This window comes from Pleurodeles waltl, chromosome 4_2 (genome assembly GCF_031143425.1).
Source record: "Pleurodeles waltl isolate 20211129_DDA chromosome 4_2, aPleWal1.hap1.20221129, whole genome shotgun sequence".
Taxonomy (NCBI): domain Eukaryota; kingdom Metazoa; phylum Chordata; class Amphibia; order Caudata; family Salamandridae; genus Pleurodeles; species Pleurodeles waltl.
The window spans coordinates 635,084,626-635,156,714 of NC_090443.1; positions in this window are offsets into that span (position 1 = coordinate 635,084,626).

Sequence of the window (72,089 nt, forward strand, 5' to 3'; positions counted from 1 at the left end):
ATATATATATATATATATACAGATATAGATCTATCTATATATAGATATATCTATCTACATGGATTTATCTCTAGATAGATCTATTTATATATAAAAAAATGCCCGGCGGGGGGGCAGCCCGTTTTCCAAGGGGGCTGACCCCCCCAAGTGAAATTCCTGGTGTCTAGTGGTGTTTCCTGGCCCTCGATCACAGCTGTGCTGCGATTGAGGGCCAGGAAACGCATTCAGGAAGGCCTCATATGAAAGGGGAGAGTCTCCCCTTTCATACAAGGCCTTCCCGAACGTGGGGAAGGCCGCTTGGGGCCATTTTCCCAATCAGAGCAGGAAGCAGCCTTACGGGCGCTTCCCGCTCCAATGGGGAAAACAACAAGGGTGGGGGGTGCGGGGAGACACGGAAAACTTCTGTTTCTCCCGGGTAGTGGGAAAAAAAAAAATCCTCGGGTGCAACACACCTGAGGATTTTCTTACCCCCTCCCTGGTGTCGGCCACCGGTCGTGACCCGCACTTAACGGGTTAATGGGATTTTTATTTACCTGATATGCTGTGCTTATTTGAACGGTAATACAGAAACCTTACACTGTGTAAAAAATATAGGGCAAACTAATTTACACCCGTTTTGCTGCTTATATGTGAGGAACTGACGTAAAGGGTATTTTCGTCAGGGCAAACGTGCCACCCAGTGGGATCTGTAGAAATATGTTTTCAGCTCGCTAGCATTTGGGTTACAGGAGGCCCTCATCTCCACCACTCTGGCATTAAACCATTCAGTCTATTTTAGGATCCCTGCCTGCCTGGTGAGGATATCTGTAATTAGAGGGCATCGCTGGTGCAATGTATGCACATTTGAGACAGATAATTGTCAAGCAGGTTTTATGTCAATGTGGGCACCGATGGCGTAACACAAAATAATGCCCCCCTACCTAATATGAAGATTGGCCCCTGAGTCTCCAATATTTCCCATATATGTATTGTCCTCAGACTGTGGGCACCCTGAAGAGTTGCCCTCCCCCTCACCATATCACATGGGCTGCAGGGATCTGTGTTTCGCCCCTGGTGGCCACTAAAGTGGAGTTTTGTTTCTGAACAGCAAATAAAAAATGCCCATACTGCTGAGAAAGGTTTTTCCGTCTGTGCCAGGAAATGTTTTTACTTTTAGCTCCCTGGTAAGGTAATGTTAACCTAGGGGTTCCTCTAACTCTCAATGATGTGAGGGCAACAGTAGGTTTGAGGGAGCTAGTGTCCATGTCAGTTAAAAAAAATAAGTTAGTAACAAGTGCATCACACACTCTTTGGGTCCAAAAGACATGCCAGAACTAAATCATCATCCAACTCTCCAAAAATTCAGTAGCCTTATATTTGCATCTGAAAGGCTATTGAAGGACAAAGGATAAAAGTACAATACGTAAATTGCGTTTTGAAGACGGATTACGTTTTTTTGGGTTTTTTTTTGCTTTTAGCTCCATGACTTCTGAAATCAGTTGCAACAAAGGTGATGTGCAGGGGTGAAAAAACATTCTGGTGATAATAACTGCTTCCCATTATTAGCGCCCTTGAAGATTACCTTGCACATATCCATAGGTTGACCAAACAGCAGACTTCATGCATATTTCTACCAGATTTGTGTGACTGATTATTGATGGGGTTTACTACAGGAGAACAATAGCCCATCGCATAGATAACTCATGTGTAAACGGGAGGGAGTATAGCACACAGGCTCTTTTCGCGAACATACAAATTCATAGTGGATTTTTCTTGCTAACTTGGGGTTGTCACTTCAATCTGAATGAAAACTACATGTTAGAGTGTTTGCTTTCCTGGTGGGAGAAGGTAATTTTCTAGTGGCCTTCCATTATTATAATTATGAGTATTAATTAGTATTGTTATTATTATTATTATTATTATTATTAGTATTATTATTATTATTATTATTATTATTATTATTATTATTATTGTTGTTGTTGTTGTTGCTGTCATTATTGTTATTATTATTATTATTATAATTTGCAAATTTGCATAAATCTACATCATTTTTTGCTAGACCTGACATCCCCTTGGTGGTCTTCCTCCAAACTTTTTGCCTTCTCCCCTCCTGTTTTGCTCAAATTTGTCTATGTTGGCTTTACCACTGCTAATCAGTGCTAAATGCTCGTGCTCACTCCTTTTACACCAATGTGCCACATTTAAAGTACCTATAAGTCCCTAGTAATGTGGTACAACTCAGGGCCTGTAAATTAAATGTTACTGGTGAACCTGCAGAATGTATTGTATCAACCACGTAAGTAGCCCTTTTAAAACATGTCTCAGGCCTGCAGCCTGTGTGCAGTCTTAAGCTGCCAATTTGACTTAGAAAAATAAACCTTTTGCCATGCCTAAACCTTTCTCCATATTAGACACCCCTTGGGTCAACCCTAGGGACAGGTCCTAGGACAGGGTGCAATATATTTAAAAAGTTGGACATGTGCTTTCAAGTTTTACATGTTCCGGTATTGAAAAGCCTTAAATTCCTTTTTCACTGCTGCAGGGCCTGCTCCCATATGATAACATCAGATTACCTCATTACATTTAATAGCTATCACCTTCTGATGGTGGCAGAGAGCAATGCCATATTGTAATTTAAAATCCACTTTGATGGTAAAATATTCTGAAAATACCACATTTAGAAAGTTAGCATTTTCTTATCCTAGCCATTTGACACCTGAAGCCTGAATTCTGGGTCACATGACTAGGTGTAGTTGGCAATTGTCTTTTGTGTATTACTTCCAGACTGTGGCATTGAAGGAGACTTGTTGTTTGCAGGATGGGATATCCTGCCATACAGGGTGCGGAGCTGTGCACAGTACCGCTTACATTTCAAAAGAGCTGCATCAGAACACTGAGATAGATCTTCACACTAGCCTTTTGTAAACCCAGAAATCCTAGGTCCATGGCAGGAAAGAAGGAAGTTCCAGAACTATCTGGGGTGGGAGGACTCCTGAAGATATTTCCACTTCAAAGTTGTCACCAAGTATAAAAATAGGACCCTCAAGCCAACTTTTCAGTACACTCCTGGACATGCAGATAACAGAAGATGGACTGTCCTGCTGCTAGAGGACTGTCCTGCTGCTTGATGCCTGCCCTACTCTCTCAGAAGGACGACTGGACCAGGCAGAGTGTCTAAAGGGTCAGCTGGCTAAAATAATGTTCTGAGGTACAGGGACACAACAACCTCTTGAGGCCTCCCAGCAACTGCCCAGCTGACCTTCTGCAACTGGACTTGCCTGGACCTGCAATTGGACCTGCATGAGTCCTGCTAGCCTCTGCTAGAGTGAGTCTCTGATCCATAAGAGGTGCCTCCAAGGCCCTGGACCCTTGGTTGGAGTGCATTCCTTTGATGAAGGAGAAATCCAGAAGTTTTAAGCATTTTGTGACATTGAAAAAGTCCTGTTCATACAAAGATCTCGCCAGCCATGGAAATCTCTGGTTGCACACTACAGTGACCGCCAGCGATGATGGGCAAAATCAGATCTGTGCTTCATGATATACCATCAACATCCCATAGTGATTGCCAACGCAAATTCAGCAACACTCGACAGGATCTCCGCATTACAGTGACGACCAACAGTGATGCCTGGCCTGTTCTTCAGGCTAAAACAATGTCCATTTGCAACTCTTTCTCTGCTCCTTGTGGCCTCCTCCACCTCAAGCTGAACACTGCACACTAGACTTTGAGTGAGTACCTTATTCACCAAAACTAATTTGGTCCCTGTTTTCGGCCCACACTCCTTCGCTTCGGACTAAACTTGTGACTTTCCCATGACCAGATAACTGCAAGTGGTAAATTGTGATTTTGTGTGCTATACTTACCCAAAACTCTGAAATTCCATATCTTGATTCTACTGATTTGATTTTGGTTGTTTTGATGTCAAATAATTTATTAACATTTTCTCTAGTTTTCTAAATTGGTGTGGGGTTTTTCTTGTGTTAGTTTGAGTGCTGCTTAAATACGTTACACATTGCCTCTAAATTTAGCCTCACTTCTTTTGTGCCAAGTTACCAGAGACATAAGCACAGGTTAATTTAGAGGCTTTTGTTCTTCACCATGATAGGGATTGTGGTTGTTGCTTGAGAAGGGGTTTCATCCCCCTTAAACTAAAACATATTTTTCACTGTGGGCGGGTGAAATTTTTCATAATGCACAGGAAGTATGTTGAATTCATCTTACTCTTGCAATACAGATTTCAGGCCAAATTCCACCAATCACCTGCTGGAGGATTTTTTTCTAGTGAGGCTCCAGAATGCGAATATGCGCGAGATTGGTGACCCCTGAGTGACACTTTCTAAAGCGGGAGGTTGTGATGAGAGGGCTGCTTTGGTGCAGCTCAAGTAGATTTTCTACACGAGCATCAGAAAAATTTGCTCAAAATCTATACTTGTGTACTGTATGGTGTCATTTCTGATTGTTTTCAGCTCTGCTAGCTCTACTGATGATAAATTGCAGCGTAAGCAGTGCAACATGCATATTTTCTGCCCATTGGCAAATCTCCATGGAATCTTACTGAGTTTTTATGTATCTCTGCAAAATTCCACAGATTGACACTCTGTGAGTTCATTGGCTGGTGCAGATGGAACCACGTGGACATTTGGCAATGATCAGAATAAACAAGAGAAAATATGTTTTACTCTTTTTTTGCAGCCCTGAAAATAAATATTTTTTTCTAGATGGTAGACTAATAGTCTACTTTGAAGCGACATCAGGATGTTTTTATTGAGATATCTGTTTGGTTCCGTATACTACACATCTGACTAAATATTAGAACATAAGGGTCGGTTGACGTAGAATTCTTGTTTTTCTGTCACTTGATGTTGAGACTTTTTTTATTTTTTAAAACCCATTTGTAAAATTGCTGTGTCTTGTGAGTTTAGTTATTGATTTGAGCCTACAAATGCCAATCTACTTAGCTCTGATGACTGAAAGGGAAAGACTGAGTGAAAGTCACCATCAAGACATGGAGTAATGGACCATTTTGACTTTTTCATGTGACTTTTCATTGTAATGAGAGAATGTAAGTTGACCATCATTCTGACGTAAAGGTAATACCACAAATGCAAAATTGTTTTTTTTCTTGAAATATATTATTCTTTGTTGTAGTGTCCCATTGCTTTTTGAAAGTGTGAGTGACTATTCGTAATAATGTCTCTTTTTCTAGAACTTATCGAAATTTGACTTGCCTTGTTGATGAAAAGATAGGCTTATTCACTGTGCTGATTCTTATTATTTAAGGTTAGGCCTATTTTAATATTAGCAATATATGATTCTGTTTCTCACAGTTTTTTAATGGCTATCAAGTGATCCAGTTCCATTAATCACAGTTTCCATCAGTCATGGCTCTTTTGTGAAGAACACTTTCAGTTCCTCGCAGTCCCTCTAGTGTGGGTGGGGGTGCCCCTAGGGCCCCTAGGGCTTAGGGAGGGCACCTCTGGGTTTATTCCATGGTGTTCCACCATGGAAATAGGGCCACAGGTCCCCTAACGCCTGCCCTGACCCAGGTCTTAAATAATGGGGCAAAGCAAGCTTTGCCCCATTTTTTGACCCCTCCTCCCTCCCTTGCACCATTTTTACATGGAAGTATAAATATGGTGTTAAGGCCATAGAGTCATTTTTTTGCACGGGAATGCCTACCTTGCATCTCATTAAGGCAAAGTAGGTTTCCACTTCCAAAAAATGACTTTAACTCCATAAATTTGGCGCTAGACGGGTCTAGCACCAAAGTATAAATATGGAGTTAGTTTTGCACTGAATTAGAGTTTAAAAAAAAGACGCTAATTCAGTGCAAACAGAGTATAAATATGCCCCTTAGCGTCAAAAAATTATGCCAATCTGGTCAGAATCATTTATTTGGACTCAAACCTGCCTAACGTCATTTTTTTTTAAGCTAGCCTACCCTTTGCACCGGCTTGCACCATTCCATAAATATGGTGCCCAGCTGGTGCAAAAAAATGGTGCAAGCCGGTGCAAAACTTTTTGGGGCAAAACTGCCTTAGTGCAGTTTTGCACCAAAAAGTATAAATAAGGCCCTATATGCCTGGCATGGACACTGTAATTGAAATGCTTACTTAACTACGTTTTTCTGCTTCTATAAACCCAACAACCACATAAATGTAATTTACTTTTTTGGGAAGGGTTCTGGCTGCTGCTACTAAGTACAACCATGCTCATCGTTTTATTGATTTACTTATTAACATTTGAAAGCTGTCTCTCATTTTTGTTGGAGGCTGATACTGACTGAAATGTAAGTCGAGCTGCAACTTGGCTTGGAATTCTGTTGTTTTCATTTGTTCAGTGACAGGGCTGTGTCATTGCTCTCTGTTCAGAGACAGATGTCACATATCTTACATCTGATTGTGGGCAATATAGTTGCATACCTGTGTAATGGAAGAGGGTGGATTATGTTTTATTTTTTTGTACTTCCAGTGCAAATGTAATCAGTGATCCCGCAGTTTGAGTCATTGCCATCTGAAGAACAGGAAGGCTGTGATGTCAATGCTTACGAAGCTATAAACCATACACTATCATAAGGTGCTACTTATGCAATTTTCTTATTACAATTGTGTTGTGCCATCAAAATGAAGCTGTAAAAGGAGAATAAATAACTATTTATACTTGTAAAATGCATTCCCATATTACAGCCATTATTTTCATTGGAATTATCTTTCTATATTTTTTATTTTTAGTATCTGCCTTTTTTTTTATGAAATATGTTCATTTACTCTGGTGTACATTTTAAAATCCAAATGCACACTTACCAAGATATTGGTTACTGGAATGTGATAATTGAGTTTGTGCAAATATTTTTTTCGCGCATTTGCCAATAAAGAAAAACTCATTGGCTACATATCTGGTGAAAGTGAAGTAAAGAAATGCCGACATTCCCCCCAAAAAAGATAGGAGTAACAAAGCAATGGGGGATAGGAAGCACAGGAAGATAAAAGAATTAAAAAGATGATGTGGAAGCACATAGAGTTGTCGCAGTTTAAGGGGCATTAGCTATAAGGTACACATAATAAAGCAGAACCGTATAATCATGAAGATTGACATTGCAAATTACATACATGGCAATAATTTCTGATAACAGGTGTGAATTCGCATTTTAAGGGTCCATGGGGGAGTCCCCAGTTAAGAGATAATCACTAAGTGTTTGCCATATGTCCTTTGGTCTAGAAGTTAGAGGATGCAGGGAGGCATACATTTACTATAGGTATCATAATCTGACATATCTCACAGCCAAGCGGCTGCAGCAGCGAGCATGCTACTACTTCAATGGAGTGCTACTTGACAGTTAGCCAGAAGTAAAGCTTTAGCAGTGAAGAGATGTGCTCCGGGCGGTACGGGCTTCACATAACCCAACAAAACCATCAATGGATTTGGGTTGAGCATCTGTTCTATCATAAGGGACAACGTGGAATGGATGTCCTCCCAGTAGGATTGTATCAGTTCAAAGTTCTATGACAAATGGATGAAATAAGCTTGGTCACGTTTACACTTACGGCAATGGTTTGGCCTGGTGGGGGTCACGTTTAGCTAACGCCTTATGGGTTGTGTATGTAAGGTGTAAACATTTATAATGTGGTGATATAGCAATGATTGTTGGAAATCAACTTAGTTTGCATGCAACAGTAATACCAAGTGTTATCCGGGAGTAGGTGCCCAAACTCTTGTTCCCAAGTGGCTCTTCACTTCTAAGTACTGATGAGACTCAGCTGTAAGAAGTACAATATAGTCTGGATATGACGTGTGAATTATCCAGTGTTGAAATTATTAGTGTGAGGGGAGGAAAGTCTTTGGGCTCTTCCAGATAAGTAGGTAATACATCATGTAGAGTGCTATGTTAGAAAATGTGTCTATATATGTAGGCTTCCCACTTCAGTCATAGCAGAGCTGGACTTCAGGGTGCCATTGTTAAACAGATCGCCCATGATGAGTGAGTGGATGGGTGAATTGTGAGGGGTTTATGTGGAGGATTCAGATTGTCCCATCCCAGATAATGTAGGAGCTTGAACCAGGCTCAAAAAAGCAGTGAGGAGTGTCTGTATACCAATGGGATTCCTCTGTAATCCATGGGGGAGGGAGGTTAAGAGTTTATGATCTCCCTGGTCTAAGATAAGGTATCCTAGCATCTGGGTCATACCAATTATCAGCAAAGTGCAATTGAGCCACTAAATAGTATAGGTATAAATCAGAAACCCCAAAACCACCACAGTCATAGGAAAGCATCAGTGTATCTCAGCATATGTGGGATCAGCCGCCAGCCCATATGAGCCGTGGCAGAGGGCTAAGCAGAGTGGTGAAAAAACTGCTTGTCAGAGGAATGAGAATTAAAAAAAAGGTATAGGAATCTTGGGAGAACCATCATTTTAATAATGGCTATGCGACCTGCCATTGCCAAGGGTGATTTGACCCAGTGCTTGTTTTAAATCATGAGCTTATCTCTAGCAGGGCCATAATTGTGCTGTATTTCCTCAGTGTGGTACCTGTGTATAAGGATGCCAAGATATTTGGGAGAATCTGTGCACCACAATAAGGGGTAATAAAGGACACACTGTACCATTGCCTCTGTCAGTGGAAAGAGTTCCAACTTATTCTGGTTTTTGGAAAAACCAGAAAAGGTCCAAAAGTGTATCACTCCGCAAATAAAAGGCGGGAGGTTGGTTGATGGTTCGCGGACAAACAGTAGTTTATCATCTACGTACAGTGAGGCCATTAATGGGCCATGATGGAATTCGAGGCCCCTGTCTAAATGACGCTTTTGAAAGTGGCAAACAAGTGGGCTCATGGCAATGATGAAAAGGAGTGGGGAGAGTGGTCAACCCTGTTGGGTGCTTGTCGTTAGTGGAAAAGTGTTGAGTGTGCCGTTGAATCATGAGCACTCCAAAGGGGCTTCATAAAGCAACAAAATTAGGTCTCTGAATCCCTTGGGAATAGCCAGTTTAATAAATGTGGTTCGGAGAAAGGACCATTCAACAGAGTCAAATGCTCTTTTAGCATCTAAGAGGACCATTGCCGGAGGGGAAATAGGGGAAAACTGATTGATTACTACACCGTGCTGAGGTTGGTCGTGTTGGAGGACCCATCAGAAGGGAAAGGCGCATGGCTAGCATGTTAGCCAATATTTTGTTATCATGATTTAGTAACAACAGAGGTCTGTGGGAGGGGTAGAGATGTAAATCCCTACTTTAAGGAGAAGTGTAATGACAGCTTCTTGGATCATAGGAGACAATATACCCAGTTCCATAGGCTTAGCATAGACCTTGAGAAGGTACGGGACCAAAATAGTCTTATATGCCTTGTAGACGTTGCCCATGAAACCATCTGATCTCAGGGCTTTGGAGCCTCTCAGGGCATCAATGGCCTGAGAGATCTCATCACAGGCAATGGGAGTGGCTAGTAATTCTTGTTGTCTGCTTTATAACCAAACCATGGCAATCTCGGACAAGTATTCAGCCATGTCTGCAGTATTCTCACCCATACTGGAGGTGTACAGTTGTTTATATTAAGCTATAAACATGTTCCTCTCCATATTTGACACTCTGGCATATTTGCCTAAATATATCACCTCTTGTGTAGCTAGTTCCTGGAATTCTTACAGTAGTGCAGACATACTGTGTAGATGTTTAGTAGATGCATCTGACATGCGTTGTTGATCTAGATCCCGCAGCTCCTCTTCCACTTTGGCAAAATTGTTTCAAATGCTGCGTAGTACCCCTGTGTGCTTAGCGGTAAAACACCCTTAAAGTATGCCTTAAAGGCTTCCCAAAATCTAGTCTTTATGGGCAGAGCCAGTATTGGTCGCAAAATTTTTGTTTTTAATATCTCCGATTTTGGTGCGAAAGACTGCATCATACAGTGCATTTTCAAGAAAGCGCCACTGTCGGACTGAGGATGTAGAATGTCACCATTACAGGAGCGTCATCTGAGAGTGCGCAATATCAATGAGCCACAGTAATGCTCCCGGGGTCTGGTACCAATAGTCTATGTGAGTCCAAAATGTATGTGGGGCAGAGTAGAAGATATAATCCCTTGCATGTGGGAGACGTGTTTGTCATGTATCAGTGAGCTAGGAGGTATCAAGAAGGCCTGTTAGTGCCCGCAAAGAATGTGGCTTAAAAATCATTTTGGAACTAGTGGAGTCGAGGCTGGGCTGGCATGTGATGTTGAAGTAACTCCCCAATAGTATATGCTCTGTCTGGTACCTACTAATCTGGGCAGAGATTTCATGGTAGAACTCAGGAGAGTCGACGTTGGGTTCATACACATTGACCAGTAGGACGGCCTTACCCGTCAATACTCCAGTCACCAGTGGACACCTCTCCTTAGGGTCAGAGGCAGTCCCATAACTTACAAAGGGAACACTTTATGTATCAGTATGCAAATCCCCGGTGAATACGAAATGTAATGGACAAAGTAACAGATAGCACACCAATTTCATAGCATATGTGCAATCTGCATGAGTTGTTAAATGGGTCATGTGTAAAAATGCCAGTGTGTTACCATTCCTATTTAGGTAAGATAGTACCGGCTTCACTTTCCTTGGTATATTGAGTCCTTTGATGTTCCACACCATTCAGGAGAATGTCAGTTTCTGATCCCCAATATTGCGTGGTGCCATACAGTTGTTATAGTGCATATTCTGTGAGAGTGCTATGATGTGTATAAGGAATGTCATGCAGCCAAGTAACAGTGGAGCGTCTATAAACAAACTGAACAAAACAATATAACCCCATCCCCTCACCACACTAGTACTAACAACCACTTGTAAATCCCAACAATTCCAAAACCAATCAGAGAAACAATCAGGACGATATTCACCTCTAGGGGTAACAACATTCTGGGGGGACAAGGTTCATTTACACATTAGGTAGATAGAAAATGTGGGCTGTCCAATGGGCAAATCAATAATAATCTATATCATAATGTTCATGGAGGCAGGGTCATCTAAACAGATACAAAACAATTGCCATTAGAAGGATGAGTATATGCAGTAGGAAGAAAGGTCAGGGCAGTGGGCGGCAGGCGGCAGGTGGCGGGCTGCACTGCAAGCCAGCTATAGAGGCAATAGGGGACCTAAAGGAAGATTGATGTCATGGGAAGACTGCATTCAGTTTGTGCTGTTTACAGATTTGAGCAGCATCTGCAGGGGTGTTGAATACATAGTGACGCTCTTCTATATCCACCTGCAAACTCGATGGATACAGCATACTTTATTGAAGGCCGTTCTTCTGAAGGGTATTCTTTACATCAGAGAATTTGGGTCACACCTGTTGGCTGCCTGTGCGAAGTCTAGAAAAAGGGATAAGATTGTACATTGATATTGAAGTGTTTATTTTTTTTTAGCCAGTTGCAGTGCTGTGATGCGATTCCAGTCGGGAAGCGGAACAATGATCGGTTGTAGGGGCGCCCATGTATGGGACATGGGCCAAGTGATCTGTGGGCCCTCTTGAGTATGAAAGTATCAGTGAAGGATTCCCGACCAAACAGAAAGACCAGAAGTCACTCCACAAAGATCCTTGAGCCCTCTATTTGTGATCGTTGCTATGCCCGCAATGCGCAAGTTGTTGCAGCGGGATTGGGCCTGTGGTTCTAAAAATTCTGGACCCATGTAATTTACTTTGCCACAGCAGTACGATTTTAGTATCAAAAGACCGATAATGACTAGTACACTAAGCATGAGCATTTTCGCTCAATTCCAGCAGCGTTTTCACCTCGAAATCACCATTTTCGTCCTGCACTCGTGGCTCCCATTTTATACACGGCAGCCATTTTTAAAAGTTGCCCTCACATAGGCTTATAATACAGTCAGATTTGATTCCAAGGACACGTACACCTTGATTGACTTTTCTCTGACCTGGGAAAGCTGGAACCATTGCCTCAGGCCAAACCTGTTTGGTCAGTCCCTCTCCCAGTGGCCGAATCAGATAGCATCAAGGCACACCATGCCATAAAACCCTTATTATCGCTCACACACCCTGCCTAATCTTGCTCACACCTGCACCTGCTCTTTTCTTCTTCTTACTTTACGAGGGGGAGGTGCCCGTTTTTATTGGGGGTCCACACTTATCTGATGTAAAATACTAGGCCTTGCCGGGTAATTTATTACGGGTTGGATGACATGAAATATGAGGTTTCATCATGACACTGTTTTTTCCTTTGTAGTGAAAACATGTGAATGACCAACCAAAATGCCAAGAATGTTTGCCTGAAGCTTAAAAAACTGTATATAAGGAAACCTGACTTTGCATTGAAACACAGTCTCCTGAGAACATACAAACCGTGCTGTTGTACTTCTAGGACGCTTGTTACTTGGTTACAGCCAATAAATTCGATCTTTGACTTCACCTAGAAGACTCTGAGTTTCTGTGGTCTGAATCAGGAAAGTACCCGAGGTCTTTGGGTGTACCCTGGCACCACTGGGTTACCGGATCAGTACCGGTTCTGAAAAACCCAGTACCTCAGTTGGCGCCCAACGTGGGGCGATACCAGCGGTACTAGTCCAAGCCTGAGGTCCGTGAGGAGCTTTGTGTGAAAATTCTGGAGGAAGGCCGCCACTTCATCGACCCCTGCATGTCGACGTGGTCCGAAAGTCTTTGCTGCGAGGTTCCCCGCTTCCCGACGGCTACGAAGGACTGCTGCCCTGGCTATCGCCCTGATTTGGACCCTTGATGTTTGGTAGAGCGAAACGATAAGACGAGTCTTCTGGTGACGTCATCGATATTTTTAGTAAAGTATAAGTGGAGCGTCTCCCAGTCCTTAGTTGGACACTTGGTTTGGTCCTTAGTTGGACATTTGGTTTGGTATCCCTTCGGGATCACTTTGATTTGGAACTTGCAAGTACCAAAGCCGAAGGACTCGTGTATTCACAAGACGATCGTAAACAATAATCCTTTGAAGTTTGAAGCTAGACTAGTGAGCGAAGATGCCTGGTCTTAGCAGACTTGGAAATTTGTTTTGTCTTGGTTGTAAAAGGGACTCCCGGTTGGAGGACTCATGTCCGGTTCCTCCGATTGGAACTCCAACCTATGAACTATATGTGAAACACGGAGTAGGCCCCATCACATATAATGAAGTATGGATCAGTTACACCAGAAAAGATGGTGTTTTAAAATGGCCCCAAAATGGTAGCTTTGACACAGAAATCTTAGATAACCTCGAAGTTAGACTTTTTAAGAAGAAAGCCCGGCCGGCAATGTTTGATTCTTTCCGCTTATGGCGTAAGGAAGCCAAGCAAAAGGAAATTAAATTAGCTAAGAAAAATAAGATAGAAAAAGGTATTTCGATTATGCAAGCTGCTATACAGTTTAAAGATAACGAAGTAGAACAGTTGAATGAGCAGTTGCATAGGCGACATAAAATGACAGTAGATAAATGCTATCCAGTTTTGCCGCCTCTTCAGCAAGATGCAGCAAAAGACTCTGAAAAAGATCCCCTAATGTCGCATTTGCTAAGTTCGCCACCACCCTATGCGCAGAATGCCACGGCACCTCCGCAACCTCTAGTTGCACAACCAGTGGTTGCATTGCCTCCTGCTCCTCCACTGCACCCACCAGCTATTCTTCAGTTGGTTCCTATTCCTCCGGTGCAGCCTCCTCAAGGGCCACCGGCTTTGACATCTGCTCTGCCTTTACTTCCTACAACTTTGACTACTATAGCGACTACCACTCCTGGTATTGTTTCTGACACTGCTTCTGTCTCTGCCTTGTCTCATTCTGTTTTTCCTCCTGTTCATTTGTCAACCTCTCCCTCTATCCGTCAGAGAATGACAAACACTGTGACTAGTCTTTTATCCCCTCTCTTTGGGTCATTAGCTACGACCCCAGTTTCAGAGCGTAAACAATTGCGTAGCCAATTGCCTGATGGTAGGGAGAAAGAGACACTGAATTATTTGGCGCATAAATGGGTTACTGAACCAGCGAGATATGAACTAGAGTCTGTTATGGATGTCTTCCATCAGTGGGAAGAACCGAAACAGAGATACGTTTTTGAGAAAATGTGTACTTTTCTTTCTGAGGATTTAGAGGAAAATGGTTTGGAGCCCAATCCACCTAAGTTGTTTCGTGTACGGTTCGATTTTGCAACAGGTTTGATTGTGGGTTCAGATGTCGAGAAAGCAGATGCGATGTTATTGTCGTTTAGGACTGAAGGTGTTTCCAGGTTATTGTTTAAATATGATTCTTCTGCTAAAAAGAAAGGGAAACAGTACCCCATGAGAGAAGTTCCCCCACAATGGAGGGAAGGGGACCCAAATGCTAATCCACCTGTCCTGCCTCATTTCCAGCGTGTATGGGTACACGTTCCATGGAAGCGAGCTGAAGTTTTAGCCCTTAAGCAGACATTGCCTGATCCCCGTAAGAATCCTACAGGGTATTACAAGGAATTGTCACAGACTGCGGGGTCTTGCATTATGAATTTAGCTGACATAGACATGTTGTTTGGGAATGTTGTTCCACAGCCTTTATGGGGAAAGATTCGCCATACAGACCATGCTCAAGAGTTAGGTGACACATGGGCTAATATTGCTGCTGCAGATGCCCGACAAATTGGTGGTGCTAAACCTGAGCCTTTAGTGACAGAGCTTCCTGGTGGGATTATTGATTACATGAAAACTATAATGCCTGCGATGCGTGTAAACTGGGATAATTTGTCTGCATGTAAGCAAAAGAAACGGTATCAGATTTCTTCACCAGGTTTGAAGAAACGTTTGTGGACCACAGTGGTCAAGATATGAGCACGGAAGGTGGTCAACGTTTGTTCGTCGATAAATTTGTGCATAATCTACTTCCTGAGTTGTGTAAAAAGTTAAAAGATTCAGAAAGTTCTTGGGCAGTTTCCTCTTCAGCGCAGATATTGGCTACTGCACAGTACTACGAAAATAGAGATAAAGATGAGAGAGATAGAGTAGAGAAGAAAACTAAAGAATTGAAAACGAAGGTTCTGTTACAACAAACGTACCCGCCACGTGGTGGTAAAAATAGTGGTGTACAGAGTAACTATCAGAACAACTATCAGAATAACTATCAGCCCCAACCGTTTCAGAGAAACTCGCAAAGAGCCGAGTATGCTCAACCACGTATCCCAGTAGGTCCCAATCAGTGTTCATATTGCAAGGAAGAGGGTCATTTCAAGTATAGTTGCCCTGCTTTGCTACAGCGCGCAAATGGTACTTCTGGTTTAAGAGGTCGAGGTGTTCCACAAGCACCTAGAGGAAGAGGACGTGGATATGTTTCCCAGAGCACGTGCCCATTCCTCCCTCAAAACTCAATGAACAGATTTGATCAACAGGTTAATGCATATGGTAGGACGGCTCAGTACTATACTGATGATTACTATACAGAGGATGAGCATTTGGACAGTAATGATTGCTAGGACAGCCATAGACAAAGAGAGGGAGTTGTTTCAGTTCCAGTAGATCAGAGTGGGCCTTATGTTAAGGTGATTGCATCAGGTGTGTCAGAACCTTTTCTGTTGGATACTGGTACTACCAAGAGTTCTATTATGCACTCAAAACTCCCTGGCGCACCTTTGTCTGGCGAAACAAATGTATCAGTAGGGTTTTCCGGCGCCCCAGTTAGAAATCCGATTTCTAACCCTATATCTCTTTCTGTTGGACCTTGTAAATTTGAAACACCCCTTATTTTGACGACAGGTTGTGGCGAGAACTTGTTAGGATTAGATCTGTTAAAGAGATTGTATGCAACATTGTATTGCTCTCCTTCTGGAGTGCAACTCACATTGGGTAAGAAAGTGGTGTCACCAATGTATTTGTCAAAGGACAGATTTCCACCAGAATTTTCGTCTCTTCCTAATACTCTTTGGGCTACTGGACCTAATGATGTAGGTCTTTTGGAAATTCAGCCATATGTGATAACATTAAAAGCCAATGTTAAAATGCCACGTATTATTTGTGATCTGATTGAGAAGGATGTAATTGAAGAGACAAGAGGCAACGTTTGCAATAGTCCTGTTTTGCCTGTCTTGAAGCATACTGACCCTAGTCAGCCACATGTTTATAGGTTTGTAATTGATCTTAGAGAGGTGAACAAAATAGTTGTGCCACAGTTTCCAGTCGTCCCCGATATCACTGCATTGTTGACAATGATTCCAGCTTCAGCCACTTGGTTTTCAGTGATAGACCTGAAAAATGCTTTCTTCAGCATCCCTATTGCAGAAGAGAGCAGGGACATTTTTGGCTTCAATTTGGGAGAACGAAGCTTCAGATTTAAGAGAGCTCCTCAAGGCTATTGTGAAAGTCCATCTATCTATAGTCAGGCTTTGAAAGCACAACTTGACACTCTTATGTTACCTGATGGCGCCACTCTCATTCAATATGTCGATGATTTGCTAGTTGCTGCAGATACTAAGGAGATCTGCCAAGAAGCAACATTGTCATTATTGCGTCATTTGTCTGATTTACACCACAAAGTGTCCCTTTCAAAGTTACAGTATTGTCAAAAAGAAGTGACCTATTTAGGTCATCTCTTTTCGAAGGAGGGAAGGCAACTGACCCCAGATAGAATCAGGCTGTTGCAGCAATGAGTGTGCCAAGAACACAGAGAGAAGTGCGTGCTTTCTTGGGTATTACATCATATTGCAGACAATGGATACCTAATTTTTCGTTAATAGCCAAACCCTTGGTGGCATTAACTTGTAAAGATACACCAAATCCCGTCCCATGGTCTGAAGATTGTCAGAAAAGTTTTGTCGAATTACGTGATGCATTATGTTCAGCTCCTGTGTTGGGTACCCCCAACTACAGCAAGCCTTTTACATTGTATGTCCATGAGAAAGAAGGTTGTGCGTTAGCAGTTTTGACACAACAGTTTGGAGACAGGGAGCGTCCATGCGCCTATTTCTCTTCAACCTTAGACCCAGTAGCTAAGGCACTACCAAGCTGCTTAAGAGCGGCAGCGGCAACTGCTGTTTCTATCCGACAGTCTGCTGGTTTAGTGATGAATAACTCATTAATCGTAATGGTTCCACATGCAGTGGACACGTTGTTAAACAGAACCAAGACACAGCATTTAACTAGTGCTCGATTGTCAGGTTACGAGTTGACATTGTTAGCAAGCCATGTACATATAAAAAGATGCACTACACTTAACCCAGCTACGTTATTGCCAATTGTGACGGAGTTAGATACTTCTGAACAACATGATTGTCTCCATAGAACAGAAGAAGAAACGAAAGGGAGAATAGACCTTCTGGACACTCCCCTTGCAAAGAGTGATGGTACTTTGTGGGTGGATGGTTCATGCTTTAAGCTCACGAATGGTGACACGACTGCGGCGTATGCTGTGACAACTTTGTGTACGATTGTTGAAGCTGCACGTATCCCACACAATTCAGCCCAAGCAGCTGAGTTAATAGCCCTAACAAGAGCATGTACAGTATCAAAAGGAATGAAAGTGACTATCTATACCGATAGCCAATATGCGTTTGGTGTGGCCCATAGTTTTGGGCGTTTGTGGAAGGAACGTGGGTTCCTGACCTTGCATGGAACTAAAATACAGCATGGTCAGTTGGTAAATGAGCTCCTTGATTCACTTACTTTACTGTTGCAAGTTGCGATTGTGAAGTGTAGCGCACATAAAAAGGTGACTGATGATGTTGGTCGTGGGAATGCATTTGCTGACGAGGTCGCAAAAGAAACGGCAAGGAATGTGATGAGCCGAATGTATATCACGGGCCCTGCAAGATGGATTGGTGATGTTGGAATGTGTGAAGACACGATAGAAAGCGTGAAATCGATTCAAGCTGAAGCCACAGAGAGAGAATTGAGTGTGTGGAGAGAAAGTACAGGTAAATTGGATGCAAATGGTTGTTGGGTCGAGTTGTCAGAACATCAAAGATGGTTGCTACCCGATGCGTATGTGCTTGCAGTAGTTACAATGGCTCATGGAATGGCTCACATCAGTGTGAAAGGGATTTGTAAGTTGTTGGCCCCAGTATGGCAAAATGCAGGAATTCCCAAGTGCGCAGAAAATGTGGTTAAAAATTGCATGGTATGCCTGAAACACAACCCTGGTAGAGGAACCCCAACTCCAGCTGGTCATTTTGCACCTCCTACGTATCCGTTTGAGGTTTTGCAGCTAGATTTCATCCACATGGAGAGGTGCAACAACTTAAAATACGTACTCGTTGTTGTTTGTGCCTTTTCAAGATGGGTGGAAGCCTATCCCCTGAAAGACAATACTGCGCTATCCACAGCCAAAGCCCTTGTGAAAGAGTTCTTCCCTAGATTCGGAATGCCGAGAATGATCTGGAGTGACAATGGAAGTGAATTTGTGGGTCAAGTGATGAAGAAAGTATGCGAAGGGCTAGGCATAAACCAAAAGTTTCACGCTGCAAATCACCCCCAATCAGCTGGATTAGTGGAGTGCTATAATGGCACTCTAAAGCTAAAATTGGCCAAGATACAAGCGAGCTCTGGTCTTAAATGGCCTGACGCTCTACCCTTAGCACTCCTATCAACCAGAATGACTGTGCATTCACGAGTCAAACTTAGTCCTTATGAAATAGTCTTTGGCCGCCCGGCCAATATATGGGGAGTGCCCAGGCCCAAGAAGTTTAGCGAGATAGAGCATCCTGTTTTGCTTGTCTATCTGTATGAATTGACGGCTAAATTGCGTGTTTTACATCAACAGGTCCACGACACCCTGCCTCCGGTCTCTGAATCTCCAGGTCATCCCATTGAGCCTGGATCCTGGGTTTTAATAAAGAACTTTCAGCGAACCAAAAACGAGCAGCCCAGGTGGACCGGACCGCACCTCGTTCTTCTCTCCACAAGATCAGCTGTTCGAGTAGAAGGGAAGAAACACTGGATCCATGGGACCCATTGCAAAAGGGTACCCCTACCTCTGCCATATGACCAGTGGGTTCAGGAAGGTGTCGCCGACTCAGAGACTGAAACCGTGCCACGTTTTCTGCCTTTCAGCGATGCACGAATAAAAGGAACATTCACTGAGAAAGAAAGTGATGACATTTTACAATCAGCAGTATCACCGTCAGTTCGATTGGACAGTACAGAACCTGAACTCCTTTTTCAGGACCACACAATACCTGGGACTAACCGTTATAATCTACGACCAAGAATAAAGGACAAATAAAACAGTTTACTTTTCTTCCCTTTAGCAAAGTTATCCAATATGGAAAATTATTTTTGAATGACTTTTTTTTTTTTTTCTTTTTTTCGAACCTCCATCCGGGTTCAGCTGTAGGATCGTGGCTGAAAAGACTTAGGGGGGTAGCCTGTGGACACAAGGTCTACAGGTCTGGTTTGTTCTAGGGCGGCCTGGAACATTCAGAACACTCCTAAGTGAAGTAAACCAACCGCCACGAACGGCAACTGTTAGAGGATGGAATCTTTCCAAAATGGAGAACATGTTGAAAGACTGAGTTTCAAAAAGAGAATATGTGAAACGATAACCAGGAAACGGTTTTTGCTGCTGTGCATTTTTATGTTATTTAGTATACTTATGTTTTTTATAGGATATGTTTTATTCTGTTTTAACGTGATATTGGCACCCACTACCTCGTCTACACCTCCTCCTTCCACTGTTTCCCCACATTCTTTTAAACTCCTCCCTAAACATGAATCTGCTAGGAGACTAGAGTTCATTAATAACTCCTTCATCCAGCTTTTGCACCAACACCAACTAGTGATAAATACAACTAACTGTTGGGTGTGTGGCCTTATGCCTCACACAGCAGATAAAGGTATCCCTTATCTGATCCTGCCTTTCAGCCACAATGGTTCCGTGTGGGCATTCAGAACGATATTCATCTATGCACACTACCCCCTATGTTTTGCGGAAGACAACCCTAAGAAAAATGCTTTAGTTAAAGGTATCATAGACATGATGAAGGACAATATCTTCTACGAGACTATCCCCAGAGAAGAGACAATAGCATATATAGGATGGAACATGACCGGATATGAAGCCACAATGAGTGAGAAACAGCAAGCTAAGATATCTTCCCTGATTTGGGTTGTACCCCATCAGGGTCACCTGTGTCTGCAAGGTACTGGCAAGAATCCCAGAGCTCAGCTAGGGGAAAGCGTCTGCACTGAGACATATGTCTTCGCATCTCAGACCTCCCCTCTGCTCTTGGCAGCTAAGGGTACCTATTTCATCTGCCATGATAGAGCCTTTACATGGTTGCCCCCTGACTTTTCGGGCACATGCTTTGTTTCATTCCTGTTGCCCCCTACCTACACAGCAGCGGCAGATTACCACAAGACAAGGATAGTTAGAGGCGTCTTCAGTGAAGAAGACACTGCAGGACAAGAATTTGGGGACTTCGTAAAGGGTTTTCTGCCGTTCTGGGGACAAATAGGTAACAGCAGGAGCATAAGGCAATTGATAAGAGTGGTTGAATCCACCGTGGCTGAAACCGCTGGTGCCCTTGGTAACTTGACTGCTGAGCTCCAGTCGGATCGTCTTATGACCCTTCAGAACAGGGTTGCATTAGATGTCATACTTGCAGACCGGGGTGGAGTATATACATTGATCTAATCGAGTTGCTGTGTTTTTGTCCCAGATAACGCTCCAACAGTATACCAGGCCATCTCCAAACTGCATAGAATTTCCGAATCTATTCATTTAGATAGAGGAGATTGGTCATTAATGGGATGGTTCTGGGAACTGATATCAGCATGGGGATGGAAGATACTGATGGTCATTGGGATGATCTTGGCCATTCTTTTCCTGTTCTGTCTATGCGTGCAGTGTGCTCCTGCGATATGTGGCCTCTGTGTTACATCATGCATAAGGAAACCTGCACCAAGAGACGAGCTAAATACTAGGATGATGTTACAGCAACATCTCAACGACTTTAGAAACATAGACCTGGACTCAGATTAGCATGAGAATAGGTTTATTGCCTATGTAAGGGCAAAAGGAGGGTTTGTGGTTCTAAAAATTCTGGACCCATGTAATTTACTTTGCCACAGCAGTACGATTTTAGTATCAAAAGACCGATAATGACTAGTACACTAAGCATTAGCATTTTCGCTCAATTCCAGCAGCGTTTTCACCTCGAAATCGCCATTTTCGTCCTGCACTCGTGGCTCCCATTTTATACACGGCAGCCATTTTTAAAAGTTGCCCTCACATAGGCTTATAATACAGTCAGATTTGATTCCAAGGACACGTACACCTTGATTGACTTTTCTCTGACCTGGGCAAGCTGGAACCATTGCCTCAGGCCAAACCTGTTTGGTCAGTCCCTCTCCCAGTGGCCGAATCAGATAGCATCAAGGCACACCATGCCATAAAACCCTTATTATCGCTCACACACCCTGCCTAATCTTGCTCACACCTGCACCTGCTCTTTTCTTCTTCTTACTTTACGAGGGGGAGGTGCCCGTTTTTATTGGGGGTCCACACTTATCTGATGTAAAATACTAGGCCTTGCCGGGTAATTTATTATGGGTTGGATGACATGAAATATGAGGTTTCATCATGACACTGTTTTTTCCTTTGTAGTGAAAACATGTGAATGACTAAACAAAATGTCAAGAATGTTTGCCTGAAGCTTAAAAAACTGTATATAAGGAAACCTGACTTTGCATTGAAACACAGTCTCCTGAGAACATACAAACCGTGCTGTTGTACTTCTAGGACGCTTGTTACTTGGTTGCAGCCAATAAATTCGATCTTTGACTTCACCTAGAAGACTCTGAGTTTCTGTGGTCTGAATCAGGAAAGTACCCGAGGTCTTTGGGTGTACCCTGGCACCACTGGGTTACCGGATCAGTACCGGTTCTGAAAAACCCAGTACCTCAGGCCTCCAGATCTTCATTTTTAGCAACAGTTTCTTTCAATAGTCATTCCACTATCTTGAGGCGCTTGAGGACATCTACATTTCCATCCTCCATTTCTGTTATCCTGCATTCTGTAGCCTTTAATCTGATGGCGTGCTGATCAATGTGCTCATTCATACGGTCTAGGCGTGTGGTCAAGTTGTTGAATCATGTGTTTATGGCTTTAAAGACAGCTCTCAACTTGGGCATGATGGCAGCTTCACCCTCAAGTGTGAGTCCAGGATCATCAGTGACATGGGGGTCTTCTTTTCCAGGGGAAATGTTGCAGTCACAGTGTTTCTGCTGCCTCAAAGGACAGATACTTCTGTTTAGGGTCCCCACGGCCTATTGAACCTATGTGGTTGTCGCTTTTTAGGTAGTTCAGCCCCAGCACTGGACACTTGCTTACCAGGTGCCAGAGAGTGGTAGAGAGACAATGTAGGTGGCCTTGTCATGGGGGGGTCAGTGCAGATAGCAGTGCTATTAAATCAGGGTTACAGAGGCAATGTGGTAGGAGCCCCCAAACTTTATTGATGCAGGTTATATGGGGGACAGTTGAGGACAGTGGCCAGGGCAAAAAAAAGGCTGCTGAGGCACCACCCTATCTAGTCAAGAAGGGCGGGTGCGAGTTGAAAATGTCTGTGGCAATAAAGGCCTCAAAGTGATGCTGCATGTAGGGATATTGGTGTTTAGTGTTTATATGTGGCCCAGTAATTAATTCCCATTGGGTGCCAGCAGTACCTCACTGTGTGTTCTTCAGCCGTTACTCCATGCATGTGTATGGTCTCAGAAGTTCAGTAGTGGTGAATGGCAGGGCCCTCAGCTATTCAGACAATCAGGGCAATGATATTCTTGTCTAGTAAATGTGAGCATGGCTCAAGTGGTCCATGTGGTTGCTACAGTTGCATATTAAGGCAGTGCCTGCTGCGGCCCCACGCACAGGCTCACCCACAGACTGTCTTTGCAGGGCCTCCAAAGGCTACATCAGTCATGGCATCAAGGAGTAGTGACATTGATTCATCTGGGGGTGGTGAGGGCACATATATGCCAGTTGCAGGTACCTCCCCCCCATGCCCATGGCTAGCAGCGTCAGCTCAGTGGAATGGCAGTATTGTGCCCATAGACATTCAAGTTTGGGGTGGGTCCTAGAGCTTCAATGCCGTGCAGCCTTATTGATCACCGGCTCAGCCATGTCCCTTTTGCTTCCTCGCATATTTTGTAAACTTTTAGCATGGCTTAATATTTTGCTTTTCTATTTTACTATTTCTAAATAATCAACAATATTTTGTAGACTTTGAAATCTTCATTTTTATTTTTTTAAGAGTAAACAATGTTTCACAGAATTTAACTAGGTGAAATACTCAAAGGGTTCTTTGTGTTTATTTTAAATTTTTTAGCAATGTTCAGAGAGAGTATATAAACTGGAAACATTTTTAGACATAAAGGAACTTTAATCCAGAGATTCCAGACAGAGAGTTGTGCATTAGCGGTAAACATTTTTGCTGGTTGAAAGCTATGAAAAAAGGCACATCAAGTCCTCTGAAAGGCTTTTCTGTCAGCTTGAGGATGAAAAAGCCAGTGAGGTGCAGAGGTTTGAATAGCAGCTGTCTACCTATTCAAAAGGTATGTATGTGTAAGGCATCTATTAATCTCATGTTGACCCCTTTTTGTGCTAAGAGCAGCTACATTAGCCAAGGGAGAAGGTTTTTGGAGTTGTCAATGTAGAGAAACCATTAAATCCTCTAATATAACAATATTTTCAGTTGTTCTGACAAATATTGCAACTATATTTTTTATTTTATAAATGCTACTATTCATACTGTGTGCTCCAGGATAGGATTTGAATAAATCTTGAAAATATATTCCTAGTTTCCTTTTCCTAGTGTTCCTGGATATGTCTATTCCTTATGAAAAATGGTTTGGGTTCTGATAACTAAACCTGTGAGTCTCACAAGACTGATCATCGCCTAATTCGTCTCATACTCATGTAATGCTGAGTGGGTTGTGGGAGGTTGATACAATGAATAAGTCCTTAGTACCAGAGGATCTAAAGAAACCGTTCTCAGTGTGAATTGCAGAAAATGCATCATTATGCATGTTCTCGAAAAGCAGCATACACTATAGTCAATGGGTAGAAGCCACTGAAAGTCTAACCTTATAGCCTGCATCAACATGCAATTCCCAAGAGCAAACATACTTCTTAGTAAATTGTGCTAAATATTGTGGGATGTATCTGTATTGTTCATCAACCAGACATTTAAGTCACCAGGTAATGAAAGCACCACATTTGCTCTATATACTGTGATCAAGGTTTCATTTCCAATGTATTTACTAAATGTGTTGAGTTCTCCCATAACAGATATAACTATGCTCTCCAGAAAGGTTCTCTAGACATCTAACCTCATAATATCTTTAGTGAAAGCAATGTAATAGTACTTCCAATTTTCTCAAGCTTCATTCATAATTGTCTACATTGTTTTTGCCAGAGACAAATATATATGAATCATTCTGTGGAGCAATTATGCATATTGCAACATACTGCCAAATGATAACACCTTAGTAAATTTCAACTGTTATCTTTGATCCAATTTATATATTAGACGTGTATGGGAACTTCCTTGCTTTATTTACAGGGACACCAATCATAGCTGATCAACGTTACATGGTGCATCTGAGCCTAATTCAGCTTTCTCGTCTATCATGGTGTGACACAATATGTCCCAGCACATTATTCCATCAATTGCACATTTAGTAACATATTCGGCTAGCTCTTTATTGGTTGGTCAAAAAGTAAGAGTAATATTCTGTTTAATTACCTCTATCTTGCTCCTATAAACTTCAGTTGGTGTGACTTTCTATGCTTCTTTTATCTTCATGGAGAAGGTATGAAAAACATACTCCCCAGCAGTCGACAGACTAAGGGGAAGAAAAGAAGCTTATAACTACATTCTAATGTGCTGTAATTTCTTTCTAACAAGCATAAGCCGCTGGTTCTTAACTACTACTCACTTATTCAGTGAAGGTCCAGGTAAAATTATACTACTACTATTGCCTGATTCAACTAACCTCCCTTATTATTAAATTGTCCATTAACACATTCATTCACCAGATCAAATCCTAGATGTTGGGGACTGAAATAAAGATAGGTTGAAAAGATTGTTTTTCTCTTAGCTATACATCTTATTTAATTTGCTGCTAACAACCCAAAAATCGATAAAACATTGCTCTGAAAAGAGCACATTTTAACAAATTGCCACCATCATGCTCCAGGAAGTGATAATAAACTATACATACAAGAAGGTTGATGGGGTATGCATGTGGAAAATACGGATCTTTGATGTAGTGCATTGGCTTATTCCTTATTGCTATTGGTTTTTAAAGATATGATTGTTGTGGACTGATGTGGGCCTGGGTGGAGTTCACAAAGTCCTCCTACGGGGAACTCCGCTAAGTGCCAAAAAAAACTCAGTCACGCTACGCAGAGTTTTGCGAGCAGCAGGGTTTGGGTAAGGTGTACTGTTCGCACTGATTTTCAGCACAGGAGTTTTGCCTGTGCTGTAAAATCAGCATGAATGGCATCACACGGAGCTCCAGAGGGTCCTAACTTCATTTTACCACTCGAGTAGATTTTCTACTTGAGTGGCAGCTACCTCAATGCAAGCATCAGCTTTCTCATTGCGAGGGCTCGCAGCCTAATGAGACTGTTCCCTTTCTGAAATCTTGCTGACAATTTATAGATTTCTCGCATTCACCAACTTAACATCTGCGAGTGCAAGCTAGGGAAAAACCTCTGCTCTGCGTCACTTCGCTGAGTTTTTTTAACTCTGCACAGAGTGTGAAGTGGGAAAACTCTGCAAACTCCGCCGGGGGAGCGGAATTCTTCGTCAACCCTAGACAGATATGGATCTGTCAAAGGGGCATCTTTGACTGCCTGATGCATAGCCAGTCTGCTGCTTCCATCACTTTCCTTGCCAGTTTTGCCACTGAGTTGGATGTCTCAGTCTGACTTTCCTTTAGTTGAGATGTCTGAGTCTTGCTTGCTCGTAAAGTAAAAGATGGGGGTTAGATTCAATACAGCATCCTTTAGTCATCGACACAGAATTGGAAGGGTGTAACACAATCTGTTTTTCATGTTTTTGGCACTGCTTACTACAAGTCTTCTAGCTACTATTGGCTACATTGAGATAATAAAACAATATTTCATCTCTGCTCATTTCTTTTCGTAAAGAAGTAACATCAGGGTCCCTTGTTATTACCAATATCGGGTAATCAGTACAAACACGAAAATATATAACAATGCAAAACCATTCTTATTTAACGGAAATGGCGATGGGAACTATGATAAAAAATGCTATAAAAGTATATATATAAAATAAATGTTGCAAATAAATTAGTTGTTGTTTCACGGTTTTCGATGGTGTTGGTGTGGAGACAATACAGCAAAAGTATGGCAAAAGGCTACATGTAAGAACAAGGTGTTATGATGAAAATACCAATAAAGCTCATACCTCACCAAATCTTTAAAAATATAAAACAATAATACAACTAATAATAGTGACATTACCGAGGAGATGATAATATTATAATAATAACAAGAAGAGGAAGAAGAAGAACAACAGAGGCGGCAATAATAATAATAATATTGATACCGGTAGTTATCATCATGATTAGTAGTATTGATCGTATTATTATCATTATTTGTATTCGTTTTGTTGTGTTGTCATAATGTCTTGTTTCAGTGAAATAGCTTGTCACTATTAACAACAAAGGCTCAGCTGCTTCACCAGTCCACCTAGTAAGTAAAGAACACTGCAAGGAACCTGCGCAAAACTCTCTCTGCAGATCACTTCACACCTCATCAGACAGAGGGAAATATAAGTAGAATCACGGGATTCTCGCTGCTGGTGATGTTAATGATGTGCAGGAGGCAAAGACCACTGATTTCGAGACTTTAAAAAAGCAGGCAGACGTGCATAAAACGGCCAGAAAGCTTACTGATCCTACAGGTGCACGCTCTCTGCTTTTACCATTCCAAGCAAAGCCTGGACCGTGTCACTTCTCCCCGAGATTGAAGTTGCAGCATATAGAAGCGTTAACTCTTTTCTTCTCGAAAATATTAGGCCTCGTCCTGTGGTCTTAGTTGTTGCTTTCTCAGCAAGGGTACACAACAGATCCGTGACCCACGTGACCTCGGTAACATTTGACCTCTTCCCAGAGGTCAAACCTTGCATGGCTGTCTTGAAGGGTTTGCGCTGGCCTGTCGTTCTCAACAGACACTATCATTAAATGATCCATTGAGGATTACTGTCACCTTTTTTTTTTAATGAACACCACTGAATTCGAACGTCATTGAATAGTTCTTTTCAGTGCCCCATCGAGACATATTTATTGTAACTCATTTTACACGTTCTATTATTAAAAATGTATTATACCAAACAGGCCATGTGTCACTTGTCAACGACAACACGAAAAACTATTTTGAGATTAATATAATCACTAAGAAGAAACACTTGATGCAATAGTGTGGTGTTAAATGCAGATAAGAAGATCCACGCGTAAACAAATAGGTGTGAAGTCGTGAAAGCATAATTTCAAACGTGATATATAAAATATTCAAAATACTTAAAAATGAGGACCTATAAACACAGACATGGGTCCATTTAACTAGTGAGTAAATCAGTGTTGAAGTCTCTGTGTAGCCTAAACGTTACACATTTGAACCCTCGCAATTCTGTGTTAACACTTTATCTTCCCGAGTTGAATACATTGAGCAAGATCACATCGATTAATATTTACCTATTATCTGCAGCACTACGGAAATGTAAATACGTTATTAGCAAGGCCAATCTAAACAAACACGTCAGTATTAGAGGCCGAGTTCTGAGCGGGTGCTCCAGGAGTTCTCCCATTTCTGTTGCACAAGCCTGTTCACTTCTGCAGCAAACCTCAGAATGCAAAACTTGTGAATTTCTAGAGCATATTCATGGGCGTCAATTCACCAAAATGCCAGGGAAAGCAGAGGTGACATCACGCACCCTTTCACCTCCACTTTCACTCACACCATATACTGACACATGTACACAAATTCACACTTACATACGCACTCTCTCACATAAACACACTCTCACCCGCAAGCCCGCACACAACATACATTTAAAAACATTTTTACTTACAGCTGACATGGGAGAGCACATTTTTAATATACTAATAGTGAATAGTATATTATTATTCACTATTAGTATAATAAAAACTTCACAGAAAACAAAGAGATTGGAGTCCCAACTGACGTCCATAAGGACGAGCTACCACTGTGTTTCTGGCACTGAATTTGCCACCTGTGAAGTCTGCGGTTGCAAAGGCAGTGTCAGGGGTCACAAAGGTCATGCCAGGAGATGCAGCTGCGACCCCTGGCGATCCCTAATTGACGTCCATGAGGATATCTAGCGTTTAAGATTTTAACCTCAACAACAGTATAAATCAATCAGGTTTGTAAGACATCCACAATGAATATATGAAGGGCATTCTACAATTAATAATTTCAGAGGAGTTTATCTGTATGGTTGTTGGCCCTTGCAAATTGCCAACTTGGTTTTGATATCCACTACCTCGACAGGTCCAGCGCTATGGGTAATAGGTGATTTCCTCCGAAGTAATACACACTTCCTAGTCAAAGCATGCAGAATTGCATGCTTAATTGTGTTCAACACAGAATTCCACATGTATTGCCATACAACATACATTTTCTACCAGTAAATTTCAACAGGTTTCATTTCCAAACTTGTAAAAAATTATAGATGATGTGGTGTTTGCTGCACAATTTATTGTTCTGATTACTGCCCAAACAATGATTTGTGCAACATTTGGAATTTAGCCCCATTCTCAGAACCAGGATCAATGTGTCTTTCATTGCTACTGCCTTTTAATCGTGAAGTAGATGTAAATCTGTGTAGTTATGTGTGTACAAATGCAAAAAGAACAGATGAAGGGTGGAAGGCTGAACAATGCAAACATTCACCCCCAGTCACAGATCTGGGTATAGTTCATCATTGTTTTTGCTCACCACTCCAGTGGCCGTTAGGGCTGGCCTGACTCTTTCCATGGGGAACAGGGTCAAGATTGATTTGCACATGGCTGGGTCCACCCAGGGATGGCGTGGTGAGCAAAAAAATGATGGATTAAACCCAGATTTGCATATGGCTGCGTTCAAAATAGGATGGCATAGCGAGCATATAAACAATAGATTAAATCTAGGTCTGTGACTCGGGGTGAATGTTTGCATTGTTCAGCATTTCACCAATCATCTGTTCTTTTTGCATGTGTTTACAAATGGCACAAGCATAGGTGACAAAAGTTTTTTTAAGCTAGCTCACTTGCCTGTAATGCATGACAATTCATCACATACTAGAGTCACAGATGTATACCATCATATCTATTTCTATGGTAGTAGCATGCCATTCTGTCGATGGCAAAATGATGCTTTACATTATAGAAAAGAATGAGTGAGGAGATGCGATTGGACTGTGATGTAATGGCCAGAGCTGACAACTTTTGAGCTGGGGATCCAGGTTCGAGTCTCTGAATTGTCTCAACATCCCGTGATTCTGGCCAAATCACTTAGGGCCACATGTACATAGCATTTTGCACATCGCAAATGGTGAATCGGGCCATTTGCGATGTGCAAAATGCACTTTCCCATGTACCAAACCATTTTTGCGATTCAGTAAACTATTTAACGAATCGCAAAAAGGGATTGCAACTCGCAATTAGGAAGGGGTGTTCCCCTCCTAATTGCGACACGCTGTCCCATGTATGATTGTTTTGTGACCGCGAATGCGGTCGCAAAACAATCACAGTTTTCACCAGTGTCACACTGGTGCTAACCCATTCACAACAGGAAGGGGTCCCCACGGACCCCTTCCCCTTTGTGATTGTCAGTAAAAAACATTTTTTTCAGAGCAGGTAGTGGTCCTATGGACCACTGCCGGCTCTGAAAAATTTTTTGCATTTGTTTTTGAAATGCTGCATTAAAAAAAAAAAAACTGCTTCATTTAATAGCAGTCACAGACATGGTGGTCTGCTGTCTCCAGCAGACCACCATCCCTGTGAAGGCCGCCATTCCCAAGGGAGTCGCAAATTGAGACCTACCTTATGAATAATCATGAGGTGGGCATTTGTGACCCCTTGCAAATCGCAAATAGTGTCATTGACACCATGCTACATATGGTTTTGCGACTCGCAATTTGCGAGCCGCAAAACCAAACGTCGGTACATGTAGCCCTTAATCTTCTTGTCCCTAAAGACAGTGCCTGGATACCCTCATGGTTGTTTAGCTGCACTATACACATCCAATTATTATTATTATTAGTAGTAGTAGTAGCAGTGCTACAGAGGCAGTTGAGGTATTTATCAGTTTTGGTAAATACCACCTTTTAACTGAAGAATAGGGCATAACATGCAGAATATGTATTTATTCCACCTAATTGTGCATACCACAATAAGATTTGGCCATTTACCCCAGTATATTTCTACAAGTGTGAACTGAAGTAATTACCCTTTGAAAATTAAGTAGGTGCAATGTTTATCACATACAATAATTGCCCCTTAAGAAAACTTCACAAAGATCAACAATCCTATACCTGCAGAAATAGACATTTGCCCAGAGTTTGTAATTCGGTCCCAGCCTCAGAAGTGGGGCCAGAATAATGAAAACAGTTTCAGTAAAACTGCAGTTAATATAATTGAGTGAGAACCAATTAAATGTTAGACAAAAAATGACATGCAGCATATAATGTTTTGGTTAAAACAATTGTAATTTGGAGGGTGTTCAGAATACAAACCCACAAACACATATAAGCATTACTTGCTTCACAGAAGTTGCTGTACCTTTTGCACTTTCGCTATAAATGTCATAAATTTAATGACTTTCTCTATTTAACCAGATTTGGGTCCTTGCAACAGACAGCATTATTGCCAATTAATTAACATAGCCTTAGAGTGGGTCTGGATCAATCTCTTGATCATGATTGGATTGCTTTCCTTCCTTTTCTTCTGTTTGGCCCACCCACTAGCATTTCAGTCTCATTGTATTTTGATTAGACTACATGTATCTTTCCGCTGCTGATGTCGGGGAACCTTTGTGCCTGCTAACTTATCATTTGTGATTTAGAGCTCAGTTGGAGTGTATCTGCTTCTCCCTCCCTCTACCTATTGTAAAACCTCTTCTCAAAGCTTCTGGACTACTATCGCTTGTTGCTTCCTCACTCTTTCTACCCTTGGTGTGTACTTGCTTTGTGCCACCCTTCCTCCTTGACATATGATTCTTGCACCCTGCTTCAGCACTCATTTCCTCTTTGTGTTTCGCCCCATAGCACCACCCCTTCTTCTCCACTTCCCTTCACCAGTCTTCTAGTCACTCTTCTCTCACCTCTACCACAACACTCCACTCCCTTTATCGCTTAGTTTGTCTCTACTGTTATCAGCCTGTTAAGTCACATCAATATTTATCACAGCTGTGGTCTTTTTTTCTACTGTCTGTGCAATTTGTTACATGTAGAAATGGCCCTGTTGATAAAACAAGCTGGATTAACTTTAGAAAAAAGCCCCACACAACAAAAACGAGGTGCATGGAAGTGTGGCTGAAAAACCAGTTAAAAGGAGCCTGAAGGTACCAAGAAGGATTGCAGTACAGGGATTCCTGGTCACACCATGGCTAGCTCCACCCTTTAAGCTGTGGACTCTCAATCACTGGGTTCTGGCTCAGGCAGGGTTGCAGGTGGGAAAAGCTCCAGGTCAACAGTTATACTTGAGCCAAATCAGATTGTTATCTTAAAATGTTGTCATATTGACTTAGGGGGTCATTCTGACCTCGGCGGTAAAAGGCCCTTACCGCCGGTCAGAAGTCCGCCATTATACCGCCGCGGCCGCGGTAAACCGCCACGGTCATTCTGACCTCCAACTGGCAAACCGCCAAAAACCCGACATCCACGGAAGGCCGCCTCATCAGCGGGCAGCGATAAACTGGAGATGACCAAACCTCCACCGTCACGCCAACACAAACACGCCCATGCCATTACGACCCACGAATCCATGCGGCGGTCTTTCAACCGCGGTATTCCATTGGCGGTACACACCGCCGCGGTCAAAATACACACACACATACAAAACACAGCCACATTGGACAATTCAAAATACACACACCTGATACACATACACACACCACCCCCACACACCCATCACCATATAAAACACACACCCACATCACCCACAAACCCCCACAAATCGAAATTCAGAGACAAGGCGCAATACACAGAGAGAGAGCACAGGGAACGCAAACCACAACACACACAGGAACCCAACATCATCACCCACACCACATCTACGCACACATCACCACACACCACCACTCACATCACCACAAACAGCACCCCACACCTCATCCACACCACCCCATGGCACCCCAAAGACACCCCAGGTTCTCGGACCAAGAACTCAGGGTCATGGTGGAGGAAATAATAAGGGTAGAGCCCCAGCTCTTCGGCACACAGGTGCAGCACACCACAATAGCCAGGAAGGCGGAGCTATGGCAAAGGATCGTCGACAGGGTCAACGCTGTGGGACAGCATCCCAGAAATCGGGAAGACATCCGAAAGCGCTGGAACGACCTACGGGGGAAGGTGCACTCGATGGTGTCAAGACACAACATCGCTGTGCAGAAGACTGGCGGCGGACCCCCACCCACTCCACCCGAATTCACAGCATGGGAGCAAGAGGTCTTTAACATCCTGCATCCTGACGGCCTCGCTGGAGTAGCCGGAGGAATGGACTCTGGTAAGTCTAATCTCAACTACTTCACCCCCCCCCCAACCACCAGCATGCCAACCCACACCCCCACCCTCACCCCCAACCCCCCAGCACACATCCTCCCTGCCAATGTCTCACCAGCACAACCCACCCAACCCAACACCAAACCCTGAATGCCAACACAAACCATCGACACCCATCACCTATGCATGACCACTGCACATACCCATCCCGCCCACAAACCACCCTCACATCTCCTCCCACAAGGGAATGCCAGCACTGGGGGACAAGGGCACCCACAAATCGCACGCCATGGCACACACAGAAGCAATAACCATACTCTTTTACCCCTGCAGGGCCCGAACGCCAACACACCGGCCAGGAGGGTCCAGATTTGTCCATCCCACCCCCAGAACAGGCCCCCAGTGATGACAGCAGCTCTGTCGACCTAGAACCTGATGACCAGCCCGGACCATCGGGGACCTCTGGACAGTCGGTTCCCCACACACAGACATAGGCCACAGCAGACCCAACCCCCTCTTGGAATATCAGCACAGCTCCCACCCAGCGGGCCCATGCCTCTGTCTCCAGGACGCGTCAATCAGCGGTGTGTCCGCCACTACAGGGCACCCAGGCTGACCCACCACCCCAACAACAACAGGGACCTGGGGGCAGTGGTAGTGGGCACACCGTCCAGGGGACAGAGGCCCGGGGAAACAGGGGAACTGGGAGGGCTGCAGTGCGACAGGGGGGGGAGGACAGGCCCAGGGAACCCACTCTCCAAGAGGCCCTCACCACCATTATGGAAGCATACCACCACTCCCAGGAGACGATGGCGACGGTACTGGCCAGGTTCCAGGAGATCCAGGCACAGCAGGAGGAACGGTACATGGGGTTCAGAGACGAACTCAGGAACATCGGTTCCGCAATGGGGACCATAGTCCTGGCCCTCAACCAGATAGTCACCACATTGCGGGACCATGTGGCACCCCAAAGGGCCCCTGTCACTAACCTGGACCAGGAACAGCCTACCACCTCCGCCGGCGCTAGTGGACAGGAGGCCCCCACACAACGACAGGCCACCAGAACCCCACCTCCTGCTGAAGAACAACCACCCCGCAAGAGGAACCTGAGATCACAAAAGAAGGCAGAGTAGGATGCCAAGACCCCCGCCAGCATAAGATACCCCCTGATGTCATCCCACTGTCCCACATTGTCACCCTGTCCAACCTTAAACAGCCCCTGCTCCATCCTTCCACAGGCATATGGACAATGCACCTGTGAAACTGAGAACTGGACTCTGCCATGGACATTACTCCACCCCCACCCATCACGTTTTACTATCATGGACCTATATGTAGCACTAAAAATAAATCACTAATTGCACTTCAAAAATCTGGAGTCTGCTTGTATTCTTAACAAATGTATTACACATAACGGTTCAATAATGTTCAGTTACATTGTGATGACAACATACCAATGTCAATGAGCTTTAGTCCATGGGCAAACAAAGCAGAAGTCACGCAGTGGGTCATACAGCTCTGAAAAGGGAAGGGAAAGTCAAAAATCTGTTAAAAGGAACTGGGGGAAACACAGAAAGTAGAGATGCAGGAGGCCTGAAGTAAATGTAAAATGGCGTGGGTGATTCTTACCTGTGTGCTACTGAAAGTACTGTTGTATAACTTTGTCCCTGTTGTCCGTGTCGTCCCCGTCGTCTTCCTCCTCTTCACTCTCCACAGGCTTCACAGTTGCTACAATACCACCATCTGGAGCATCCTCCTGCAGGAAAGGCACCTGGCGTCGCAATGCAAGATTGTGAAGCATACAGCAGGCCACGATGATATGGCACACCTTCTTTGGTGAGTACATTAGGGATCCACCTGTCATATGCAGGCACCTGAACCTGGCCTTCAGGACCCCGAAGGTCCTTTCTATGATCCTCCTAGTTCGCCCATGGGCCTCATTGTACCGTTCCTCTGCCCTGGTCCGGGGATTCCTCACTGGGGTCAATAGCCAAGGCAGGTTGGGGTAACCAGAGTCACCTATTAGCCACACACGTTGTCTCTGTAGCTGTTCCATCACATAAGGGATGCTGCTATTTCGCATAACATACGCGTCATGCACTGACCCAGGGAACTTGGCATTTACATGGGAGATGTACTGGTCAGCCAAACAGACCACCTGCACATTCATCGAATGGTAATTTTTTCTGTTTCTGTACACCTGCTCATTGTCTTTTGGGGGTACTAAAGCCACATGGGTCCCATCAATGGCACCAATGATGTTGGGGATATGTCCAAGGGCATAGAAATCACCCTTCACAGTGGCCAAATCACCCTCCTCAGGGAAAACAATGTAGCTCCGCATGTATTTCATCAGGGCAGACAACACTCTGGACAAAATCTTGGAAAACATAGGCTGAGACATCCCTGATGACATGGCCACTGTTGTCTGAAAAGACCCCCTTGCCAAAAAATGGAGGACTGACAGAACCTGCACCAGAGGGGGAATTCCTGTGGGTTGGCGGATGGGGGACATCAGGGCTGGCTCCAGCTGGGCACACAGTTCATGTATAGTGGCTTGGTCAAGTCGGTATCGAAGTATAATATGTCATTCTTCCATTGTCGACAGGTCCACCAGCGGTCGGTACACGGGAGGATTCCTCCGTCTCCTCGCAAGTCCCAGCAGACGGTGCCTAGGAAGGACAACATGGAGTACAGAGTCAAGCAACCCACAGGTACTTAACCACAGCTTGCACAGTACACGAATCGCTATGCATTGAATGGCTTGTATGAGTGTCAATGCAAGGCCTAGGCCTGTGTGACGCAGTAGAAATTAAGCCATGTGGGACCTTGAAATGGCAGCTGCCTGACCTGAGAAGTGTGACAGTGGGATGTGAGGTCAATGCGCTGGCGTGGCACACCGTGGCGGTAGGCGGTCGAAGACCGCTGTGCGAAGCCGCATTGGTTAACATTGAACCCTATGGGTTTCAGGAGCCAATGACGAGGTGCGCCGGCGCTCGCGGTACGTACCGCGGCGACACGCACCGCCGCGGGCGTGACTGCCATTTTCTATCTGATTAATCACTCGAGACCTGATCATCCACAGGAGAGGACCTATACTGCAAGTGCTGCTGTGACCTGGGTCTGGAAGAGACAATGGCTGCTGCGACTGGGGAAAGGGCCCCTGCCTTCACTTCTGAAGAGTTGGAGAAACTTGTGGATGGGGTCCTCCCCCAGTATGCGCTACTCTACGGTCCTCCAGACCAACAGGTAAGTACACTGGGTGCACGTTGAATGGGCTATGCCTGGATTGTGTATGGTGGATGTAAGATGGTGGGGTGGGGAGAGAATGAGTAGTGCAAGGCACGACAGATGAGAGCATGTGCCACATGGCAAGGTTGGGGGGGGGGGCAATCACATCTAACATGCAGAAAAATGATGATATTTCCTATTCCACCCTGTACATGTCAAATAGGTCAGCGCCCATCAGAAAGTCGACATTTGGCGTGCCATCGCCAAGGAAGTCCGGGCCCTGGGGGTCCACAACAGACGGGGCACCCATTGCCGAAAGAGGTGGGAGGACATCCGTCGCGGGACCAGGAAGACCGCCGAGTCACTGCTGGGGATGGCCTCCCAACGTAGGAGGGGTGCCAGTCGTACCTTGACCCCCCTGATGGCCCGGATCCTGGCGGTGGCCTACCCCGATTTGGATGGGCGCGTGAGGACATCACAGCAGACACAAGGGGGTGAGTACCAGCACATTCTGCTATCTTTACACGCAGTGGAGGCGTCTGGGTGGGGGAGGAGGGCTGTGGGTGACATTAGGCCAGGGCGCTTTCTGTAGTGTAGTACCCTCCTTTAGGCATGGCCCTGTGCCCCCGCCCCCCACCTCTGTAGGGTGCCAAGTACAGCAATCGATGGTCCAGCATCAATCATGTGCGCATTTGTTGTCCATAGACCTGTTGGCCTAGTCACAAGTACTGAGTAGTGTACCCTGATTGCGCGGCGTAGTGCATGAGGCTCCTATGTCTGTCCTCTCCGCCAACGGTGTTGACAATGCATGCACTCAACCTGTTTTTATTTCTCCCCCCACCCTTTTTCTTTATCTTCTTGTGCATGTGTGCATTAGCATCATCAGGCGGAAGAGAATTGGCATCGGAGCACGAGGGAGCTGCAACTCACAAGGCCCCGGTGGGCCATGGTACAGACACCGAGGTCACCAGTGATACGGAGGGCGAGGGGAGCACCACAACGGGGACCCGTGGTGACACCAGCAACACCGACACGTCCTCGGACGGGAGCTCCCTAGCGGTGGCGGCAACATCCGGGCCCCCCGCCTCTACAGGTACAGCCGCCACCCAGCGCACCAGCTCCGCCCTCCCAGCAGCCCCTCAGCCTTCGCTCCGTGCCCGCTCGCCCAAGAAGGCGGGCATCTCCTTCGCCCCAGGCACCTCAGGCCCTGCCCCTGTTACCCCTGCTGCCCTCAGTGAGGAGGTCATTGACCTCCTACAGACCATCATTGTTGGGCAGTCTACCCTTTTGAATGCCATCCAGGGGGTAGAGAGGGAGGTGCATCGGAGCAATTCATACCTGGAGGGCATTCATTCGGGTCAGGCTGCCCATCAACGATCGTTCAATGCTCTGGCCTCAGCATTGACGACAGCCATTGTCCCTGTTTCCAGCCTCCCTCTTCTAACTGCCTCCACCCTGTCTCTGTCTCCTGTTCCTCAGCCTATCCCATCCAAACCATCAGACCAGCCTGCACACACCTCAACACCCAAGCGCAGCTCATCCAGACATAAGCACCACAGATCACACAAGCATTCACCCAAGCAACACCCAGATGCAGACATGCCAACAGTCACTACCACCTCTGTGTCCCCCTCCTCCTCGTCTCCCTCCTCCCTCCCTGTGACGTCTCCACTCACACCTGCATGCACACCACCATCAGCCAGTACTTCCATCACCAGCACACCCTCCAGTACAGTCCGCACATGTGCAGTCACCACCCCCACTGCCATTTACACGTCCCCTGTGTCCTCTCCCACTGTGTCTGTCACCCCCTCTTCCAAGACACACAAACGCAGGCAGCCACCCACCCAACAGCCAACCACCTCACGACAGCCTACATCACAAGCACCTGCACCCAAAGACAGCACACCTGACTCTCCTACAACCACATACTCTTCCTCCACTCCCATACCCACTACACCTACCCTTTACAATGGTCCTAAAAAACTTTACCTCTCCAAACTTAACCTCTTTGCCCCACCTGACCCAACCCCTCCATCTGCTAAGAGTCCCAAGAGCACCTCAGCCACCACCAGCTCTGCTTCAAGTGTCACCATTGTGCACGGGTTTTGGAGTCCACCCTTTCCCAGCACTGATACATCGGCCAGCAGCAAGGGGACAGCCAGCCCCCCCCCCTGGAAAGAGGACCCGTAAAATCAAGGGCCGCCGCAAGAAGACTGACACGGCTGCCCCCAAGGAGCAAAGTCCTGGGCCGTCACCTGCCACAATATCCAGGGGAGGCAAGGGCCAGAGAGCCTCATCGAAGGAGGGCAAGGGCAGCAGGGCGGAGAAGTCAGCCAGCAGGGGCGCGGACCAGGAGGTCCCCACAAGCCCCATCCCGGGTGTGAGGGAGGACACCCACGGGCCCAGGACTCTGTCACAGAAGGGTCCAGCAACTGCACGGTCGGAGGGCGACTAAGCAGGGAGTCCTGGCCAGGTCTGGCTCCCTTGAATGACTGGACAAGCACCGCTGAAGAGGGCCCCGCCGTGCAGAAAGGCACCGCTGAAGAGGGCCCCGCCGTGCAGAAAGGCACCGCTGAAGAGGGCCCCGCCGTGCAGAAAGGCACCGCTGAATAGGGCCCCGCCGTGCAGAAAGGCACCACTGAAGAGGGCCCTGCCGTGCAGAAAGGCACCGCTGAAGAGGGCCCCGCCTTTCAGAAAGGCACCGCTGAAGAGGGCCCCGCCGTGCAGAAAGGCACCGCTGAAGAGGGCCCCGCCGTGCAGAAATGCACCGCTGAATAGGGCCCCGCCGTGCAGAAAGGCACCGCTGAAGAGGGCCCCGCCGTGCAGAAAGGCATCGCTGAGGAGGGCCCCGCCGTGCAGAAAGGTACTGCTGAAGAGGGCCCCGCCGTGAAGAAGGGCACCGCTGAAGAGGGCCCCACCGTGCAGAAAGGCACCGCTGAATAGGGCCCCGCCGTGCAGAAAGGCACCGCTGAAGAGGGCCCCGCCGTGCAGAAAGGCACCGCTGAAGAGGGCCCCGCCGTCTCAAGCACCGCTCCGCTGGGCCCTTCCTGTCAAGCACCGCTCCGCTGGGCCCCGCCGTCTCAAGCACCGCTCCGCTGGGCCCTTCCTGTCAAGCACCGCTCCGCTGGGCCCTTCCTGTCAAGCACCGCTCTGCTGGGCCCTTCCTGTCAAGCACCGCGCCGCTGGGCCCCGCCGTCTCAAGCACCGCTCCGCTGGGCCCTTCCTGTCAAGCACCGCTCCGCTGGGCCCCACCGTCTCAAGCACCGCTCCGCTGGGCTCTGCCGTCTCAAGCACCGCTCCGCTGGGCCCGCCGTCTCAAGCACCGCTCCGCTGGGCCCCGCCGTCTCAAGCACCGCTCCGCTGGGCCCTTCCTGTCAAGCACCGCTCCGCTGGGCCCCGCCGTCTCAAGCACTGCTCCGCTGGGCCCTTCCTGTCAAGCACCGCTCCGCTGGGCCCCGCCGTCTCAAGTACCGCTCCGCTGGGCCCCGCCGTCTCAAGCACCGCTCCGCTGGGCCCTTCCTGTCAAGCACCGCTCCGCTGGGCCCTTCCTGTCAAGCACCGCTCCGCTGGGCCCCGCCGTCTCAAGCACCGCTCCGCTGGGCCCTTCCTGTCAAGCACCGCACCGCTGGGCCCCGCCGTCTCAAGCACCGCTCCGCTGGGCCCATCCTGTCAAGCACCGCTCCGCTGGGCCCCACCGTCTCTTGCACCGCTCCGCTGGGCCCCGCCGTCTCAAGCACCGCTCCGCTGGGCCCCACCGTCTCAAGCACCGCTCCGCTGGGCCCTTCCTGTCAAGCACCGCTCCGCTGAACCCTTCCTGTCAAGCACCGCTCCGCTGGGCCCCGCCGTCTCAAGCACCGCTCCGCTGGGCCCTTCCTGTCAAGCACCGCTCCGCTGGGCCCCGCCGTCTCAAGCACCGCTCCGCTGGGTCCTTCCTGTCAAGCACCGCTCCGCTGGGCCCTTCCTGTCAAGCACCGCTCCGCTGGGCCCCGCCGTCTCAAGCACCGCTCTGCTGGGCCCTTCCTGTCAAGCACCGCTCCGCTGGGCCCTTCCTGTCAAGCACCGCTCCGCTGGGCCCTTCCTGTCAAGCACCGCTTCGCTGGGCCCCGCCGTCTCAAGCACCGCTCCGCTGGGCCCTTCCTGTCAAGCACCGCTCCGCTGGGCCCCACCATCTCAAGCACCGCTCCCCTCGGCCCGCCGTCTCAAGTATCGCTCCGCTGGGCCCCGCCGTCTCAAGCACCGCTCCGCTGGGCCCTTCCTGTCAAGCACCGCTCCGCTAGGCCCTTCCTGTCAAGCACCGCTCCGCTGGGCCCTTCCTGTCAAGCACCGCTGGCCCCTTGACAGTGCCGGTTCTGTGTCGAGCTCGTGTTCACGCTGCACTCGGGGCACCCTGCCTCCTCCATTACCTGTAGAGTCTGTAATCCACCTGATGGCCTGTGTCTCTGCACTCCCCAGGATGGCACAGTGGGCAGACCACCCACTGTAGAGACTTGTGAGACTGTGGCTTTGCACTCCCTAGGATGGCACAGTGGGCAGACCACCCACTGTAGAGACTTGTGGACTGTGGCTTTGCACTCCCCAGGATGGCACAGTGGGCAGACCACCCACTGTAGAGACTTGTGAGACTGTGGCTTTGCACTCCCCAGGATGGCACAGTGGGTAGACCACCCACTGTAGAGACTTGTGAGACTGTGGCTTTGCACTCCCCAGGATGGCACAGTGGGCATGGTGGACCCTTCGTGGATCTGGCGTCGTGGACTCATGTGGCTGAGGTGCCCCCCCTTCCCTTCCCCCTGAGGTGCCTGTAGTTTTGTCATCTGATGCCCCAGGAGTGTTCTCTCCAACGGACTCAGATCTCCTGTGTGGGCTTTGCCCATGTGTTGATACACTTTGGCCCACGGAGAGTGGACATTTAAGTGACTGTGCAGGACTTATTGCCTATGTTTATCGGTTTTGTTATGTTCTTACTTGATTTTTTACAATTCATATTGCTATTTTACCATGGCTTCAAAGAACCTATTTTGTACATACATTTTTGGTCTCACTTTAATTATGTCTTTGCATTATTCCGGGGGGTTTGGGTGGTGTCACTGTGACTTGGTGCTCTGCATTGGTGTGTAGATAGTTGGGGGGGGGGAAGTCGCATATGTGTGTGCCCGTAAGCTTTCCTCCTCCCCCTCCCCTGTGTCGTAGGTGCAGTACTCCCCGTTGTCGTCTGCGCCGGCGTTCGTACTCGTGGTAGATGAGCAGGTAGACAATAGCTGGTAGGATGTTTAATTCGGGTTCCATGCTGTTCTCCGTCCTCGTGGAGTGTGTATAGGTGAGCGTTTTCCCGTTCGTAGTCTGTTTCCGCTGTGTTTTTATCGGCAGGGCTCCCGCCCCGGAAAAAGTGGCGGATTGGTGAGTTGTGATAGTGTGGGCGGTACATTGTCTGCCGCCTGCCTGTTGGCGGTGACCGCCGCGCTGTTTGTGTGTCCCGCCGTGGTGGTCGGAGTGTTAAGGTGGCGGGCTGTATTGGTGGTTCCCGCCAGGGTCAGAATTCCATTTTTTGGACCGCCTGCCTGTTGGCGGGTTGGCCGCCGCTTTATCACCGACCGCCATGGTTGGAATCACCCCCTTAGTGTATAAACTTAACAAGGCCATGTCTATTGCATGTGCTTTATATAATTGTTCTGAGCACAATACTATTTTAAAACAAATATAATTTTACCAGTGCAAGAACATTGATTTTGCTGGAAGATCTCTTTGGTCTTTTAGATAGGTCTTGTTAAATTATAATAAGTGGACAGCTGGAAAAAATATGCTTAAGGCTCTTGAATGGCAACACAAAGACGGAGACTCCTGCATCCATCACCTACCTGTATGGTGGAAGAAGTTCAACAATAGACCACATACTGGTAAGTGTAGAAGCCTTACCCTTGCTGCACTAATTTAAAATTTCACCTTGCATAGAGAGAGCGACCACTACCCTCAAACCATCCGGATAGCCTGTACGTTTAGTCAGCAGTGTCCCTAATGGTGTAATCTACACCCCAGTTACACATAATCTAAAAAGATTAAATTGGTGTACCCCCGGGATAGAGAAGATGATGGCAGAGGTCCACCATCATGCAGGAACATTAGAAGAGCTAAAAGGAGCATCTGATAATCAGGATGAATCAAAAACATCAGCCGGAGAACAAGAAAAATCATGGCTGACTCTAATATCGATTCTTCCCAAAACATTTCTAGTCAGAATACAACAACTTAAGAAGTTGGAAGAGGCAAATCAAAAATGGGGTACATAAGGGCAAAACTGGTATAATAGCAGGCTTTGCAAATTAAAAATAGAAATGACAAGCGAAAAAAGAAGAGCAGTAAAGAAGATAAATACTGGGAAGTGGGTCGTCAAAGCGACGCTAAGACGTTTGGGACTGCAATATCATAAGGAGTGCTGAAAAGCAAAAAGAAGTCACCAAGACGAAATGTGGAACAAGCTCTTTTTTTCCAGTAAGCAGCCCAACAACAAAAATGTTTGGCAAGTGGTAAAAGAGTTGCTATCTCGAAACACCAGACACCATAATGCTGCAATAGAAGCAGTTTCCTTGGAAGCACATATTTGTTCAATGTATGCTAAACCAGTCATTGACGCCGAAGGGGAAGGCCACAGATCCAAAGATGTAATTCAGGAGTCCCAAAATACCCAGCTAGTTTTTGCATCCTTTGGTGGCTGGGTGAACCTAGATGAACTCAAGAGTTGCACTAAAGACTCCCAGAACCACGAGGCCTCAGTGATGGACTTTGAACAACTGGTGAAAATCCTGAATAAACTGAAGACTGAAGGAGTTGCATCCCAAACAGTTTCCTCAATGCCCTCTTCAAATGTAACTTATTGAGCCCACTTCCTAGCACCCCTCTTTAACTGCTTTAACTGCTCCATTTTCATTCCAGATTCATGGAAGGGTAACATCTTCCAACTCAACTGTAAGAACAGAAACCCAGGCCGACTGAACAACTACTTGCTCATTGCCTTAATTGACACAAGGCCCAAACCTTCCCTTTGAATACATGCCACCCCTAAGGCAGGCCCAAGGCAGCCCCATGGGCAGGGTGCAGTGTATTTAAAAAGTAGGACATGTACTAGTGTGTTCTACAAATCCTGATAGAGAAAATGCTGCCCAATTTGTTTTGTACTATTGTAAGGATTATCTCGCCTATATGGTAAGAAGCGGATTGCCTTAAAATATCTTTCAAGTGTACATTGTTTTGCTTAACTATTCTGAACCTCTGCCTCCTATGTGAAATGTAGGTCTGGGTTAGGACGACAGAAGGACTGTTTGTGAGTTCATTTTAATCAGTCACACAATGGGAGCTGAGGTGTGCCCTGTATATCCTAGGGTGGTGGGAGGAGCTGACACTTATACCTGAATAGGCCTGTGCCTGTCCTTACACATAGCAGTCTCCAACCCCATGGAGTGTGTCTGGGGCCAGGGAAGAAAAGGCAGGGTCTTTTGCACTACAAATATTTTCCTTTGAATTTTGACTACTTCAAAGTTAGAAATGAGTATAAGTATTAGACCTCTAAGGCCACTATTTTAGAATCCTTCTGGACTGACAACATTCTGTACGGAAGAAGAGCTGGATGCTGTGGGAAAGACTGTCACTCTGCCTGTTGCTTTGCTGTGCTGGCCTGTTGCTTGCTGCTCCTCTCCTGGGACTGAAAGGACTGGACTTTACTTTCTACATCCTGCTTCCTAATGTTCTCCAATGGCTTTGACTGAGCTTGTCTCCTGTTAAGAAGTCTCAGGGACTTCAAAGGCTTTATTTTGCAGCACCTGGGCTCTCTTGCTAAGAGTTCTGACTTGTGAACCGGTGTGTCTCTCTGACTCCAGGCCGCTGCATGCACCAGAGTGCAACAACCATGAACTGCAACAGAGGCCTGATGCTGCTGCAGAGCCTCCGAAGTCTTGCCGCAGTGTGAGTCCCAAGTGTCATGTCACCAACGTGCATGACACCTGTCTCCGCTGCAGCACCTGTGGCCCTGTGGTGTGATCTTAACACCACAAAGTTGACATCTTCTGTCTTGACCTGCTGGATTCATCGAACCACCTTGTCGTCCGGAACTGATGCCTTGCCACTGAACAGCTTCCTTTCCCCAGCAACTGTAAGGAACCAATAGCTTACCTCCCCTGCCTAGCCTTAAGGAACCAATCCCTCACTTTCCCGGTAGCACTAAGGAACCAACGCCGCACTGGCTCCAATGACGCCTCACCTTCCCAACTCATCTTTGCTTCCTCAATGTCTTTCAAAGTACTGCACCCGGGGTCCGTTTGACTCTGTTATCGGCCCGTAGTCATTGCGAGTGGCGTCGGACTGTTGGAAATTACTCTGTCAAGATGTCATGATAGCCCCAGTTGGAGCAATTGTGTTTCTAAGCGCTATTCAAAAATGTAGGGCCTGATAACAAGTTTTGAGTCCCGAGACCGCCATGATGGAGTTGGTGGTGTGACCATAATCGGTCTGGTGGTTGGATTGCCACATTACGAGTTTGGCAGTTGCACCAACAAAAGACTGCCAGCGGTCTGCCAGCAACTCCAGGCAGCACAGACCTCCACGGTCATGAGGAAGCACAAATATGCTGGTGAGCCTGTGTTTCCATTGGACTCTTTACGAGGTTGCACACTGCCAATTTGACTGTGGTGGTCCAACCACCATGTAAAATCTGGCTGAAATGGGGACCTTTAAGGGAGACACTCACCTGCAGGCAGCCTTGAGTGTCCAGTGCTGCCATGGAGCCCTTCACAAACATTATGCCGCTGCTGTTCATCATCGAAAGACAACAAAACCAATGCTGCAGTGGACACCAAGAACCATAAGTACATACACGGACAGCAGGTATACAGCTCAACCTATACACACTCAGTAGCATACATCAGTACATCAAATGGACACATACCCAGTCACAATATGCCCCCTTTGGGCAGCACACTCACACTGCACTGCAACACTACACAAATACACATGGTCACACAGCTCAGGCACAGGAAGACTGAAGGCTATACAACATTGTCACACACATCAACAACACACCTACAGCACATATACAAATGTAACTCACACACACTCTCATTCCACACTGACCAGAGACTGTCCTCACATGCAACATACATATGTATCGATGTGGCATGTAACACAAACAACACCACCAATAAACAGCCATGCAATGGACGCACACAACACACACATCTGAGTACAATGGAAGGACAATGGCATGCACAAAACACAGAGAGACAAATGGACAAAGAACACTAAGGGGGTCATTACAACATTGGCGGTAAAAGGCGCTTACCGCCGTGCAGAAGACCGCCAATACATCGCCGCCGCGGCGGTATTCCGCCACAGCTATTATGACCCACATCTTGGAATCCGCCGAAATTCAGACACCCACACAACACTGCCACACCAAAGGTCACTGATAAACTGGCGGAAACAAATCCTCCACCTCCACACCAACAGAAACACGCCCATGCTATTACGACCCATGAATCCACGCAGCGGTCTTTCAACCGCGGTATTCCATTGGCGGTACACACTGCCGCGCTCAAAATACACACACATCTCCAAAACACCGCCACATTGGACAATTACAAATACACACACCTGATACATATACAAACACCACTCCCACACACCCAACACAATATAAAACACACACCTACATCACCCACAAACCCCTATGACAAAATATTCAGAAAGAAGGCCAGAGAGAGAGCACAGAATAGACAACTCCAACACACAGAGGCACACAACACTATCACCCACACAACATCCACACACACAACACCACACACCACTACACTCACCACACTCAACACCACATATACCACCCCACACATCACCTACACCACCCCATGTCACGCCAAAGACACCACGCTTCTCCGAGGAGAAGCTGAGGGTCATGGTGGAGGAGATCGTACGGGAAGAGCCACAGCTATTTGGCTCACAGGTACAGCACACATCAATAGCCAGGAAGATGGAGCTATGGCGCAGGATAGTGGACAGGGTCAACGCTGTGGGACAGCACCCAAGAAATAGGGAGGATATCTGGAAGAGGTGGAACAACCTACGGGGGAAGGTGCGTTCAACGGTCTCCAGGCACAACATCGCGGTACAGCGGACTGGCGGCGGACCCCCACAACTAACAACATGGGAGGAGCAAGTCTTGACCATCATGCATCCAGAGGGCCTCGCAGGAGGATGGGACACTGGTAAGTCACATCATAACTCTCATATCCCCCACCCTACCTGCATGCTATCACACACCCCCACCCTCCCCTATCACTCCAAATCCTTACTAATCTACCCATAACACAAACCACACATCCCAACACCAAGCCCTGCATGACACAACTAAGCATGGACACCCCTCACTAAAGCATGCCCACTGCACATACCCAGAACACCCCCCCAACCATCATCACACAAACCCACACACAGGAATGCTTGCACTGCGGTACACAAACACCCACCCATTGCACACCATTACACACACACCTGCAATAATCATGCTCTTATGCCCCTGCAGGAACACAAAGGACTGTCACCACACCAGAGGGACCAGACAACACCACTCCACCCCCAGAAGAGGCCCATAGTGACGAGAGCAGCTCTGCCCTACTGGATCCTGATGACCAGCCTGGACCATCGTGGGTCTCGGGACAGTCGGTTCCCCCTTGCACAGGCACAGCCCAACACCGACTTTCCACCCTCTGGTAACACCAGCACAGCACCCACCCAGCGGGCCCAACCCTCCCTACCCAGGACAGGTCAATCAGCGGTGTGTCCACCACTACAGGGAACCCAGGGTAACCCGCCACCCCAACAACAACAGGGACCTGGGGGCAATGGTAGTGGGCACACGGTCCAGGGGACGGAGGCACAGGAACACAGGGGAACTGGGAGGGCTGCTGTGCGACAGGGGGCGGACAGGCCAAGGGAACCCACTCTCCACGAGGCCCTATCCTCCATCATGGGAGCATACCACCACTCCCAGGAGACGATGGCGATGGTCCTGGACAAGTTGCAAGAGACCCTGCGCCTGCAGGACAAACTGTATTTGGGGTTCAGGGAGGAGCTCATGACCATCAGCTCCGCCCTGGGCACCATCGTAGGGGTGCTGAAGGACATACAGCAGACCTTGAGGGACACCATGGCACTCCAAGGGGCCCCTGACACTAGCATGGACGATGAAATGCCCACCACCTCCGCAGGCGCTAGTGGACAGGACGCCCTGCCACAGGACCACCACACCAGCACCCCACCCCCTGCAGACGGACAACCACCACGCAAGCGGACCCTGAGATCCAGGAACAGGACAGAGCAAGATGGCAAGACCCCCGCCAGGAAATGAGACCACCCTGATTGTCATCCCACTGTCCCACTTTGTTACCCTGTCCATACTTAAACTGCCCCAGCTCCACTTCCTATGCCCAGATGGGCAATGCACCTGTAAGACTAATAGACTGGACTCTGCCATGGACATTCCTCAGCCATCACCCCTCACCATTTTACAAACCCCTCACATTTCAGAGCACTTCAATAAACACCCTTGAAACACAAAACAATCTAGAGTCAGTCTGTGATTTAGAAAATATGTATTATCAATGACAGTGTCATAATGGGTTTACCATTGTAAGGCTAACATACCTATGTCACACATCACAAGCCCTTGAAGGATGCAAGCAGTTGACACGTAGGCAACCACACCCGTGAAACCGTAATGGAAGGGTACAACTCAGTTACCAAATAGTGATTTAAATCGAGAAACAGGACAGAGGTAGACGTGTGAAAGTTAAGGTAATGCTAAAAATTAACATTTTCTCACCTGTGTCTCACTGGAAATATTGCTGTATGACTGACTCCCTGTTGTCGATGTCTTCTTCCTCAGCTTCACCCTCATCACTGTCCACAGGCTCCACAGACTCCACAGCTGCTACAACACCGTCATCTGGATCATCCTCCTGCAGAAAAGGCACCTGGCGTCGCAAAGCAAGATCTTGAAGCATCGAGCAGGAGATGATGATCTGGCACACCTTCTTCGGTGAGTAGAATAGGGATCCACCTGTCATATGGAGGTACCTGAACCTTGCCTTCAGGAGGCCGACGGTGCGTTCGATCACCCTCCTAGTCCGCCAATGGGCCTCATTGTAGTGTTCCTCTGTCCTGGTCCTGGGTTTCCTCACTGGGGTCAATAGCCAGGAAAGGTTGGGGTAACCAGAGTCCCCCAATAGCCATGCACAGTGCCTGTGGAGTTGACCCATCATATCAGGGATGCTGCTATTCCGCAGGATGTAGGCATCATGCACTGAGCCAGGGAACATAGCATTTACCTGCGAGATGTACTGGTCTGCCAAACAGACCATCTGGACATTCATTGAATGATAACTCTTCCTGTTCCTGTACACCTGTTCACTCCTGTGGGGCAGGACCAGAGCTACATGGGTCCCATCAATGGCACCTATGACGTTGGGGATATGTCCAAGGGCATAGAAGTCACCTTTCACTGTAGGCAAATCCTCCACCTCCAGGAAAATGATGTATCTCCTTACGTGTTTCAGCAGGGCAGACAACATTCTGGACAACACATGGGAAAACATAGGCTGGGACATCCTTGATGCCATGGCCACTCTTGTCTGAAAAGACCCACTTGCAAGGAAATGGAGCACTGACAGTACCTGCACGTCAGGGCGGATTCCAGTCAGATGGCGGATTGGTGACATCAGGTCAGGCTCCAACTGGGTACAGAGTTCCTGGATTGTGGTACGGTCAAACCGGTAGGTGTCGATGACATGTCTCTCGTCCATTGTCAACAGGTCCACCAGCGGTCGGTACACCGGAGGATTCCGCCATCTTCTCATATGTCCCAGCTGACGGCGTCTACGAAGGACAACAGCAAAGAACTAGTCATAATTCCTCCAGGTATGTACCCACAGTTACACACAAGACTACACCACTCACAAAACCCTTCCTGTATGTGTGTTGAGTGTCGGCCTACCTATGTGTGACGCAGAGGTAACTGAAGCCATGTGGGCCCCTGAAATGGCGGCTGCCTGACCTCTAAACTGGGACAATGGGATTGTGGGGTAACTGCGCTGGCGTTGCACACCGTCGCGGTAGGCGGTCGTAGACCGCGGCGCAATTCTGCATTGGTAAACATTGGACCCTGTGGGTCCAAGGAGCTAATGAACAGGTGCGCTGGCGGTGATGATGCGCACCGCCGTGGACGTCACCGCCGCGGACGTGACCGCCATTTTCTATCTGTTCAATTACTAGATACCTGACCTTCGACAGGAGAGGACCTACACTGCTAGTGCTGCTGTGACCTCGGTCTGGAAGCGACGTTGGCTGCTGCGTCTGGGGAAAGGGCCCCTGCCTTCACTGCACAGGAGTTGGAGAAACTGGTAGACAGGATCCTCCCACAGTACACACTACTCTACGGTCCTCCAGACCAACAGGTTAGTACACAGGGAGCACGTTGTATGGGCTGGGCCTGGGTGGAGAGGGCTGGTTGGAAGAGGGAAGGGGGCAGAGTTCATAGAACAACAATGCATGGGAATGAAAGGGCAGAGTACGGAGGGGGCCACTCACAACGACGGTGCAGTTGGTAATGACTGTTCCTCTTCCCTTGTGCATGTCAGGTAGGTCAGCGCCCACCAGAAGAGGGACATATGGCGTGCCATTGCCAAGGAGGTCCGGACCCTGGGGGCCCACCAGAGACGGGACACCCACTGCCGTAAGAGATGGGAGGACATTTGCCGCTGCAGCAAGAAGACGGCGGAGGCTCAGCTGGGGATGGCCTCCCAACGTGGGAGGGGTGCCGGTCGCACCATGACCCCCCTGATGTTCCGGATCCTGGCGGTGGCCTACCCGGAGTTGGATGGGCGCTTGAGGGCATCACAGCAGACACAAGGGGGTGAGTACAACATTATTCTGCTGACTTTGCGTGCAGTGGAGGTGTCTGGGTGGGCGAGGTGGGCTGTGGGTGTCCCTAGGCCAGGGCGAGTTAGGTAGGCAAGGCCCGTCCGTAATGTAGGCCATGTGGCACTCTACCCCACCTCAGCAGAGTGCCAAGTCGAGGTACAGTTGTCCCTGTGGCATACATGTGCGCAGATGTCCACCATTGCCATGTAGACCATATCCCAGAAATTGCATGTGCAGAGGGCAGGAGCACGGCGTAATGCAGGGGGCTGCTGTGTCTGTCTTGTCCACCAACGGTAGCGGTAATCCATGCACTAAAACTCTCTTTCTTCTGTCTCCCCCCCTTTTTCTGCTCTCCCTGTCCTTTTGTACATCAGCATCAACAGGCGGAGGTACAGTGGCACCGGAGCACGAGGGAGCTGCATCCCACATGGCCATAGAGGGCCACACCACGGAGTCTGAATGCACAGGTGGGACGGAGGGCAAGGGGAGCTTCACGTCGGCCACCGGATCACCAAGCAGCGACACGGACTCGTTCGCCGATGGGGGCTCCCTTGTGGTGGCGGCACCATCTGTGCCCCCCACCTCTACAGGTACAGCCGCCACCTCCCCTACCAGCACCGCACTCCCAGCAGCCCCTCATCATTCGCCCCGTGCCCGCTCACCCAGGAGGGTGGGCATCACCTTCGCCCCAGGCACCTCAGGCCCTGCCCCAGTCACCCCTGCTGCCCTCAGTGAGGAGGCCATTGACCTCCTCAGGTCACTCACTGTTGGGCAGTCTACCATTGTGAATGCCATCCAGGGTGTAGAATGAGAGTTGCAACACAGTAATGCATTCCTGGAGGGCATTCATTCTGGTCAGGCTGTCCTTCAGCGAACCCTGCAATCTCTGGCCTCAGTACTGATGGCAGCCATTGTCCCTGTGTCTAGCCTCCCCCCTCCAACTTCCTCCACCCAGACCCAATCTCCTGTACCCCAGCCCATCCCAAGAACACCTACAGACCAGCATGCACACAAGTCAAAACACACAAGTACCTCAAGCAAACATAGGCACCACACACACCACAGGCACTCACGCAAGCCTCACCCACGTACAGACACAGCAACATCCACTGCCTCCACTGTGTCCCCCTCCTCCTCTTCTCCCTCCTCCCTCCCAGTCTCGTCTACACACACACCTGCATGCACCACATCTACAGGCACCATGATTCGCACAAGGACACCCAGCACCATACGCCGCTCACCTGCACTCACCACCCCTACTGCCATTTACACGTCCCCTGTGTCCTCTCCCAGTGTGTCTGTGATGCCCCCTCCCAAAGTACACAAACGCCGGCAATCACTCACCCAACATCCATCCACCTCACGACAGCCTCCAGTACCTGCACCTGCACCCAACACACCTAAAGTGACACCTCCTACAACCACCTCCTCTTCCTCCACTCCCAGACCCCCTCCAGCTACCCATCCCAGTGTTCGTCAGAAACTGTCCCTCTGTAACATTGACCTTTTTGCCCCCACCCCACCCCCTCCAATTCATCAGTCCCGTCGTAGCGCCTCAGCCAAAAAGCCTCCAATACCAGTGGTGCCTGTTCAAGGTTTGTGGAGTGCACCGGCCACCAGGGCTGGCAGTAGGACCCGGAGCCAAGGCACTGGCAGCCCACCCCCTGTAAAGGCTCTGAAATTGGAGAGTGGGCGACGGGACCATGTTAAGACTCCTGGTGGGAAAACAACTGACATGGGTTCTAAGGGGATTGGAGAGTCAGCTGTGACTCCACCAAAGGTGGGCCCGAGCATCGTCACTGGTCCGGAGACCACCGCCGGAGTCACAGCCCAGGAGGGCCCGAGTATCGTCACTGGTCCAGAGACCACCGCCGGAGTCACAGCCCAGGAGGGCCCGAGTATCGTCTCTGGTCCAGAGACCACCGCCGGAGTCACAGACCAGGAGGGCACAAGTATCGTCAGTGGTCCAGAGACCACCGCCGGAGTCACAGCCCAGGAGGGCACAAGTATCTTCAGTGGTCCAGAGACCACGGCCGGAGTCACAGCCCAGGAGGGCCCAAGTATCGTCACTGGTCCAGAGACCACCGCCGGAGTCACAGCCCAGGAGGGCACAAGTATCGTCATTGGTCCTGAGACCACCGCCGGAGTCACAGCCCAGGAGGGCACAAGTATCGTCACTAGTCCAGAGACCACCGCCAGAGTCACAGCCCAGGAGGGCCCAAGTGTCGTCACTGGTCCAGAGACCACCGCTGGAGTCACAGCTCAGGAGGGCCCGAGTATCATCACTGGTCAGGAGACCACCGCCTGAGTCAGTGCCCAGGAGGGTCCAAGTATCGTCACTGGTCAGGAAACCAGCGCCGGAGTCACAGCCCAGGAGGGCCCGAGTATCGTCACTGGTCAGGAGACCACTGCCACCGCCGGAGTCAGTGCCCTGGAGGGCCCCTGCTGCCACAGCCCCGCTGGGCAATGATGGAACGTCATGCCACACACCAATGCCCAGTGTAGAGAACGTCATGCCACACACCAATGCCCAGTGTAGAGAACGTTATGCCACACACCAATGTCCGTATCAGAACCGCCATGTCAAAGCACCGCTGAAAAGGGCAAAGACCGCCATGGCAAAGCACCGCTGAACAGGGCAAAGACCGCCATAGCAAAGCACTGCTGAACAGTCCAGAACCGCCATGTCAAGGCACCGCTGAACAGGGCAAAGACCGCCATGGCAAGGCACCGCTGAACAGGGTAAAGACCGCCATGTCAAGGCACTGCTGAACAGGGCAAAGACCGCCATGGCAAAGCACCGCTGAACAGGGCAAAGACCGCCATGGCAAAGCACCGCTGAACAGGGCAAAGACCGCCATGGCAAAGCACCGCTGAACAGGGCAAAGACCGCCATGGCAAGACACCGCTGAACAGTCCAGAACCGCCATGTCAAGGCACCGCTGAACAGGGCAAAGACCGCCATGGCAAAGCACCGCTGAACAGGGCAAAGACCGCCAAGGCAAAGCCCCTCTGAACAGGGCAAAGACCGCCATGGCAAAGCACCACTGAACAGGGCAAAGACCGCCATGGCAAAGCACCGCTGAACAGGGCAAAGACCGCCATGGCAAGGCAACGCTGAACAGTCCAGAACCGCCATGTCAAGGCACTGCTGAACAGAGCAAAGACCGCCATGGCAAAGCACCGCTGAGCAGGGCAAAGACCGCCATGGCAAAGCACCGCTGAACAAAGACAGCCATGGCAAAGCACCGCTGAACAGGGCAAAGAACGCCATGGCAAAGCACCGCTGAACAGTCCAGAACCGCCATGTCAAGGCACCGCTGAACAGGGCAAAGACCGCCATGGCAAAGCACCGCTGAACAGGGCAAAGACCGCCATGGCAAGGCACCACTGAACAGTCCAGAACCGCCATGTCAAGGCACTGCTGAACAGGGCAAAGACCGACATCGCAAAGCACCGCTGAACAGGGCAAAGACCGCCATGGCAAGGCACCGCTGAACAGTCCAGAACCGCCATGTCAAGGCACCGCTGAACAGGGCAAAGACCGCAATGGCAAAGCACAGCTGAACAGGGCAAGCGCCGGGTAGAAATGAATGGCCCGCCTCATCAGGCATCCTTATCCCATGTGCAGCTGGGACAGTGACAGGACAGGAACTTTCACGGGGAGACTCATCCAGTCTGGGCACCAGTCCCCCCCAGTACCAGTAGAGACCTGTATCTACTTGAGAGACTGTGGATTTGCACTCCCCAGGATTGAACAGTGGGCAAGCCACCCACTGTAGAGACTTGTGAGACTGTGGCTTTGCACTCCCCAGGATGGCACAGTGGGCAAGCCACCCACTGTAGAGACTTGTGAGACTGTGGCTTTGCACTCCCCAGGATGGCACAGTGGGCAAGCCACCCACTGTAGAGACTTGTGAGACTGTGGCTTTGCACTCCCCAGGATGGCACAGTGGGCAAGCCACCCACTGTAGAGAATTGTGAGACTGTGGCTTTGTATTCCCCAGGATGGCACAGTGGGCAAGCCACCCAGTGTAGAGACTTGAGAGAATGTGGCTTTGCACTCCCCAGGATACATCAATGGGCATGGAGCCCCATCGTGGATCTGGCTTTGCAGTCATCCGGCTGTGGTGCCCCCCCTTCCTTTCCCCCCGAGGTGCCTGTAGTATTTCAATCTGATGCCCCGGCAGTGTTCTCTCCTATTTTGGTCAGGTATCCTTGTGGGACTCGACCATGCATTTTTGGACTGTTGGTGCACGGACATTGTAATTTACATATCTGCACCACTTCTCGTATTGTATATATTTATGACTGATTTTCAAAGATATATCTGAATATTTTTGTATGACATGTATATTGCCACATTACAAGGTTTGACCGAATTTCGCATTGTCTTTTCATTCTTCCGGGGGGATTGTGGGTTGTTACTGTGATTTTTGTGAATGCATTGGTGTGTATGTTGTAATATGCGAGGGTGGGGGTGGGGGTGTTTGGTGGGTGTTCCCCTAACTTTTGCCTCCCCCCTCCCCTGTGTCGTAGGTGCAGTACTCACTGTTGTCTTCGGCGCCTACGTAGCTGTTGGTCGTAGAGGAGCAGAAACACAAGGGCAGGGAGTATTTGGAGTTCTGGCTCCATGGAGTCGTCGTTCCTCGTGGGATGTGTTCAGGTGAGCGTTTTCCCATAGCAAAAGCTGTTTCCGCCATGTATTTATCCACGGTGAATCCGCCCCGGAAAAGGTGGCGGATTGGCGGGTTGTAATACTGTGGGCGGTACATTGTCTTCCGCCTGTCTGTTGGCGGTGACCGCCGCGCTGCTTGTTTGCACCGCCGTGGCGGTCAGTGTGTTAAAGTGGCTGTCTTTGTTGCCGGTTTCCGCCAGGGTCATAATTCCCTTTTTTGTCCGCCGGACTGTTTGCGGTATTACCGCAGCTTTAACACCGTCCGCCAGGGTTGTAATGACCCCCAAAGTCAACTATACCTGCACAACTGTAATAGGGCTATCTGTGACACCCATGGAAGGTGACTGCACTGGGACATATATCACTTTAATCAGGCCTCCCAAACAACAAATGCACAGGTAACAGCTCTACATGTGTCTCAGGGCCAAACAATACTAAACCCAAATGTCATGCACATCTGCACAATGGGGAACTGCAAATCAACAAAGCACATACCACTCCCACTCCATGAGACATACCACTACAGGAACTAGCTGCAAGGGACACACACCTAGATGGATACATGCACAGTTTAAAGCAAACACAGCTAGCACAACTGAACATACTCCATGGCTGCACAAACAAAAACTTAGGATGACACACATCACACAAATACATTTGACACATCAGGGGGACAAGTCTAGTGCAACACATGCCCACATTGGACAACACAAAAATAAATACCTACCATGCCAGTCAGAACACAATGCCATGACACCACCATTGCATTTGCACACACACAATATACCCTTATCTTGGGGGACACCTGCCCTGCCCTCAAAGTACCATACTGCAAACAACAGCACATGGAGCAGCAAGCAGGCTCAAACACACACAGCTGGAGGCACACACCAAAGTCACTCAGGAAAAAACATTAAGCTAGAAAAGGAATTATAGAACCAAGGTCTACCCAAAATAAAACATCTCTTTGCGTTTATTCAAGAAACAATTTGAAAATGTCCAAGTCCATTAACCAGTCCATCAGTTTTTAAAGTGCACAGTACTGTGCCAACACATGACACCTTTTACTGCCAGGGAACCTCCACATGAAGGGGCATTAAGGTGGCAGGCAGGTAACTCAGGGATTATCTGGGGGTGGGCGGATCAGATTTGGGCAGGGGAGTTTGGGCTTTGGTTTAGGAGGGGAGGCTTCTTAAGAGGGGTGGGCTTCTTCTTGAGGGGAGAGATGTGGCTACATGCGGCAGGCAGGTTAGGCCTTGGAGGTGGAAGGGATGGCCTAGAGCTGGGTCTTGGACAGCGGATGACATATGAAAAAAGTTTCCTTGACACACAGGGACGGTCATCAGAACAGGGTTGTGATTTAGAGGTTGAAGGAGTAATGTGGGCTGTGTTGTGTGGATGTTGTGGGTGCATGCTTCCGTGAGGTATCCTTGTATGTGGTGGGTGTCTGTTGGGCGGGTGAGTGTGAGCATTTGTTTGTCTTGAAGGATGGGAGGTGGAGGGTTGAGGTACTAGAGGATGTGGGAGTGGCAGATGTGTGTGTGTGTGTATGTTGGGGTGGTGACTTTGGGTTGCTTGGATGTGGTAGATGTATGTGTGTCTGTAGTTGCGGTGTCTTTGGTTATTGTGCTTTTGGTTGATGTCTGTGGGTCCACAAGGGTGGTGTCTGGGTTTAATGGTGTAGTGGGTGTGTCAGTGACTATTGGTGTTGTGTCTGTGGGTATGGTTAATATTGTGTCTGTCATGATAGAGGTGGTGGAAGTGTCCAGGGAAGTAGTAAATGTTGTTGTGTCTGTAGGTGGCTGTAGGTGGCTGTTGTTTGTGTGTATGCTAGTGGGTTTTGTGGTGCTTGTGTTTGTGTGAGCTACTCTTAGGTGTTGAGGTAGATATCTGTGGATATGGGATCGTGCTTTAAGTAGGTAAGAGGAGGAGGGATTTGCATTGGGAAGAGGGAGTTGGGGGGCAGAAAGAAGGAGGTGACTGGCTGCTGTTAGTGAGGAGGCCAGAGCCTGAAAAGATCTCTGTAGGCCAGGCATTGCACCATGAATGCCTTCCAGGAATGCATTGGTCTGTTGTAGCTGACTTGCCAATCCCTGGGTGGCTCTCATAACTACTTACCCACAGAGATCATCCTTAGTAGGTCAATATCCTCCTTACTGAGGGCAGCAGGGGAACAGGGGTTGGGGTGTAGGTGCATGTGGTGAAGGAGTTGCCCAACCTCTTAGTTGAGTAGGCACGCCAACTTGGTGGGGAGCAAGAAGGAGGGCAGTGATAGAACTGGAGTGCCAGACAAGGATAGTACTGGATGGGTCCGCCACCACTAAGGAGTGGCCACTGGAGGAAGAATCCAGTGATGAAGATGATGTCACAGTTTCCCCCATGACACTCCCCTTTCCCTCTCAGCCACTGGATCCAGCTGTGTCAGTTGTGTCTTGACCAGAGGTCCTGTGGCTAGATGCTTCCCCACTCGGCTTGACGCCATCTTCTCCACTTGCCGTTGCTGATGCTGCAAAGACAAAGGAATAGGGTCATCACATGTCCATGATAATACTTCGACCACAAGCCTGATTGAAAAACTATGTCATTATGTCAAATAGGCCAAAGCAACACACTCCACCTAAGTGGCCCATACATGTGCCATAACATACGCATACGTGACATCTGGATTTCCTAAAGTTGCCCACAGGAATATTTGGATCTCAGACAACTACGATTGCATGGCTGAAGTCGTACAACCATGATAACCATATAACAACAAGGAGACCTCTTCACCCTCAAAGCTGTGCCCCATGCAGCAGACCTCAGTTATCTATTAGCAAGCAATAGTATCCCAATGTAAAGTACATTCCCACATATTCCACACAAGGTCATGCACACCACCATTTGGCACATATATATTGAACCAACAATGAGATATGATGCCCTGAAATCCTGTTATGTTGCTGACAAAAGTACAATATCCTGGAGTAGATGACTGTTAGAAATGGGGTCTTTGGTTGGTGGTCAGGTTATCCCCTGTCCAAGCAAGGACCCTCACTCTAGTCAGTTTAAGTCACACACAATCCAAATTATCCTGTGCCCACCCTCTGGTAGCTTGGCACTGAGCAGTCAGATTTAACTTAGAAGGCAATGTGTAAGGTATTTGTGCAATAAATCATACAATACCACAATATGCCACCACAACAATACACCACACAGTGTTTAGAAACATATATAATATTTATCTGAATAAATGCAGGTCAAAACAATTAAAGAAGAAATAAGCAAATGTAGGGATATCAATGAAAGTGATATCAAGTGTCTTTAGAGTTAAAAGTTTACTGTAAAAGCAATAAAAAGTGTCTTAAGTTCGCCTAGAAACAACAAGTGTCTCTTGCAGGGCAAAGTACCTGGTTTGTGCTGAAAAATCCACGCAAGGGACAGCAGAGGAGGGGATGCGGGGAAAACGGTGAGTGTGCGTCAGTTTCAACCCTTTGCACAGTGACTTGCGTCGTTCTTTTCCACGCTGGGAAGACATTGCATTGATTTCCGGCACGCAGACTTGGATCCTCTTTGGGTTGCGGGGTTTTCAGATGCCCCGGGGACAATGCGGGGAATCCTGGGCTTGCGGAGTCGGGCAGCGTTGTTCTGAGTTGGCTTGCGTCGATCCAGTAGGGCTCTGCGTTGAAGTTCCGATCGTGTCAATGGTGCTGCGTCGATCTTCTGTTGTGAAGTCGGGCAGCATCGTTCCAGACTCGGCATGCAGTGAAATTTTCAGCGTTAGCAAGCTGTGCATCGTTCTTGGCAGGCGGTGCATCAAATTTTCGCCGCACTGGGATTTCAGCTGCAGTAGAGAAGTCTTTTTGGACATGAGACTTCAGGGAACAGGGGGCAAGCTCTATCCAAGTCCTTGGAGAGCACTTCTGCAGCAAAGCAAGAGAGCAGCAAAGACAGCAGGGCAACAGCAAGGCAGCAATCCTCTTCAGAAAGCAGTCAGTTGAGACCTTGAATCAAATGTGCCTTTGAAGTGGGGGAGACTTCAAAGAACGGCTTAGAAGTGCACCAGGTCCCCTTTCAGTTCAATCCTGTCTGCCAGGGTCCCAGAAGGGGGTGTGGCAGTCCTTTGTGTGAGAGCAGGCCCTCCACCCTCCCAGCCCAGGAAGACCCTTTCAAAATGTGGATGTATGCAAATGAGGCTGAGTATCCTGTGTAAGGAGCTGTCAACTAAACACAGCCAGACGTGGATTGTAAGGCACAGAAAGATTTCAGTGCAGAGAAATGCTCACTTTCTAAAAGTGGCATTTCTAAATTAGTAATATTAAATCCAACTTCACCAGTTAGCAGGATTTTGTGTTACCATTCTGGCCATACTAAATATGACCTTCCTACTCATTTCAGATCAGCAGCTACCACTCAAACAATATATGAGGTCAGCCCCAATGTTAGCCTGTGAAGGGAGCAGGCCTCACAGTAGTGTAAAGCAAATTTAGGGGTTTTACACTACCAGGACATGAAAACTACACAGGTACATGTCCTCCCTTTTACCTACACAGCATCCTGCTCTAGGGGTTACCTAGGGCATACCTTTGGGATGACTTATATGTAGAAAAAGGGGAGTTTTAGGCTTGGCAAGTACTTTTAAATGCCAAGTTGAATTGGCAGTGAATTGCACACACAGGCCTTGCAATGGCAGGCCTGAGACAAGGATAGGGGGCTACTGAAGTGGGTGGCACAATCAATGCTGCAGGCCCACTAGTAGCTTTTAATCTACAGGTCCTGCACACATATAATGCACTCTACTAGGGACCTGAAAGTGAATTAAATAGCCCAGTTGGGTGTGATCCAATGTTACTATGTTTAAAGGGAGAGAGCATATGCACTTTAGCACTGGTTAGCAGTGGTAAAGTGTGCCGAGTCTAAAAACCAGCAAAAACAGTATCTCAAAAGTGGAGGAGGCAGGCAAAAAGTTAGGGGTGACCACCCTAAGGCTGTCAGGTCTAACAGTGACATTGAAATTCCCATGTCACACTGGAAACATATAAAAAATGTATACTTCACCAAGTGACATCTGTCCCAATAGAGTCAAGGAGGTAGTATTAATGTCACTCAGATAGGCCTCACATTGAAGGGAACACTTCTGACGTCATGTCCAATACATCAGAGAGAGAAGTCCCAGAATACACAAAACAATGAATCAGCAAGCCTCAGAATAGTCGCCACTAATGTCTGGCAACCGTAACAATTACATTCTTTGAGTGTTTCTATAGAAGCCATCTGTCCTTTGCATGTTGGAGAGACATATAACTTGCAAGGACTAATAGAAGGCCCGCAACCTGTTGCCTAATGGGAAGTAATATCACTATCAACATCTTGGACATGCTAACCCTGGTGCCTGTCTGTGGATGACTGCCTCTACCCAAGCACATGTGATGTCAACATCACTGCAAGTCACTCCATGATGCATGCCAACAGTCAGGGCACAATCCTCAACCATTACGCATGAGCAGTGCACTTTTCCACACGATTCCACATCAAGAACATAGAGAAACAAAAAGTGGTTCCACACTCTGGGCCTACATGTCATATCCTTTATTCCTACTGCAATTCTACATGCCAAATGACATACTAAGAGACATGAAGGTATCTATCTGTCAGACAATAAAGAATGGTGACACACTCCTGTCTGTGGCACAACATGAAATGTACCACCACTGTACATATACTATTCCACAAACAATTTGTCATGTACATATATGAGAGGGAATACAGACATACTTTAATTAACAGAGGTAGACTATGCATGCAGCCTACAAATGCCTATTTAAAAGAAAGGGACACATGATAACATGAGGCACAAGGAATGTTGGCAAAAGTGATGGCACGTCATATATGTCAATAGACATTCCTCACTTACCAAGGGAAAATAGTTTGCTCCATCTGCAAGCAATTAGCCTTGTTAGCCATGCCGCATGTATGATGGACTCCTGCACATCACAGACTGAAGAGAGGTACCAGCATCCATATTACACTGAAGAGAACTAGCTCCTGTGTGGGAGATGTCTATATACACATATACCAAGACACATGACAGAGGACAGTGAACCATCACCTACTTACCTTTGACATTTAGGAGTAGTGATCTTCTGGATAGGAATTAAACGCATTACAACAACAAACAGCAGATGAATGATTACTGTATACAGCTATTTTTGGTCCCTGCAGAGCAAGTGTTTTAAGGTCTCCCCCAGTTTTGACCTAGGTCCCAGGTTCAAAAGGCAAGGCACATCACTTTGATACACATGACATGTCAACACAAACAATCTCTCATCTACTGTGTGACACATGGTTCATCCCTTACTAGCAGGGGGAGCAGCCAGAACCGCACTCAACCACCTTGCAATAGGAAAAGCAGGAATTTGCTGTGTACTCTCCCCCTTGTGGCTGCTGTGCTGCCCTCAAGCACTCATCAAGCCTCGAATAGGCCACTGCCAGAATGCAGACCATTAGTGGGAGGGGGGGTCATTGTCAAACGGTCACCCCTCCCAGCGTCTACGGTCCTCCCACCTCTTGCGGCAGTGGGTGCTCCGCTGGCTGTGGACCCCCAGGGTCTACATCTTCTTGGTGATGGATCTCCATATCCCTTTCTTCTGATGGGCATAACCTGCATGGATGCAAAAGACAAAACAAGAAATTATGTCAAAAAATCTCATCCAAAGTGGCTGAGTCACATGCATACCTGTACCCCAAGCTAAGGGCACATACACGGCATTGAGAACAGGAACATAACAACAAACACTTACTATTCTGCAGACCAAGCCACAACCCTGCTCCAGCCCTGCACTGAATAGGTAGGTCAACTGACATCTTGTGGGAGTGGGAATTTACTTTGTTGCTCAAACCATTCTGTGCCTCTGCCTGCTTGTGTATTCCACATCTGGGTCAGAATATGAATTCCCTCTAGACAGTGACACAAGAGGGGATGGGGTGTAGCCTGCATATCCTGATGAGCCATCTAGGCTAGAGTGGAGGGAGGAGTGGTCACTCACACCCGAAGGGCTGTGTCTGCCCTCACACAATGCAGTCTCTATCCTCCTGGAGTGTGTCTGGGACCAGGCCTGGCAAGGCAGGGTCTTGTGAACAACATAGACTTTTCTTTGAATTATGCCTACTTCAAAGCCAGAACTGGGTATAAGTAGTGGATCCAAAACCCCAGACTTTTAGAATATTTCTGGAATCAAGATGAATCTCTGCCAAGGAGAAGAGCTGAAGAGCTGGAGGAGGAGTACTGCCCCTTTGCTGTGTTGCTTTGCTAGGTTGGCCTGCAGTTGCTGCTTCTGCCTTAAAAGAGAGCAAAGGGTGAACTTTGCTGAGTATCCTGCTTGAGAAAGTTCTCCAAGATCTTGGAGTAGAGCTTGCCTCCTGTTTGAAGTTTCAGGGATATCAAAGACTACAGTTTCATCTGTCTACAGCACTCGGAACTGGGTGTTTGCGCTGTTCAAGAAGAAAAACCACTGTGATGCCGCTAACGATGCCGCTGCCTGCACCGTGACCTTCTGATGCCGTTTTGAGTCACACTGCCCTGCTTCGCACCGCACTCCTGGTCTCACCAATGCCACCACCGAGCGGCTGCTTGCACTGTGACCTGTGGGCCCCCTCACTCCGCATCACCTTGCTCATACCACAGCCTGGGCATCCCCGATGACGACACTCCTGCTGACACCTTTGCCACTGCCTGTGGACACTGCTCTTGAGGTACACAAAACACTATCCTGTCACATACCCCAGCCCCGGTCATCCGACGCCAGCACCAACGACTCCAGTGCCATCTACAGATGTCCCTGTCTGCACCGCAACATGCCGCACAGAGCATGACATGCACCGCACTGCCAACTTGAGCCTACCAACCATTGCGCTTCAGCAACAATGACGACGATGCCAGTTCAGTGACCTGGTGACAAAACACCTTGCACTTCCCTGTTTCACACCGCAGCCCTGGTCTCACCGCTGCTGAATGCCATCATCGAGCTGCTGCCTGCACCATGACCTGTGGACACCACACGTCGCATTGTCCCACTTCACACCGCAGCCCCAACGCCATCCATGCCAGCGCTCCTGGCTTATCAGCCCAGAGTTTGATCTGCAACTTGTGTGACTTCAAGGGCCTGTTGACCATCACACTGACCTCCGAAACCTACTCCACAATGCCAGTGACACCGCTCTCTGGATCTCATCACGAGTATCACAAAGCCCTGCAAATGCAAAGGTACTGTTTATGGGTCTTCCCAATTCATGACTCCCCCAGTGATTACACATCATATGAGATAATACTGTGGATTTCAGAGAAGAGGGCACTGTTCTGGTGTTTGGAGTGACAGTACCAATGCCTCCTGGCATTAGCAGTCCTGTCAGTGCCTGTAATACACACACTAGACAAAGGTCATCCTTCCAGATGAATACAGTTCAATGGAGAGTTCAGGGATAAGGGTCTTTGGGTCAGAGAACACTGTGGTGGCTGAGTGGAGTGACAGTACCAGTGCCTCCTGGCTTTAGCAGTCTTGTATGTGCCTGTACTACACTCATACTAAATAAAGGTAATCCTTCCAAGTGAGTGCACTTCATTGAGGAGTTGAGGAACAAGGTAATTTTGAGAAGGATGCACAGTTCTGGTTTTTTGACTTGTAGAAGAGTGCCTACTGGGAATTGTAGTGCTGTCAATCACTGTACTACAAACAATATACACAGATGGTGTTCCCCCAGGTGAATCTACTTCACATGTGAGATGCCAGAACGGGGTTTATGGACAGGGGTACACTGGCTGCTGAGTGGGGTGACAGTAAAGGTGGCAAAAGGTGAGCATGTATGACAATATATTTAGGTGACATATTTTTGTGTTGTGACTTACCAGACTCCACTTACCGAGGTATTCCTGACAAGCCTTCAGGATGCAAGAGGGCCAAGACTTCTCCTCACAGATGTGAGTTGTAAGGGAGGAGAGGGGTGACCACCCCCAGTCTACTGGACCTGCATCTTGTGCCTGAATACCATGGAATGGACCTTCCCCCCTGGGTTGTTCTACCGCTTCATAATGTACTCCCTTGTGCGTGGGGTAGGGCCTAAAGAATTTACTCTGTTGACTGTCCTTTGCCACATTTCCATCTTCCCAGCAACAGTAGTGTGCTGGACCTGGCTCCAAATAAATATGGCTCTACTTTTATGATTTCATCCACTGTGACTCTTAACTCATCTTCAGTGATACACAGATTTTTCAGGGATGACATGGTGGTGATAATGAAATAGTAGAAAATTAACAGGAACTTGGCAAGTGTAAATGGATGTGATTGGAAATGGAAAAGTGTGGGATATGTGCTTATGGAAGGTATGAGGGGTGCCTAATCCATAGTTCTATTTTTTCAGTAATGATTACTGGCCTAAGTGCTTGGTGTTGGAGATATAAAGGATTGTGGTATGTGGAAGTGGATGTTTTATAGTGTGCTCTGCAATTGTGTCGGCTGTGGCAATGTGTGTCAGTTGTGTTGTTTTCAAATCCATCCAATGTGCAGTTTTGTTTTACTGTGCTGACCGTGAACCTCCGTGCTTCAGACTGCCACTGGTGGAATGCCAGGGGTGGCTGCCACTGCGCCTTTGAACTTGTAATATGGTCGGTGGTTGGTCAACAGGTTGTTGGTGCTAGAGGGTCAGTTCACCTATTTCACATCCTCTACGATACTCGTGATCTGGCTTTTTTGGCTGGCTGTCAGCAGTCCTGCCTGTGTAACTCATAGTACGTATGAGCCGGTCTTTTGGCAACCGCCACTATGGCAGTCTGGCGGTCTGACATCCAAACTCGTAATGAGGCCCTTAATCTTTGAAAATTCATACCTTTACTCGTGTATGTTGGATTTTTGTTATTTTGGTCTTGTTTTACTCAGCTAAGTATTTCCTACATTTCTAAATTGGTGTGGAGTACTTTGTGCTGTTTTCACTGTGTTACTGTGTGTATGTGTATATACAAATACTTTACACATTGCCTTTGAGATAAGCCTGAATGCTCATGCTGAGCTACCAAGAGGGTTAGCAAGGGTTATCTTAGCTATGTTGCTCCCTTACCCTGACTATAGTGAGGGTCATTACTTGGAAAAGGTTCAAACCACAACCAACTAGAGATTCCATTTCTATAAATCTGATAATAACTAATACTATTTTAATAAAGGATGGAGGGGTCAATGAAGGAACACAGACAGGCTACTTTTAATAATGATCTTTTGCACTAGACACGGGCCCTTTACATCCCAGTTTAAGGAGTACCCATTGCACTAACTTATCTCACCTTATATCACAAAACAAGTTTTTTTTATAAGGGTAAACATTGACTCAGGACACTACAGGGAAAGTGCCAATGGAAGAGTCAGGGGCAGAAATGTTTATTTCCTCACAGAGCACAACTAAATTGTGGGGATTTTTGAACTATTGATTTTATTGTCTATGATAATGTTTTTTTATTTTTTTTGTTTTACATGATTGATGACAAATGGAAACCAATGGAAATGTGTTTTTTATCTATATAAATAAACCTGAGTATGACTATGAAAATTATCATAAAAAGTGTTTCTGCTGAGACGTATTGTTATGGTGAAATAGGGCCACCCTTAATTTCCCAGCCAAACAAAATGCTTTTTTCCAAAAACCTGTCATTTGATGACATTGTTTTAATGTAGCCTGCAAAAACAGCCTGTGTTAAATGAGTTTGAGATATAAATTATTTAAATTCTTTACTTGTGTATATGGTTCTTACTTTACTGATCGGAGCCAAAATGTTTAGTTTTAATTTATCTGTCCACACTCTGTTTCCTCACACAGCATACCAAAGATTTATTAGACGCCCTCAAATTTTTGATGGTTGTGTTGTTTTGACGTGGGCTGATTTGTGCAGAATGCAAATTTCAGGGAACATGGGTAATTTGTTTACTGCAATGTCTTGTTCCTAACTGCGTAAAACCCTGAGTCTTGATAGCAAAATGTCTTAAAGTTTGCAAATGCAAAAAAATAGCCTGCAAATCCAGTCTGTAACACAGGACTTAACAGATCCCAGATGTTTGATAAAAAATATGCACTGCACTTTATTGAAAAAAACCTTGTCCATGTCAACTCTTTTACTGTGTGGTAGAGAAAAGTATTGTTGGAGCATAACTAAAAAGCAAGACTCTTCTAACAGTGCTGGGGTCATGTTATCCTTAGTAAAATCTATCAACCTTAACTAGATCTTCAGAATGTTTTTTAGTGGTTACTTCACTTCACCTATTTGCATCCATAGACATTTACTCAGTCATGGCAGCTAGGCAGTGCCAATTAAACCCATCATGGATACTTGATATATCACTAGTCACTATACTACAATTCCAACTTTACATCACACACAGCACCCACCACAAGCGAGCTGCATTGCTCTCCCAAATAACAAACCCTTTTTCAATATTCTCAATATTCCAGCCACCATTGAGCTTCTACCTCCCACACCCAATTCCTATAGAGCTCTCTGCATTGCTTTCTACCTCACACACAGGATCCTCTTACAGCAGCCTGCATTGCTTTCCCTACCTAAAGCACATTACCCTCACATAGCAGCTTTCTTTTCAGCCCACACAAATCCATGCACGAGTTGGACAGACAAAACTCCCACCTCGCATACAGCCCCCCAGAAGACATCTTCAGTGCTCTCCCATCTCTCTCTGGTTTTTTTATTCTCAATCTTGGTGTTCACACATTCCTCCAGCACATTGTTTACCATTGTTGGATAGTGTTTCAGGAGGAAATAAAAATATAAGGCTTTCAGATGAAGAAACAGTGCTGCCTCTTTTTATTATTATTATTTATCAAGTAAATATTTCTAAACCTGCCTCTATGCCAAGGAGAGTGTTTGTTCTCCTGAACGTTTCAAAATTAAAGTAAAAGCTTTCATTTTCCACTGCCTTGAGCTGCGGTAGATCACCTCCTGGTCACATTGTTCTGAAATTGGCACGTGTGAGTAGTGAGTAGGGCTAGGTGATGTGCAGGCCAAGTCTGACTTACAGCAATATAGCTCTAATAAGACTTATACACCTTCCGAGGGCTATTAGTTGTACATGGTTGGTAAATCTTTGCCTCTGAACCATTGACAAAATTCCAGGTTAAGGCTATGCTGTCATGGGAAGAACAAAGGGTGTCATGACCTCTATAAGTTATGTTGATAAGCTCTTTTATAAGCTATATATCATCCTGACTATGAATAGTTCATCCTGAAATCAAGATAATAAGAGCTCATATAGTACTGCTCCCACACAACACCCACAGCATGAGGTCAGAAACATTCCCAAATTTGCAACCACAGGTTGACCACATTATAAGGAACAGAGTTCTGAATTTAAGGAATTCTGAAACTGTTTCTACAGTATTTCCAGAGATCTGTAACAGTTGCCAAAGAGCAGCACTTCAGTCTTGTCAGTGTTGAGGTTCAAACAGTTGTCCTTCAACCAGTTGTCAACATCTTTAATGCAATTGTGGAAGTTAGTCTTGGTCATGGTGGGGTCAGCCAAGAGCAAGACGATGAACTGGTTATTGTCAGTGCAGGATATGATGTTGAGATCATGGATTCTGACAGGGTTGGCTAGAGATATCATGTTGTTGTTGAAGAGGGTTGGGCTGAGGGATGAACCTTGAGAGTCATGCATACCCTTGTTGCACCCCCAGGACACTACACGTCATAGGAGTCCTGCAATATATCAGAACTAATTTCTATGTTCTAGACTATTTCTTTCTCGAGTTCTCTCTTTTCTATGATTAACCTTTGTGACTCCCTTCTTTCTTCATCTTTGTCCCCTTTGCGCCACGGTCATACTTGGTGGCGGGACACCGCCAGCCTGTTGGCGGTGTTCCCGCCAGCAAACCGCCGGCCGCCAGGGTCGGAATGACCCCGATTATCATGTGATCCAGTTTGAGCTAGCAGGTGCTGGGCGATACCTCATCGTACTCGTCGGTACTCACTTTGGCTGATTATTTAAGAAGCCATTGCAATGCAGGCTCCTCTGTGCTCCTGTCACTACAGTGAATTAGTGATAGCAGTTAGTTGGTGTTCACTGTGACTTTCTTTATGTAGCTCGATAGTCCCAAACAATTTCACACTGTGCAGTACTTGTATGCATCTATGCAGTACAAAAAAAGTTAGAGTCATTTGGTCCGTCAAGGGGGATGAGAAAACAATCAAAGATCATTCATTGTAGTGCATTAGTTCCAAATGTAGTTTTTGTTAAGGAAACTTGGAACAGGGATTTTAGGATTTAGGAATTCAACAATAGGTGACTTTAGTACCATAGGCAATCTGATTTAGATAAGTACAATGTTACTGTGTTTGCCAGTTATTAATAATTTTGTGGAGCTTAACTGTACCACTAATCTATTTTTGAATCAGCATCCAGTGCAAGAAGAGGGGCAGCAAAGAGGTGGGTTCGGCAAAAGCTGGGGAGCAGGTGCCAACCACCAGTGCCAATGCTGTGGGCTCTGCTCATCTCAGTAAGTCCTATTATTCATTATTATTATTTCCCTAACTTCTACCTCTGCTTACTATTATACAAATTTTAATTTTGCCTTGTTTATTTTTTTAATACTGTCCCTTATCCAAATGTTGTTTAATTCCTGTTATCCCCACATTATTTTTTTTTCCTCATTTCATTTATATTTTGGTAGCTAACCTTTTCTGGTCTGTAGTAGTCTGTAGATTTCTTCTGTTTTGTTGGTAGTCTTTCCCTCTTCCCCTATATATGTTGTGGTTCTATCAGACTAAGAACAGATTTTTGATACTCTACTGTCTACTGTGAAGATTGTAGGCCCGAGTAAGCTTGTATTATAAATAATATTCATCATGTGGCTTTGTTGAGAAGGCTTTCTTTTTCTTGCTCATTTATCGAGAGAGTGGCCAAGGTCATGGACCACCCACCGACCATCAATATTGTGTTGTGTAATTTACTTATACAGTATACCAGCAGTTCCCATGACAGTGCAGCATTGCTGTAAAGTATGAGGTCCCATTGCATTTCCCAACCAACACAATATGTTTTTCATTGATCATTAGTATTGCACCCCTTCATTGTGCTTAAATGATTCAGTCATCGTCATCATAGGCTATGGCTCTGCCCCTACATTATGAATAGTTTTTGGTTGACTTGTTGACCTGGCTCTTATAACATTGTGAACAAACCAAATGTCCGGAGTGATATTTTTGATAGAAGATACTGCAGTGCTGCTAACCAAACTGTAGTGATGTATTGCAATTGTATGTTTTTTAAATTAATATTTAAAAAAAAAAACTTAAAAGGAGGTGTATCTGGAATTTAAAAAATGTATAATATTTTTTTCTAGCCACACCAAAAACCAGTGCTGCCAGCTCAAGTGCAGCTGCAGGAGAAGTGTCAATTGGAGGGGAGAAGCGGTGGCAGGGATGGGCGAGGATGTCACATTGCTTGCTTATTGACAATTACTATTATGCTCACTAGTTACAATGGCGTTGTTGTGACTTGTGATCGTGAGCCCCCCCTGCTTTACCAGTTACATTGGTGGTTGAGTTATGGCCTCTTCTAACTGCAACTCAGGAAAAGCTCAAAAAATTTATGCAAAAAATGATGGCTTGATGGAAACAGGAAAGCATGACAGTTTAAAAGAAAAGATGGGTGAAATGAGTGAAAGAAAAGGATGCATGGGTAGGTGGGTGAAAGGATGCATGGGTGAGTATCGGGTAAATGGATGGATGTGTGGATGGATGATTGAAAGAAAAAGTGGATATTGATTGGATGGATAGTAATTGGTTGGAAATTTTGGTGAAAGACTGGATGAGAGTAAAGCTTAAATCATGGTAGCTATGGGTCAATAGAGTAGAAAGAATGAAATAATGATAGCATGAATGCTTGGCCAAATAAAAATGGGAGTTTTTCTGGACAGGGCATGCTGCCCATCTACTTCATCTACTTTCTTTTATGGTTATCAAAGCTATGGTTCAAAGTGGATATTTTAACTTTTGTTCTAATCCCCACCCACCATCATTCATCAACCTCCTCCCTGACTATAGCATTTCACCACCCATGACTGAAATGCAGTATGGCTGTGCAATGTGTGCCTGCTTCAAGGTGTGCTTCCCTTCGCCCACTCAGCCACTTCTCAGTACTTCAGTGCTTTCCTAAGTTCTTCCATCTCAACCTACCAAAAAAACAGCAAAATCTATTTTTGGCGTGTATCACATTTCTATTGCCATGTGAAGTGATTCTAAAATATATTTCTTGGCTTTCTATAGCAGATTAATTTTAAACCAGATTTTTGCCTTTAGACTTTCATCTATTACAGTGACTGAATAATTTAAAGGTTAGGCAAATTGATGATTATTGACACCCCTGTACTCTATAGCAAAAGCTCTACCTACCTTATCCTGCAGTAGAGTAAGTTGTTTTATTTCCTTACTGCCCAGCAAATTAATTTGTTAGAAATAATTTGTGGTGGTGGATGAGGTCAGGGAGCAAAGTGGGAGTAAGTGTCTGTTAGGGATACTCTGTGACAAACATGCCAAATGCAATCTATATAGCCTGTACCTTTCCCTGTAGTGCAGCGTATAATGTTCTCCACCGTCTAAGTACGGTAAACAGGATATTAATATCCACATTTTATACATGACATGTGTGACATAGTATGTTATTTATTAGTTATCTGCCTCTTTAGAGTTAGGGTAAAAAGTGAAAGGCATTTGGAGAAGAACAGGCCCATAGGAATTACATATATATTGTCAACTATATCTGCCCCAGCTGCAGACAGTAGCAGAGTACCCGAAGCTCTGGCTAGCATGCCTCCATTAATTCAGTAGCACAGCAACTTGTACTCCATAGTGCATAATTCTTTACTTATAAATGAAAGATAATTTATTTTTATTTTTCTACTCAAAGTGTCTGTTTAGTTATTAGAAAAACCTTTAAAAGAAAAAAAATGAAATCACTGTTTTTTTAAAAATCTGGTGTTATTCTGCCTTAATTATTTTCTGGCAGACAGCCAGTGTCAGACATCTGTGGGTAAAAAATAAAAGCACCCTTTGACTCTCCTAATCATAATCACAAATTCCACTGACCCTAGTGGACTTTCAATGTACTGCTACTGTGCCACCCACTACTTTATTGTAAGCAAGAGTTAACACAGAGCATGGTTTAGAATCTGTCTTTTTTTTTTTTTTTTTTCTCAATATAGCTGGCCCTCCAGCACCACCCACCAGGCAGAAGATAGCAGCGGCAGAGGTGGAGACCATCCAGGCCAAATACCAATTGGCAGTGCTGGAGGCTGAAGAGGTGAAAATAGAAATAGTTCAGCAAGCCAGCCCCAGCCTCCTGGCCATTCAATCACCAGTATTGTCACCAGCTGTCAGGAACTGCTGCTGCCCCCTCCCGAACTGACATGTAGAGGACATCGTTGCATCCCATCCTGTGGCAGCTGGACCACCTAGAGAGGAGGGTGGAGAGCTGGAGAGGATCGAGCAGAGCCTGGACCAGCTCCAGACCCAAATCAACCTCACCCTCTTCTGAGCCCTTTGTTACATGTTTTATTTCGGTGGGAGGTGCTCGCTGTGGGTGGAGAGGGTGGGCAGGGAGTTGGGGGCCGGATTTTGGACTTAGATTGCTGTTGTGGACTTTTGTTGTGCACTTTAGATTTTTGGGGACTGGGCCATTTGTTTGGGGAGAAGGGTGGGCTTTTTGTGGGTGGCTGCTATTCTATTTGTAAAAATAAAAGGGAATAATTTTTTTACATGATTTATGCCTCAGATGTTTATTTTGGTGTTTTAGTCTGCTCTCTTTTAGTGTATTCTGTTGTTTAAATCTGCTAAAAAAGTGTATGTCATTTACTTACAGCCTTGCTCTACTGCCCTCTGCAACTATATCGACTGCTAAAGGATGATTGCCATTGCCTATTTTGCCTGCAAAAACCTAGATACACACAAACAACATCTACAGTAGAAGTTAATTACTAACCAAACAAGTTTACTTCCACAGTTCTTCTCTTACCTGAACAGATGATGCGAGGGCTAATACATCAGTCTTCTTATTGCAGAGTTTTTTCCCAAAGGGGAATCTTAAGGCGGTGGTAGCAACAGTAGCAGGCTAGCAGGCTAACAGGGAAAACACAAGGTACCACTCCCACCTATGCAAACTCTAACTGCAGGATTAATCAAAGGATTATCCAGCACTGTCAATTAGATTTAAAGAAAACAGAGAGTTAGTGGGAAATATATTATAACTTTCAGAAGACTGAGACCAGACTATCATAATGACAGTATTTGACACACAACAAAAAAAAAATGATCTGATAATCAAAAGTAGCAAGCTGAAATTCTTCTGAGCAATGGTGATCTAGTATTCACAAACTAAACTGAGGAAATGAAATCCTCAAGTCAGCAGAAGCAGACACAGAGTCAGGAGTGGTTGGACAAGGTTAAGCATTTCCACAACACACGACATAAGGCCTTAATGATGATGATGTTGATTCAGCCGTTATTGAAGATTGCTCAGGTAATCGAAGGTCATGCAGTGAGTT